General features: G+C 50.9%; 2 protein-coding genes and 1 long non-coding RNA gene across 3 annotated transcripts; 1 reads left to right on the plus strand and 2 right to left on the minus strand.

Moving 5' to 3' along the window:
• Positions 1-3,582: 3,582 nt before the first annotated feature.
• CHAT (choline O-acetyltransferase) lies at positions 3,583-51,117 on the minus strand. The gene is made up of 14 exons (XM_072972307.1): positions 51,043-51,117; positions 48,056-48,247; positions 47,261-47,379; positions 45,744-45,797; positions 42,890-43,070; positions 40,774-40,951; positions 21,101-21,270; positions 18,531-18,631; positions 17,481-17,609; positions 14,627-14,749; positions 11,566-11,707; positions 11,372-11,434; positions 5,544-5,681; positions 3,583-3,852 (listed from the first exon to the last, which is right to left on the minus strand). The coding sequence occupies exons 1-14, from the start codon at positions 51,100-51,102 to the stop codon at positions 3,583-3,585; spliced, it is 1,920 nt and encodes a 639-aa protein (XP_072828408.1). The 5' UTR covers positions 51,103-51,117.
• Positions 6,166-11,962, plus strand: LOC140699765 (uncharacterized). Its single transcript, XR_012077998.1, has 2 exons — positions 6,166-6,371; positions 10,991-11,962. It is a non-coding gene; the product is annotated as an uncharacterized lncRNA (long non-coding RNA).
• Positions 51,118-55,456: 4,339 nt separating the features above from the next.
• On the minus strand, positions 55,457-57,043 carry SLC18A3 (solute carrier family 18 member A3). Its single transcript, XM_006216091.4, has one exon. The coding sequence runs from the start codon at positions 57,041-57,043 to the stop codon at positions 55,457-55,459; it is 1,587 nt and encodes a 528-aa protein (XP_006216153.1).
• Between the last annotated feature and the right edge of the window lie 13,612 nt (positions 57,044-70,655).

Genomic DNA, 70,655 nt, shown 5'->3' on the forward strand with positions numbered 1-70,655 from the left:
TCTCTCTGTCATCTCCATCTGGTTGTTTTGGGGCCACATGTGATATACGTGATCAATGAGAGCAAACCCACATTACTTTCACCCTGTTCTTTCCTTTCCCCTCCATTGCTCCTGGAATATTATTCTTAGCCATTATCTTTTTGGATAATGCCTTTTCCGCATCCAAATCACACAAAGTCATAGACTTTAAGGTCCCCTTTTGACTCTGATTGGAAAACACTGGGGCATCCATTTGGAGGAATCTCAGTTCTTGTTCTGTGGATTATTGTGGCTGTGGAGGGGTTCTTGCAGCTTGGAATATATCTGCGCAGGGTGCAGGGCTGTGCAGGGTGCAGGAACCTGTGTGCCCATGGACCTGTGAGCTTATAAGACTGTTAGGTTTTCACATCACTTCCTAAGTTTTCAGACAGCGACCATCTTACATCATCTTGCCACAACTCTGGAAGTGAGTAATGCTGATATCAACATCCCCATTTGACAGATGAGGAAACTGAGGGCTAGAGAGGTGAGAGAGATGCCCCAAAGTCCACAGCAAGTTAGAGAAAGACCTACATCGGTAGTTTAGGCATTCCACCTCTGAGCCTGATGCTTTGCCTTCCGTTCCATCCTGCCTGTGCATCTTTGTGCAGGCTTAAGTGCAGACACCATCTCTACACCCAGGTTTCCGCCAACCTGATCACAAACACCGGGTGAAACCTCTCTGCCCCTCCCCCAACCCCGTGGTGGGATGCCCACACACTAGGAGGGGCTAAGTTCTTTCCTCTTTTTTCTCCCCTGGTCCCTGTCTTTGAGACTTCTGCTGCTGCTGCTGGCAGACCTCAGACAAAGGCAAATGAATCACTGACCCAGCTCCCAGAATTTACAACAAAATTTCTATAGATTTTCTGTGTAGACACAATGGCCAACACCATCTTTCTTGGCATTACTTTTTATTGAATATAGACTTACAGTCTTTAAATAATTTGAATATAGTGCTTTCAATATACAGTTCTTTAGTCATACATATATTTCTGTAAAGCACAAAACTATAACTTAAAATTGAAAGGCTATAAATACACATGTCCATATTGCCATAAATCTAGAACTATTTTATAAAAATAGAACTCAAATCTCAACTTTATATATTTTGGCAACTTAGCAGTTATTGTAAGGTGGCCATGTACATTTTTATTATGCATCACTGTCCCTGAAGGTCTGTCTCCAAGTCTCATTTTCTACCCCATTGGGGACACCTGGAACAGTCTCTTTACGAGGGTCTCTGCAGAGATGCCCATGGCCATGGCTCAGCAGCGCCTTTGCGTAAAGGCTCAGTGCACCCACCTGTTCTTGGAGGGGGAAGACCAGCTTCCAGCCCTTCCTCAGAGAGAGGAGGTGTTCCCTCCTGCCAAATGTCTGCCATCCACACGTGATTGACATCTGAATACACAAAGTCAGTTTCCTTTCCCTGTGCTCAGAGAATGGCAGATGTGAGTTTGGTCCTGTCAAATCAGTGTACAAAGTTTGAAACAAACATCACTCAAACAATGCCCGTTGGGGTATTGTCACCCTGACAGCAGGCACCAGTGCCCACCTGCTTGTGCAAGGTCCTTTACACACGTGACCTACCATTGTGACAGCCTCACGAGGCCAGGACACTCTCATCCCCATTGGACAATGGAGAGAATTGAGTGTCTGAGCATTTAAGTCTCTTGGTCAAGGTCAGTGTGGCTGCCTGATCCCAAAGCTCTCTGCCTGCCCAGGAATCCATGGAGAGAGACCAGAAGAGAGCTTGGATCTCTACTGTGGTCATTTGATGAGAACAGACAAGAAGCTTTGGGTCAACTTACAGCAGGTGGACAGCAGTTCCCCAAACATTTCCAGGACTCCTAGGCCGTGCCTTCCCAGGGGGAGAAGGAAGGTAGACGTCTGAGAGAAGGAGCATGGACCTGCAGACCAGTGGCTTTGAAGGGGCAGGGCCGGAATCATCCTGATCATCCAATAGAAACCCCTCAACTTAAAACCAGGGGCTCACGGGATTTACTGCTTACAGATGTTTGTGTTTTCAACGAGCCCAGCAAAGGCCAGAATGCCTACTCTGTCTCAGGTCTGCCTGCTTCATTACAGGTTGAAGTGCAGAGAGCTCGCATGGTGGTCCAAGGAAGGGACACATGCAGGGTCCCTGGACCAGAGTGGACGGCTCAGAATGACATGGAACACAGCAAGACGGCAGCAGGCAGGGGGGCTTTTTCAGAAAACCCCGCAGGGAGCATGGCAGAACTCAACATGATGAGACACACCTCTGCTCCTCTGCTGGACCTAGGCAGGCTGCCCCAGCTATTTGCAGTTTTGATTTTTCTGGTTGCTTTCCCATAAAAATATGCCCCAGTGGAAAGTTTCTCTCATATCCCCTCTGCGATCACAGCCTCTCTGGACGGTCTCCCCCCTGGCTCAGTGGACTGTCGGCCTCTCTATCAGGCCTGAGTCTGCACGCAGCCCATTCCCTCCTCCCAGCCCTGCTCCCTCCAGCTGTGCCCTCAGCCCCCAGGCCAGTGCACAGCCTTGCTCTGGGCCCTTCCACATGGCTTTTAATCAGAATCCCTGGATAACATCGCCCACACAAAGGAGCCCAGCTGAACAAGGGTGTCCTGCTTAGGCCACTGAAATCATTTTCTGAAATTCACATCACAGTGAATTTCTTAAAAGCCTCTCTTAAGAATGAACAAAACAAACAACAGCCGCAGAAAACCCCTGAAGCACCCCTCTCTCCTCTCCTCTAAAAGGCTGATCACCTATCAGGGCATGTTTCTTGTGAAGGCGAGTGGGAACACAACCAGAAAAAATGCAAGTGGCAAGATCCCGAGGGAAGTGGACTGGTCCCCACCACGCCCCCAGGGAAAGCCGGGAGCAGCAGCTACCCCGGGGCAATGGCAGACCTTTTTTTCCCCTTTCAGAATAGGTGGACCAGATATTCTGAACTCAGTGGATGAGTTCAGAACTCCCAGGCTGCCCCTGGGAGGCAAAAAAGGAGAAATGTATTTGTGGGCCCGGATCACTGTATTTTAAATTAACTTGGGCTCTGTGTGTGTGTGTGTGCTGAATGCCATGATCAGGCTGCTTCAACTCTGAAAACTCCTCCCCAAAAGATACTAGGTAATGACCTGGAGTTAGCCTCACCTTTCATGGTTCATTTGGGTACATTGCACATAATAAGGTGACTCATTCTTTCATTGGGCAAAAGCATCACCTGGACATGCCAGTTCCTGCTAGGAAGCAAACACTAACATTAAGGTTCTGTGGCCGTGGAGGGAAATCGGGGCTGACTTCCTGCACCTCACCCTGGCCACCCCTGAGCCAGGCTGGTCTTATTTCCCAGGGCAGAGGTCAGAGGGCAGCTTGATTAATAATGATAATTCCCATGCATAACGAGGGATACTTTCCTCCTAAAACTCCAGCTTTGCATGTTGCCTCAGTGTGGTCTGCGTGTTAGGCCTGGAGTTACAGGGGAGCTACGGAAAACTGGGGTGAGGGTTGGGAGCAGGGCTTCGGTCGGATTGGACAGCTGCAGAATGTTGGGTTTGGGGAGGTGAAACCTAGTGGCAGCAGTCAAGGTTGATGCCCTTGGCTGGGCCTCATGACTTTTTCCTTGGTCGCCAGTGGCTTCTCCGTGGCAGATTGTGGCAGACTGCAGAGGCCTCTCATTTCAACGAGGCTTTCTTCCACAGCTTTTGCAAACTTGGTTGAAGAGGTCTCTTTGCAGCCATGGAAGCTGGAGATGCAGAAAAGGATGCTCTCTGGCTGGGGGTTGTAGCAGGCGCCATACCCATTGGGTACCACAGGTCCGTAGCAGCAAAACATCTCCATGGTGGTGGGCACCTGGAGGAGAGGGCAGGTCAGGAGCTGCTTGCTCTAAAAGCTTCCTAGAGAGCAGGGCATTCCAGCAACCCCAGGGGTCTCAACAGGATATTTGCTTCTCTTTGACTGTTTTCCATCTGGGCGTTGGACTGAATTAACCAAATCAACTGACAGCTCCATCCTGGACGGCCACAGCCAGAGCCATCAAAACAAACCCATCTAACTGCATGGAATCAGAAGAAGAGGGGCCGTCAGCCCCTGCCTGGTGTGAAATCCGCTCTACTCATGGAGTCAGACGCTCCCAGAGTGACCTGGTGCGGGGTCTCGAGCCGAGTCTCTCCTTCACCTGGGGGCTGTCTGAATCACCGAGGCAATCAGAGCAATTTTCTAAATGGCACCCGGGTGGCACCCAACGGGTAGATGGCTTCCCAGAGGGAGTAATTTATGAACTGGAGGAAATCTGGCTCGTCTTCTCTGTTGATTTTCCCCGCATCCTTAATTACTGTCAGTATTGCCTGGCTGCTCTGATTTTCTCCGCGCAGCCTGGCCACGCACAATTACCCAGCGCTGGGCGTTTCAAAGATTGCCATCAACTGAAGTTTTAGTTAGGTACCGGCTATGTTTTGAATTCAAAGGGGCCGGGATTTTGTAATCTGGATCACAAACCAAGATAAGGTATTTCTGAAGGCATTCATTCAAGCCATAAATGTTCATTTCAGTTGGGAAAAAAAAACCCAACAGCAAATCAACATACCCCAGTTAATTTTATTAGCTGGTCTTAAAGGGAAAAGAGAACACATTCGTGAGCAGTTTCAGGGCGGGGTTTGTTTTTAAACCCACAGGTTCTGTGTGCTCAGGCCAGAAATGACACTGGCTGTTTTAATGGGGCAGAACAAACCATTAGTCTTGCTAATAGAGTCACCTCATTGTCAGATAAATTTGCCGTGCAACAGATGAAGGCCATAAAGCCATTCCAGAGCACGTTTCGCTCATGGATGGTTTCCTGAAGAATTTATGTGGTTGTGTTCTGCCCTCGTTTACTCACGTCGGCAACTCACTGCCGTAATGACAAGATGAAATTACTGAGTGGGATTTATCCTCAAACACAACTTTATCAGCCCTTTTGATTGCCCACATCCAGCTTTTCGCAGATGAGGTGGAGTTTTAGTAAACTGACGTTTGTGGGGAGGGGAGTGGGATGGGGAGGGGAGGTATTTTGAACTGGCGGGGGGACCATGCTGGCTGGCAGTAGACCTTTACAATAATAGCTGCGACCTGTTTGGAGGACCCTGCCCATGCCAGATGCTGGGCTAGGGTTTCTACCTACAGGTCGCATCTGATTGAGCCAGGACTTTGCTCTAGGTCTGTCGGGCTTCAGAGCCTGTGGTCACCCCAGTGGAACACCACCTCTCAGGCAACGTTGAAAGGGAGTGAGCGTAATGGTTAGTGTACCAGAATGGGCGTTCTCCCATCCTGTCCGCCTCTGTTGAGGTGGCGTTCATGATTACAACCATTTCGAATGGGGAAACCAGCATCCTGAGCATTTAGGTCCTTCTGCTGAAGGCCACGCAGCTCATTGGAAGCAAAGCCAGGACTGGCCTGACTCCAACCAGTGGGCTGTAGTCAGTGAGCTCTTTTTTCAAAGAGCTGGTTTAAAGAGCCCACTGGTTCCACTAAGCAGCCACTTTGGGGTGGCCACACTGGGGCTGTACCTGGCTGGTGGAGAGGACAAACCGGTTGCTCATCAGGTATGTTTCATCTGTGAATATCTCAGGCGGCTCCTTGCACACTTCCCGGGCCAGCTCCCGCAGCCCCAGCAGGTGGTTGTCGATGGCCATCCCTGTTATGGCCTGGGTCATTGGGGACAAAGAACAGAACATGAGACTCCCCCTCCTCCCCTCTCTCTAGTCCTCAATGCTAATAGCAACTCTCAAGGCTCGTGCCTCCCGTGTTAGCTGCAGGACACTGTGTGTGGGTGACCGCCCAGGACCGACCACCATACTACGTGGCCTCTGTTCCTTGGGCCCTTGTGCATTTCTGTGTACACAGGATGAGTCCAGAGCAAGTTGGGTTCCAACATGAGGATGCTTGAATTAAAAGGCAATGATTCTGAGTTCCCCTGCAACATGGTCCCTGCTGATGTTTGCTGTGGCTAAATACTTGATGCTCTAGGTGGAAAGAGCAAGGCCAGCTGGGCATCCGCAGGACCCTCTCAGATAGGGTAGGAGTCTGGGCAGGAACACGGGTGCTGGGCCCCATCCAGGCATGGGGAGGGGTGCCCTGGGCTGTCACTGGGCAGACTCTCACCACAACCAACTTCATCCTCCAGCAGGAGCCTAAGGAATGAGAGACGGAGGGCACTGAGGTCTGTTCCTGAATCTTGGTTACGATTTCATGGACTCGGAATGAATTGAACTAAACTGGATTCATCATCTAAGAATAATTTTGAGACAGGAACAAAACATCTTAGCAGAGGTTCGGCTGACATTTTCAAGGGGAAAGCTTGTTGGATGAAGAAAGGATTTTTCTTTTTATCACAGGTATTTGAGCTCTTATCAAAGGATACAAAAATAGCAGTGGGGACTCCTGGATTTGTACATAGGAGAAGCCCAGGGTTGGAGGTGTGGCTGGAAGCTGGGCAGTGGGGCCAGAGGATATTTTTCTAAATTTTTTCATTTTTCTACATCTTCCCCACTGGAGGCTGTGTGTGTGGCATGCACACTGGTTTTACTTGCATGACGTGTGTATTTGGGGCAATTTGAGGAGGACTGATGGAGACATGGGGGCCACCTCTGGCCTCTCATAATAACCTCCGGGTCAACGCAAGGGTAGTTGTAACTCTTGGGGGCTTCACAGTTATGTAAGATGATCACTTAGCCATTAACGCCCCGCGGAGGAGGAAGCCTCCCATCACAATGAACTTCATTCAGGTTTGCAAGTCACGTTTTGGAATTTGACAGGTGTTCTCTTTCAGTTGAATATAAATGCATAAAGATGACTCAAAGGCCTCCGTCTCTCCAAATGCACCTAATTATAGGCTGAGAAGACATGTTTACAACCACTGCTCACTTTAGCTGGCCCCGTTAGAAGAGTGGGGAAGAACTGTGAGCCCATCTATGAAGCAGAGGGCACTTTTTCAATTTCTCTGGTTACCGCTGTTCAATGGCTGATTGGTGCAGGAGCAGCTACTCCGTGTGGCAACCAATCCACCCCTGTTTTCACCATCTCTGAACTCACTGTAGCAACTGGGGCTAATTTAACAGATTGCTTGGGTCAGAGCCATGAGTAAGTAGAGAGTAAAATGACTCAGCATTCAGTCTTCCGTTCATTCAGAAAATCTTAATTGAGTACCTACTATGTGCCGGAGCAGCTGTTAGAGAACAAAGCAGCCATAGGTGCCGCCTCACGGAGCCTGATACGTGGTGGGGGGCCGATACTCACCAACCAAACAAATAAGCTTGTGATCATAAACTGAGAAAGTGCTGTGAAGGAAAAGCACAAGGTGCTATGAGAGTGTGTGATCGGGGCTCTGGACCACATTTGCTCCTTCCCTGGAATTTCCTTTCTCCACCACCACCGCCAAATATGCGTGGCAGATCTCTGGAGGTTTCCTTGCCACCTTCTCCCAGCCCTTACCCCACATGGCCAATCAGGCACGGGATTTACCTTCAAAGCATCTTCATAGCTCTCCTTTCCCCATGCCCCATCTCTTCTATTTAGTCATTTTCATCAGCTTAAAATAGTTAACACAACAGAACCCTATGGCAATGCTTTGGAGGATAGTTTTCTAAATTTTTCACAAAAATTTATATTATGATCGAAGTTGTATGTTTATATAGAAAACCCCAATAAGCCAAAGGCATATGTCTCTTTGCCAGCACTGGTTCCCACTCCACAGAAGCGATCACTTGGAACCTTTTAGCAATTGACTGTCTTAGTTCTAAGTAACATGCGTAGGCTGCCTCAACTGCATTTTTCCGTTTTCTTACTATAGAAGATGAAACTTTGGCTCTTTGGTACCCCTATTCCCCAAATAATCCTTCCACTCCCCTATCTTCCCGGTAGAGTTACATTTGAACTCCTTGTTGCTTGACCAACAAAGTTGACCTGATTTTCACTGTGCAAGTATTCACGGCTGAGTCTCGTAGTGTGTTAGTTTTAGGGTCCCTTTCTGACTCAGGTTTTTGTTTGTTTGTTTGTTTTCCCTAGAATCGACCATTTGTAAACGATTAAATTGTGATTTTTCCCACTTGCTTATCTTTCTATAACTAATCGATTCCTAACACCTCGGCTGGAAGTGTAAAACTTCCCTTAAGGTATTAAAATGTATCTGATAGTTTATCAATTTCATTCCTCCTCTCAGTTCTTGCTCCTCTGTGGACTGACTGCTCCCTGGGTCTGCTGAACAGCCATCAACATGGGTCTCCCTTTACTCTCATCCTCTTTCTCTACCTCTTTCTTGTGCTGAATCTTCTAATTTGGGGAGCCTATGACCTCTTTTTACATATTTTATTCTCTTACATGAGTGCTCTACATCCTCCAATAGTTTTACAAGAAAGAGAGCTTAATAAGTAAACATTTTAAGACCTCTTCTGTATACAATGTCATTATTCGATCATCAAACTTGATAGTTTAGCTGGGTATGGAATATGCCTTAAAAATAATTTTCCCCCAGAATTTGAAGCCATTGTTTTAGTATCTTCCGCCTTCCAGTGATGTTGTTGTGAAGTCCAATTACATTTTTATTCCTGATCTTTGTACTTTATTCTTTTTTTCTGAAAGATGTTAGGATCTTCTCTTTGACCTTAGTGTTGTGAAATTTCCTTGGTGTGAGTAGTTTTTATCTGTTAAATAAAATGCCTGGTGGGCTCTCTCAATATGGAAACTCATATCCTTCTGTTCTGGGAAATTTTTTTGAATTATTTTGTGTTGATCTACCCCCCATCAGACACACACACAAACACCTATTTTCTCTTTCCGGGTACCTATTACTTGAGATATCAGTCCTCCTGTACTGAACCTTTTTTCTCTCTTATATTTCATCTCTTCATTGGTATTCAGGGGGAGATTATCTCGGCTTTACCTCCCAATCCTTCCATTGCATTTTTTTCTGCAATATTTTCCCCCACACTTATTTTTATTTCCTGACAAAAAAATTTTGGAGTTTTTCTTATTCTTACTTACAGATAAAATAACTTCCCTTATCTTTCAGAGAATCTCTAGTGTAATTTAAAAAAAATTTCTCCCCTGTCCTGCATTGTTTTTCTTTCCTTTTAGTTTCTTTTAAATTATTTTTAAAAATTAAACAATAATTTAAAAATTAAAAGTTCTTATTTCTACTGGTTTTAGTCTTTATGTTAGTAGCTCTCTTCAGTGTCTGATGACTTGTGGCTATTTGTTCACATTTAAGAATAAAACACCGGAAAGATGATGAGAGGATATGTGTGTGACAATGTGCTTGTCTGGGGTGGACTTCACTGGGAGGGAAGCTGGCTGGGCTCTTTACTGGGGACCCCAACTGTCAGTATTTGGGACTTTATTCTCTTGGGCTAGTCAGTCTCACCATAGATAAATCCTCTAATCTCCTGTTTGGAGGGAAGTGGTAATAAAGGGGGTTCTTGGTACACCTAGAGCTGAATGGTTGGAGGGTTTACTACTAAGTAAGCAGAGTTTGATTAATCCCCCCTCTTTTTTTAGTTTGGTATCCCCTCTCTCAGCTCTGTGTGGTGTCCCCAAGTCTACAGTCCTTCTTCAACCTCTCCAGAGGGGAAGCTTCTAAACCACCACTGGGGATGGGGAGGGTAGTAGCCTGGCTGCCTGGGGTAGTGGAGAGGCACTGAGGGCCTACTGCTTCTCATGTAGACCATCGACTGATCCTCTTCCTTTCAGTCCCACATGCACCCCTACTTTTGGTGCAGCCTCCAACGCCTTAGCCACTCTGAGTTTCCGTGGTGCAGTTCATTGGGCTCCTGGGCCTCCCTCACTGTTGGCTTGGGTTTCAGCGTTCTTTGCTCTGCTAAGTCTGTTGCCATCTGTTCTGCTTTCCAGTTCAAAACCTTTGCTGTCACCTCCTTTCTCATTCTCTTTGCTGTATGTATTTCTGGCTTAAAACATCCCTTTGCTGATATTTCTGATGGTTTCCAAGGGAGCAATAGTAAACCCTTGTGTTCAGTTCACCATGTTTGATCAAAGTTTGTGTCTTCCTCTTCAACTTCCTGTCCCTACTCTACTTCATTCCTTTTACCAGCTCTCCCTAATATTATATAATATTAAGTTCCTGCCCTTTGGCAGACCACCCGCTCCAACCAGTCATTCTCCTACCTGGTCACCAGGGTAAGCAATGTGAAAGGGAAATCCAATGCCATGAGCTTTCTGCTTTTCTGTCCTTTGCAAGCTGCACATAGAACTACTTGCTTGCTTTCCCTCCATTATATCTTATTCTCTTAAGACTCTTAGCCTTTGCATATGCTGTTCCCTCTGGGGCCATCCTTCCCTTCTGTGTCCACCTGATAAGCACCTCTTCATCTTCTAGGTCTCATATAAAGCACCACTTCCTCAGAGAAGCCTTCCTGGCTTTCCCAAGCAGAGGAACGAGCCTGCTCCCCCATGCTGTGTACTACTCCTTGAAGGCTCTTTGCACATGGGATTGGATTTGCCATTTAAGGACCTCTTCGCCCAGCTACACAGTAAACTCCCCAAAGATATCTTACTTTTTCATTTCTTAGCTCCCAGTGCCTTGCCTGGCATTGAGCAGGGAAACAAAAAATACCCACTGAATACACGAGAGCAAGCCTGATTTCCCCCAAACCAATCAAACACTTAACTATTCAGATGAATCAGGAACCTAGCAACTGAATCAGAGAAAAGCCTATACAGGCAGGTTCTGAAACCCCAGTGTGTGTTATGTTTGCTTTCAAGTATATAGAATGAAATCAGCTCCTCTTTAGATTATACAATCCTTCAAAGACTGTATCGGAATGATTTGCAATTAATATATTGATCACCAGCCCAAGTAGTAGCTTATTCTCTGTTGTTTGTATGCAAGTGATGACTTTGCAGTGCTAGAAAATATATTATTCCCCTAAACTAGAGAAACATTTCCTTTACAATTTCGATATCACCATTAACTTTCAGCAAAGATTTTTTTTTTTATTCACAGGTGGTATAAATAAATATATGGAGAATAAGAAGGCAAAACCAGCCCTGGATGGGAATAAATACTGCCTCACCTGCGATTGTGGGAGGTATGCAAACCACCATGCATCTGAGTTCTCTTGTACAAACTGCAAAGTGCTATACGTGTTGGGCGCTATTATTATCATTATTGTTGTTTCAAAGAACATTCATTGTATTTTTGTAAAATCCACGTAAAAAGCAGGAATAGTATGTACCTCCGGTTCTAAAGATAAGAAAGAGGAGGCTCTGAGAGGCGAGGTGGCCTCACCAGATCGCCGCACATGTGGTGGCCCAGCTGTCACCCAGGGCCTATGTTCTGGGCACAGCCCGCAGTCCTAAGCTCCAACGACATCACATCACTCACCATGACTGTATACTCGGTCTGGGCTCGGATGGCATCCTTCAGGAGTGCCAGCTTCTCTGAATCCTGTAAATGGACCAGAGAGGCTACTCAGTGACAGACAAGCCGTAGAAGCAGGTAGTCCCGGGCCGAGTGGATGGGCAGCCCACAGCGGCCTCGCTGGCCTCCCTGAGGCCCCTCAGACCCACAGGACTTACCGGCACATTGGCTGTGGGCTCAGCAATGGCTTTCACAAAGTGCAGCGCCTCCGGGGTCGCCGATCGAATGTTGTCCACCCGTCCCTCGTGGAACCGACGGATGGATGCGCTCTCGTAGGTGGACACCAGTCTCCGGTGGAGCCTGCACAAGATGAAGGAGGAGTGGCAGGCGGGGCTGCCTTCTCAGGGAGTCATAAATGCTGCAAGAAAAATAGCCTCGGCTGGCTTTATTTCTACAGTCCTGACTTCACTCGGCACAGTATTTCATTTTAATGCTAATAGAATTCTGGAGGAGATTCCCCAAAGATGAATGTCGGGGAGCCTCGGATAACGAAGAGCTGTGCACACTTCAATGTGTGGGTGGGACTGCGTGGATATAAAATAAGGAAGTAGTGACTGGCAGCTTTTTTTTTTTTAAAGTCCCATCAGGTGGGAAACCCAGAATTGTCTGTGAGACCCCATGAATATTTGATTAATAGCACAGAATGGAATAATTCATCATTCACACTCTTGAGGGAATCCTGTTTTATTTAAAAACAATTCAAGCATGACCTGTGAATGGAAGCATGGATGGAGGGAGGGGGCCTTAGGGCTCGTGGGTGTCAGCTGTTGCCCAGGCTCACCGCCCAGGAGCAGCGGGGGTTTCAAACAGACCCACGGGTACCACGGCTGAGCCTCTCCTCCCTCACGTCTGTGATGGGAGGAGCAGCGGCCGCTGCCTCCACCCGCCAGGGCACGGGAACTGAGCAGGCACCCCTAGGCTGGCACACCAGGCTGGCACGCACCCTTCTCACCAGTCAGGAAAATCGCTGGTGTTGGGCAGGGAAGGGGAAAGTCACAGAACTCAGAGAGGGGCAGTGACAGCCCAAGGTCACACAGCAAGTCGTGGCCCTGCATCTTGGTCTCCTTGGGGCATCTCTTGCGTACTGGGTGAGCTCCAGGAGGGGGAAGACCGAGTCTGATTTAAGCACAGTTGCTCGCCAAGAGGGTGAATAAACTTCCAGTTCACTTAAGACTCATTTCCCCAAGACTCTGGCAGGGAAGCTCATTTCATGTATCTCTATAGCCCGTGGGGGCAAACACCCTGCTGAGCACTGGCCGGTCACTGATCAACACCAATTTAGGCAGCTTCCAGGTTTCTGCTGAACCTAGGAGTTGATTCAAATTTTTTTCTGTTACAGTGGAAACTCTGAAGAATGTATTCCACTAGAAGCCAGTCATATTTTGCCTATTCAATGAGCCCTCTGGCCACATCCGGTGACAGCAAAGCTGCCTGGAGGGTAGAGGAGGGGTGCTCCGTGCAGTGTCCACCAGCCTTTCTGGGCTTTGCATCCACTTAAGTGCACGCAAGTGTGGCACCAATGTGGCAGTGTCCCCAGGCGTGGCACTGACCTCACGGCCCATTTTAGCTGCATGCTATCGGAGTCTCAGAATGGCATGGACTGCAGTTCCAGATGCTGGGTCCTGCCACAGCTCAATCCCGGCGAGGACTTGGTGTCCCGGCGATGAACACAGTCCTCATGTGAGGCGACATCAGCCTGACGGATGACACTCCTAGTGGCTGCACTCCTTTCCCCAGGAGTTACAGCCCTGCGTGGGACACTGGGAGCTGGGATGCTACCTACTCATTAGCGAAACCCCCTTGCCCTGGCTTGATCCAAAGTCACTTTCTGCCTCCCCTGCTTGCAAACCAAAAGCAGGTTCTGGTGGGCACAGTGCTATTTACTGGCCATGCTGGTTTATGAGCTGCTGCTTCTGGAACCCTGGGACCAACAGGAGCCAGCCCTGTCTTGAGGAAGGGCTAGTCTGCATTTTACTTTTAGCCTCCTGTAAAAGCCCAGTTTGGTTCCCTCCCCTGCCCTCAAACTTCACCTCCCTACGCCCCATCTCTTCCCCAGCACAGAGCTTCCATTGTCCAGACTTTTCTAACCCACACACCTGGCCGTTCCACCCTGGGCTAAAACTCCTGTAGTGTCTTCTCATGTCTGTGACAGTCCCTACTCTGTCCCAGGAGTGAGAGATACTCAGAATACCATGCCTGGGGGACAGTCTGGAAAATAGAGTCAGCACATCAATGAACAAGGTCATTCGCGTGAATTAGCAACTGCAACAAAGGACAAAGAACACAGTGTGGTGGCAAGGGGACTGAGGTGGCCTCTGAGGGCTGACACTTGGGCTGAGACCTGTGCCGTGGGAAGGAGCTGGCTTGTGAAGAGTGGTGGTGACAGGTGGATGGGCAGAGGCATGGCCAGGGCAAAGGTCTGGAGGCAGAAGAGAGCTGGGGAGGGGTGGGGAGGGGTGGGGAGGGGTGGGGAGGGGTGGGGAGGGTCCCAGGGGAGGCTGGTTTGCAGGGAGCCTTTCTAAGCCTGGACTTTGTTCTAAGCATGGTGGGAAGCCACGGGGAGCGTTCGTGGTGGGAAGTGATAGAATTTGATTTGCATATTTCCAAGTTCATGCTTCATGAAGACAGGATTATAGGGATCAGAGTGGAGGCAGAGACCTGGGGGCTTGCTGCGGTTGACCAAGCTCAGGACGATGAGGGGCCTGGGATGGACTAATGGCAGTGGATGGAGGGCAGACATTTGGAGGAGAACCGACATGAGGTTGGGGGAAATGAGAGACAGAGACCAATCAAGCTCCAAATCTTTGACTTGACCCACTGCGGGGATACTAGCTCCATTTCCTTACCAAAGCTGGGAAGACTGGGGAGGAACCACACCACCTCAGGGCCCCAGGTGGGCTGGGTGAGATCAGGAGGAGAAGCAGCATTCCCAGCCTGCATCCTCCTCACCTGTGTGGCCCTTGTTAGGTCTGCGCCCCTCCCCTGTGAGCTCGGTGCTCCTGGGCCATCGCTTGCCAGCTTCCTGCAACATCCTTCCTTTTCATTTCTGAGACTGCAGTCACACTCTGAAACCCAGTTAGGTGACACCTCCATCCACACAGCCTGCCCTGGTCATGCCTCCATCCTCTAGGCCCACAGAAAGTCACCCCTCCCCCTCCAAGATGCTTCTAGAGTCCAGAGTAGCTGGTGAGTCAGCCCACCTGGGCCGGCCGTGCTTACCTGTAGAAGGCCAGCTGGAGGGCCACCTGAATAAAGGCATCGGGGCTGCATTTCTGCTTCTTAATGAATGTTTTGCCATAGTCATCAAACTTATAAACAGTGAAGTCGAGATTCTTGACGATTCTGTGGAAGGAATAGAAAAGGTGCTTTCATTGCATGCAAAACAGAACACGCCCACCACACAGTCTAACGGAGTTTCTGGAGCTTGGTCTCTGTCCTAGTGCTGCAGGTGTCCAGGACGCCGTCCCTGCCCTCCAGGAGCACGTCAGAGACAGGCCTTGATGTATGGAAGTGGCAGAGGGCATGCCCACCAGGGAGGCCCTGAGCTGAAGGTGAGGCTTGGCCAGGTAGGGCAGTGGCCCTGCTCTGGAGGCGGGGGGGGGTGGGTCTGATTGCAGGGAGGGACATGGGGACACGAGGGACATTTGCATGGGCGGGCAGAACACTGCCCACAAACAAAGTCCTAAATGCCCACAGAAGTAGGCCTGAAAGAGATCATTCATTTGACCTGTTTGGGAAGATGTGTCTGGCATCCTGGCCATCTGGGCAGACCCGCAAAGCCCCCTATGTCCAGCAGAAAGCCCGTTTCTCTGACGGCTGAAAGCAGCATCTCCTCACTGAGGCTCCTTCCTGCTGTGCTATAGGAGGAAGGGCCTGGGGCCTGGCCCCTGGTCACGGTCACCACAGCAAGAGCTGCTTGTGCGGGCGGGTATAGCTCAGCATGCATGAGGTCCTGAGTTCAGTCCCCAGTCCCTCCATTAAAAATAAATAAATAAACCTAATTACCTCCCTCCCAAAAATGTTTTTTTTTTTTAAACCAGAAGTTTAAAAAAAGAAGAAAAAGCTGCTCATCTAGACTTTGGTGGTGACTGAAAACCCATTTTATCCCCAAATGGCTACTAAGCCTCTCGTGATGTGCCCAGGTCTTTGCTGCCCTCAAACCCCTGTCAGAGTCACAGGAAGATTCCCTGAGTCTATACTGAGACCTTCAGCCCTGGTTTTCCCCCAACTCCCCGTACTGACAAGTCTCCTCCTTCATAATGAGTCTGGGGTCTGGGCTGACTGCCTGCTGGAGCAAATCCAGCAAGGTCCGCACCAGTCGCCCACCAGCCGTGTGTGTGTGTGTGTGTGTGCGCACACGCGCGTGCACAGAGCCCTGGGTGGGCAACCCTGACCCCCACTCCTCCACCCCCAGGACTTGATGTTCCCTGCCTGCCCCTCCTGGAATTATTCCCCCCACATCAAGTGAGCTCAGCTCTGGGTGAGGCCATGCCAGGTTCTGGGGACCCATCAAGGACTCAGAGGGGTCCCAGTTCTCATGGGAACTCACCCCTCAGTCTGGCCTGTTGATGTACTGTCCCCCTACAGGCTGAGCTCACGGCCACCACCGCCACCTGGAAACACTCAGACCCCACCCACCTTCCATGGGCAGCTCAGGAGCCCGGGCTCCTCCTTCTCCCCCACCTACAGGCCTCTCTTGGCTCTTCGGGTCCTCGGGAAAGGGGAGCTGGGGCCTTGGGAATCATGTGATGCCTGCTCGAATCCCTGAGAGTAAGCGGATTCCTTCCTCCACCCAGGGCTCACCAGCCCAGCAACTCACTCTCCCAGCGGTCTGCTTGTTCCAAGGACAGCCCCGAGGGTTGAGATCCAAGCACCATTTTACAAACACACACCTGAGGCCTCTCTCACTTCCCCTGAGAAGCCAGTCAAGCACAGCAGATCACAGTAGACTAGTCCTCCCCACCCCTCGGACTCCGAGCCTGGCCACGCCTTGTCCTGTTCCCTTGTGCTATTCCCACAGTCTCCTCACTGTCTCCCTTAAACCCCCTGTACAAAATCCTCCAGGGGTTTCTCCCTTTCCCCACCTTCCCTTTGGTGCCCCAACTCTGGCCATTCTCTCACAAGTTGGCCTCCAAACCAGTCTGATCTCTTATGAACCTGTTCCCCAGCTACCAGCACTACGAACTCCTAGCCATCCTTCAAGGCCCATCTTTGCAAAACCCTCCCTCATCTTTCTGACAGAATCTGGCTCCCGGGTCCTCTTTGGGTTGAGGTCTGAATGCCTCTCTGGTTTTGGCACTTTTTACACCTGACATTTTTGCTTTGTGTGTGTGTTTACTGGGGGGGGGTCCATTTCCTCTGCTAAAGTATGGAGCTCAGGCCCTGTGGCACCTTCATTTCTGTGTCCCCAGAGCCCTACCACAGGCCTGACACACACCCGAGCTCTGCACATACTTGATGAATGAATGAATGAAAGAATGGATGAATGAATGAATGTCCCCATGCTCACTTACTGAATGAGGGCACAAACAACCAAGGTCCAGATCTACTTGCCAGCCCCTGGCTCCCACCACACCTCGCCACTGCCAGCGCTGGCCCACCCGAGGGGCCCATCCCTCGTGCCTGGCCCTCTTGTCTGGGTCCCGTTAGGGCCAGCACTGTCCTTGGGAAAAAAAGGCCCCCTTGTCAAGTTGCAGTGGAAATTCAAGCAAATTGAAATAGCTTCGATTCAAATAACCTATTCAAACCAGTTGTTTATGACACCCCCAAAAACAAGGGATGACTTCCCCACCTTCACTCTGCTCAGTCAGGTGGAACCTGTGGGAAAAAAAATAGCTCCACGTTTGCATTTTATGGAAATGATGGACACTTTAGCAAGGTTATTTCCCTGAAAGTTATAACTCCCCTCTACTTTGGCTACAACATTTCCATGAGGAGGTGGGCGGAGGCGGGTGGGAGGGGTGGAGGAGCTGGGGTCTTTGGAAGCTTCAAGGGTGCCTTGGCAGCTGGAGAGTAGGGGGATTTGGAGGGTGACCCCTGGAGCATCACCCCAAAGACCCAGGATTCCCCTTACTGTTGAAGTTTTTCTGCCGAGGAGGCTAAGAGGCCTTGAATTTCCGGGGAGCATTTCCACCTCAGCCTCCGGGGCGCTGGGAGCTCACTGACGGAGTCAGCTCGGACCATCTTCTTGCTGCTTTTCACCCTGCGGGACAAAGAGGGGACCTCCTGTGGCCCTGCAAGCTGCAGGCTGCAGGCAGCTTGTTTCTTTGCTCTGCAGTCAACCTTGCTGAAGGAGTTTCAGTGGGTATGAGCTGCACCCCCCAAACCAGGACACAGATGAACAGGTGCGAGTTCAGGGAGGCCCCTCAAATTAGTGAGTAGCAGAGCCAGAAGTCCACCCAGTTCCACCTGAACCGAAAGCCTAATTGTTCTTTTCCTGTTTTGCCATTGGACCACGCTACACCACTAACTATTAAAAAAGAAACGCACAAAGAAATTAAACAAGCAAATTGTGACGTTCTGCCTCTGAGGGCTGGTTTGGGTTTTTTTTTTTTTTCAGTGATCCTAAAGAATTCCTAAATCATGGATTTAGATTTAGAACTTAGATTCAGGAAGAAGATTCGAGGAGCGAATGAGCACAATTGGGACTGGAGGAAGGAACCAGTTGTGTTTAAGGGACAGAGAAATACTCAGCCTGGCCAGCCTGGAAGCTAGAGAGAGAGAGATCCAGGCCAAGGGAGGAAAGAGGTGTGTCTCAGAGACCTCGCCTCTGTGCTGGGTCAACAGTGGTCCAGCCCTGACTCCGGACAAGCAATCGATACTGACCTGGGCTTCCCTGGACCAAAGCAGACGTTCCTTTTAAGCTGAGACTTCTTGGCCAAGCCTCTTCCTAATTGCCTTAAGCCTGTTACCCAGTCTGCCCCTTCTGTCCATGACCCATAAAGCGTATAATGTCTCATTCAAGCTGGCTTTCATGTTCATCTTTTGCAAAGATACTTTCCAGACTAACGCGGCCCCCCGGTGGCCACCCATATTTTTCTTGGCCCAGCTTGGCAGCAGCTCTGCAGTCTGGCTCTGCCTCACGTGGCTGCTGGGGCTGGACCCTGCCCCTGGCCAGACTCACATGTGTTTGAGCAGATGCTCCGTGCACTGCACCAGGACGATGCCGTCAAAAGGGGAGTGTTCACACACCACGCCGCAGGTGCCGTCTCGGCCCACCACAAACTGCAGTAGGAGGAGAGAGGTGAGCGGACCTCTGGGACAGTCAGCATTTCAAACCAGCCCCTGGACTCCCGCAGCCTCTCAGTGGGACCTCTTCCCCAGGGACACCAAAGCACATCATCTCCTGAGAAGAACGCTGCACACAGTTGTCCCAGCCTGAGAATACAGGGGCCTCAAGACAGCTCTAAACTGTGCAAACTCCGTCCCACAAATGCTCCCGGCAGTGAAGGTGGAGCCCAGAATTCCTGGCTCAGGCAGTCCAGTGATCCCTAAGAGTTCACCCCGAGGCTGTGTAACTCTCCCCAGGTTGTGGGCCAGCTCCTTCGGCTCCTGTAAGCCTTGTTTCCCCTCAACAGTGCACACCAGGGCCACCACCCTGGTCTGCCTTGTGTGCTTATGTGTCTGATGGTCCCCGTGCTCAATAATTAGGTTCAACAAGTGATGAAAGATAATGATCCAATCTGGCTGATGTGCAGACTCCTAGGGAGAAATAAAGTATTCCTTGGTGGGAGTGAAGGAAAGGCGTACAGAGGAGGCCCCATGATCTGCTGCCTGGGCTTCGAGTCAGGGACCATGCTTGCAATTCTGCAGTTGCCACCTGCCAGTGAGGCGAGTTTTGACGAGACCCTTCAAGTCTCTGGCTTCAGTTTGCTCTTGTTTAAAATAGATCTGGGGGAAGGGTATAGCTCAAACGGTAGAGCACATGCCTAGCATGCACGAGGTCCTGGGTTCAATCCCCAGTACCTCCTCTAAAAATAAGTTAATACATAGACCTAATGAAATGGATCCAATCAGGCCCAGGTCACAAGATCAATAGGAGGATGGGGTGGGGGGAAAGGTCTAGGAAAGGGCAACAGGGACTGTCAGGACAACTTCCGAATTTTTCTCTGACTGTACAAAGGCTGTATTTAGCTGACTGACCCAGAAAAGGGGCAAGCACAGTATACACCAAAGGACTGGGAGAAAATAATGTTGAGATAAGATTTGTTTCTTAAAGCTTGACCCCAATAAAGTGGGGCTGCCTTGAAGCTCGTCTCAGCACAGCATCACACTGAAGAGATCATCCATAAACACGCCAACAAGCTACTGACATCTTTCCTGAGACCTCTTCCAGGGAACTGTACCACAGCACCCCTCTGAGTGGACTCGCTGTCTTCCGCAGTCTCTCACACAGTGTGCCCGTTATCTGAAAATTTACCCATCCCCTTCTTCAAACAAATACATTTCCCATGTAGTTTTTCCCAAGATCCATCCCTTGCAGGCTCTTTTCTCTCTTCCCCAGTGGCCCCTGCTCTTCTGTCCCGAGACTTGCTCTCGGTCCTTCCAGTTCAGGTCTGCAGAGCCTCTCTGGCTTCTCCAGCTCACCTGATAACCTGTCCTGCCTGCGAAAAAGAGCCCAGAGGTGGGCACGGTCGTCCACATGAGGCAAGAGGGGAGGGCTGTGCCCACTCACCCATTAGGGCTTTTCTGTCCCTGTTGCTAAAAGAAAGGGAGGGAAATGATGCTTTTTAAAAACCACGACCAAGGCTTGCTATGTTTCAGGTCCTGTGTTTCCATTATATCATTTCATTCCCACAGCGGCTCCATGAAAGATTACAAGCCATTAGCACCACTGGTGGAGGCTAAAACAGCCAGCGCAGCAGCGAGAGAACTCATCAGAAAGAGCAGAATCAATATGCAAGCCAATAAAAAGGATAACCCACAGAACCTAGGGGACAGAGAGGGAGAAAAACTGGAGGTGGCCTATAAATGCTCATCAGTGTGAACGATGCTAACTCAAAGCACAGAGATTGTTGGCTGCTATTTAATACGATCATTGTGAAAGCGTGGTGGCTTCAAAAATAAATAAGATTAGATTCAGGATCAATGTGCTGGGGGAAAAGGATGGGAAACAGGAATGAAAGGGCCAACCTTCATCCTGTTGCAGGAGTATTTCTCTCCGGGCCAAAGTGAATGTCTTGCCTTTGGGCTGATGTCGTGTGAATGAAAAACATATGAATTGCCTTATTTCATTTTATGACTTTTCTTCTGTGGAGATGCTACGCTGCCCTGCTCCTCAGGGATGGAGGGATGGAGGGAGGTGTGTCAAAATGGCCAGGCCAGGGTGATGGAAATGCGGAAAAGCTGACATCTCTGGCATCCGACAGGATTCCTGTTGCATGTGTTGAAGACTTGTTTGATGGGAGTCCGTGGCATGCCCTCATCTTATTGTGTGTGATGGGGGATGGCGAAGGAGCCTCAGGTCTGACCCAGAGACCCCATAGGAAGGTTAGGGAGCTTGAGTTGGGTTTGGCCACTCACTCCTGGGGAGTTCTGGCCAGTCCAGAGGCTGACAGCTGTGGTATGTCGCCAGCCCCTTCAGCTCCCTTGGCCCCTAATGGAGCATCCTGGGCGGCAGAAGCCGGCAAGTGAGCCTGCTGGACGTGAGCACATGCTGGCTCCGGCCACTGGCCATGTCATGAGGAGGCTCACCTGCAGGGACTTGTCATACCAGCGGTTGGCCCCATTCTTGCTGCAGCCTCCGCCATGGAGGAGCTGGAGCGCCCTGTTGGCGTCGCTGGGCTCCAAGCCTCCCGGGGCGTCCAGGCACACCAGACAGATGCAGCGCTCGATCATATCCAGAGAGTCCCGGTTGGTGGAGTCTGCAGGGCGGGCAAGCATGACCTCACTTAGCACCCGCCCTGCCCCAGGTCTGGGGTCCCTGCCACAGAGGCCCCCCACACCACAGGCTGACACACATACGGACTCCCGGATCTTGAGCCAGTCCTGACCCTTCCCACTCTCCCAGGGGGTTGAGCCGTGAAGTCAGTCTCACTGTCCTGAGCTTCTGTGCTAACCCCAGGGGCCAGCTCACACTCAGGATCCTTGCAAAAGTCCCATCTTCCAGCTGTGGCCATTTCTGCCCCCTAATGAGTAGTCGTTGGTCCTGCCTGCCCGCTTGAAGCAGGGGGTCATATGGGGCCTTCCCCATGGACCCTCAGGCCAGCTGTGCCGGAGGAGAACCTCCAAGGCCCCCATCCAACGGCACCCCCACATTGCATCTGCAGACCACATCTGTCCCATAGGCAAGTTTATTTGTCCTGAACTATGCTTTGCAAACACTTGTTGCCCAAAAGTTTTAGTCAATTTCACATGAGTGTTGGAAACAAGAGAGTGAGGGTGTTGCTCTCCCAGGCCCCCACCATCACCCCAGCTGTTGTTTCTATGCAGAGGGCAGGTGGAAGGGCAAGGCTGCCCCTGAACCTGTATCCAGATGAGGCCATGGGGACCACTTCAGGCACATATAACTCACCAGGACAAATAGACTAAAAGCTGTGAGTTGTTGCAGGAGACATGTCACCAAGCGAGCTTGACTTCTTCCCCAGGGGGGACAGTGGGCATGGGGTTCCTCCCGGAATGGAGCTGGGCCAGCCAGATGGGTGCCCCAGGCAGCTTCCTCCACTGAGCACACGAAGACTCACAAAGCCCACCCAGTGGGACTTAACTGTGGCCACAGCTGGTGCTGCTGGTACCTCTTCTCCCCACCAGGGGTCTGTGTGGTGACCGCGTCCTGTCTCCACCGCCCTGTACAGGATGTGATCAGGTCCATCACCGGGACCTGATGGTGAGGGCTGTACATCGCCCAGATATCCTGAGCTCTGGGCTGGATGCAGTGCAGGGCTACACGCCTCCTCCATCCCCAGAAGGTTTGGTGCATGTTATTTGGAGGTAAAGGGGCATTACCTGGCATTTTCCAATACCCACACCCCATTTATTCATAGAACACCTGGTTTCTAGCTGGGCACATGGACAAGCGGACCTAAAGCTACATCTCCCAGCCTCTTACAGCTTGGGGAAACCATGTCTCAATTCTGCCAACAAGATCTAGAAACACTATATGACAGCTTCCAGGAAACCTCCTTAAATCCAACTAGCATGTGCTCTTTGCTCTTCTCCCACCTTTCCTCCGGCCTGTTGCCTGGAACACAGGTGTGATGGCCAGAGCTCTAGCCTCCATTTTGGACCAGGAGGATGCAGGCCACATCCTCACAGCAAGAGGGAAGAGCCCTAGCCACCTATCAGCTCTGGAGGGCTCAGATCCGGTATACGTGAGAAAGAAACCTCTATTTTCTTTTAGTCACTGTTATTTTGAATTATCTATCACATGTGGCCATATTAATCCTATGCCAGAAGCATTCTGGGGGCTGAAGATCCCTCCAAGAAGGCAGTGGACCCTCTTCTTGTTCCCTCCTGTCCCAGGATCAAAGAAGGTCCTGGGGTGGCCCTGGTTCTAGCCCCCCTATTTCCTGTAGTCAGTTTTGTGCCCTTTGCTTACACAGCCACACTCTCCTCTCAGCTCCTGCCTCTCCTCCTGGACCTCCAGGGGCTAATGTGTCAGAACTCCTCTTTCCAGAGTCTGCCCCCCTGCTTCCCTGTCCCCCGAACCCTACCTCCAGTCTGGAGCCTTCTTTCCTTCCAGAGCTGTAAGCCAAGAAATACACCCATCATGTCTCACAGACATCTGGAATCTGCCTTCCTGAAGTCCAGGGAATGTGTGGGAGCAGGTATGGCTCCCACACCCTGAGGCTCAGGGTCTCCCCACAGCCTCTGTTCACCAACCAGTTCCTGCCTGTTGGGCAGAGCCAGGCGCAGCAGCACCTTCCTCAGTCGGTGGGCAGCTGAGTGAATACATAGCTGATACTGCCAGCGCGGGACCACCTCCGGAATATGCCTGTCCCTTCCCCAGACCATCGAGGGGCCTGGGGTGGTCCTTGAAGTCATGTCTGCTCCTCCCAGCTCTTGGCCTCACCCTGGCCTCTCTGGGCTGTCCTCCGCTCTCGGCATAGTCAGCCTCGAGTGAGGCAATCCCTAAGACCCTCCCTTCAGTTTTCTCAATGCCTACTGGGCACTCAGATGTTAAGGCCACCTGTGCTGTTCTCTGCTCTGCCCAGGTGATTTCTCCAGGTCCATGAGAGGTGTCCACAGATGTCCTCGAGTGAAAGGAACCTACAGTCCCCACCCTCCCCTTCCCCCTTCCTCTTGCAAATCCTGGGGAAGGGAAAGGTCTTTCACAGCAGACCTTCTGCTCTGAGAAGGAGGTTGACCAGCAAGCCAGCCCACCCCTGGGTTATCTGTTCCCTGTATCTTGTCTGGAATATGGGCTTGGGGAGCACTGTGTGTTCAAGACCCCTTTTGATCCCTATGGGACCAGGATGACGCATCACCTTCTGCATGGTCTCTTGGGCTTTCCTGCCTCAGTCTGATCAACTTCAAGGCATTGAGCAATGCCCTGAGGGTCTACTGGGAAATGAGACCCCATCTTGGCCTGGGGGAAGCTCCCCTCCCCTCTGTTCCTTAAGTGTTATGCAGTCACCATGTCACCCTCTTCGACCTGAAACAGCTCCTACTGCCCATGAGGTAGAATCCAAACTTCTCAGCACAACCCCCTGGGCTCCGTGGTTTGCCTCTGCTGCCCCTCCGGGTCACTGCCCCTGAATGCCTGCATGGATCTCATGGGAGCCTCCCTGGACACCTGTGCGCATTTGTCCCCTCACCTCTGTGCAGGCTCACTCTGGATGGGGGCCCTTCTCCCTCTTTGCCTATCAAAGTCCTACAGGTCAAACCCTCCCGACTTCCTTAATCCTCTAACAGTGCCGGCCCTGTGCCCGGCGTGGGAGGGAGCAGCCCAGATAGCTCCTGCCCTCTGGGAGCCTCACACTGAGAGCATGCCAGCTTGGCCATCTGCTCAGGGTGACGAGGACCCTCTGCTCTGTCCATCAGGCTGGCCTCACATAGTTCTGGAGCCCAGTGCTGGACTGGCCACCTCTACATACACCGCCTCCTACAGCACAGTGCCTGACCCTATAGTGTGTCACCCTGCCGCTGCCCCAGACCCCAGACGCTGACAGTCCAGACCCAGGAGCCCCAGTCTGGTCCCCTCCTTCCACATCTTTGAGCTCACAAAGAGCAGGCCCTGGTCCCCAGCCCAGGTGGCCACAGGAAAGTGTCCATGGCTGGCAATGGACTTGAGTGTGCCTGGACAGGTGAGGCTGAGAGCTGTGTACACAGCTTAGAGAAGGAGCCCAGAGGTGCCCAGCCAGCCCCTTGAAAGTCAGGAAGCTACTACCTTTGAGACACAGAGCTTCATGAGATGGGGTAAGGTGGGGAGGGCAGGGGAGAGATGGAGACAGGGAATGGATTCCTTACCTCTACGAGGCTCCCCACTCTGCCCCTCTCAGCTCCTGTAGAGTCCCTGCCCATGGCCACAGGGCCCGACCCTGCACTGAATGCTATTCTGGGGGTCCTCTGGGCTCGGTCTGGCTCATGAATTCAGAGCCTGGGGAGGCCTTGGCCAGGCCTGGGTCAGATTAAGACAGGCAGAGAGGAAGGGAGAAGTGCATCAGGAGGGAGGTAACAGAGCTGGAAAAGGCTTTGAGGGCTGACCAGTAGACACCCAGACTTGTGGGCGGAGCTTATGAGTGATGCCCAGCCTCCAGGGGAAGGCGTGGGCCTGGAGGCCAGCCGAGGGGCTATGGGCAGCCCCGGTGCCACACACTTCAGTCCTGCTGGCCATGTCTCAGCGAACTCTGAGAGCCCAGGCCTGGTATCTGCCTACGAAACAACCCTAAGGCTGGTGTGGAGTGGGCAGGCTGCAGACCCCCAAGAAACCCACAGCAGGCCTATCCAGCACAGAGGCTGGGGGAGCCGAGGCTTGGCACACTCCTTCCCAGCTGGGTAACTCGAAGCTGGCAGCAAAAATGGACAGCTTCCTGAGCATCAGTGCCCCAGCCGCCTCCAAGCAGGGGAGAGAGACCCCCGAGAGGCGGCTGAGCCATCACCACTGCGGGCAGGTCGGGCAGGGCCCCGGAGCTCAGTGACGACCAGCAGGAACTGGGTCCTGGCTCATTAGACAGAGTGGAATGGGAGCAGGGCAGCAGAGCTAGGATGCCAGGTGGCCTTGCAAATGAACTCCCTGCATACAAATCGCTGATCGGTCAAATGCTGACAAGTTTATCATGTAAGGCAGAAAATGAACTACACCTAAACTCATCCACCATGACTCTGGTCCAAATGTAATGGAAACACGGGATAGTGGGCTGGAGGCACACAGCAGGAGCCGTTTGTCTTGTGACACCCTCATCGAGCACATGGAGGCTCGTTTAATGTGGTAAATCAATCTTCCTCAAGGAGCCCCTGCTTAATAGGTACAAGTCGGAGTTGAGTAATAGGAGGAGCTTGCTCTGCCACCCACGCCTGGGGGGTTGACAGCTTCGGCGATGCAGACATTCCAGAGGCCATGAGGCCTTGGAGGACCCTGGAACTTCTGTTAGAGGTTGAAAGCGTACAAAGTGTGACTAAGGTGAGCAAAGATGAAATGAACACAGCACCTCTGCCTATGGAGGGCTGCAGAACCCAGCACACCCACCTGGGCAGGCACACACATACAGACACACACAGCCCTCTCTGGGACACTTGTCTTCTCTGGTCTATTCCCTGAGAAGTTGACCTGTGTCAGACTTCTACTGTCCTGCCTCACATGGTCCAGGGAGATGCAGGCACTGGGCCCCTTCTCAGACGCTTAGAGCTTCTAAACATTCGGCACTCTCATCTGAGCATCTTTCTTCCCCGGATAAAGGAACTGTATCTCCTTTTGGGAGGGAAATCTACCATCACATATCCCAGTTTCTTCTCTGACTTTTGGGGTAAATTTTATACTCCCAGATCCTAGAGGTTATGAGAATGCCAACAAAAGTACCTCTTGCCCAGTGAAACCTGGCTCTTGCAAATCAGAACTGCTTTGACTTTATTTATGAAGCCTCTTTGAAGAGCTCAAGAGGGAGGAACTTCTGCTTCCAGGGAGATCAGGTAGACTTTTCCCTATTTGCCCCACTGAAAACCCTCGACATTATATTTAAAACAAACATAAGAAAACTATGAAAGATAGAAAGAAGAAGGCAGAATGACTAGGGACCTCAGGACCCAAGAGACAGCATGATGGTAGGTTCTTTGGTTAAAACTGCGGACTGAATTGTGTCCTTCTCTCTTCTTGAAATTCATATGTTGAAGCCCTAATCCCCTCATGTGACTGTATTTAGAGACAGGGCATTTAAAGAGTAAATTTAGGTTAAATGAAGTCATAAAGATGGGGCCCTAAACCAATATGACTGTTGTCCCTTTAAGAAGAGGAAGAGATGCCAGAAGTGCCTGTGCACAGAGAATAGACCAGATGAGGATGCAGTGAGCTGGTGGCCACCTGCAAACCAGGGAGAGAGGCCTCAGGAGAAACCAGTCCTGCTAACTAACACCTTGATCTTGGACTTCTAGCCTCCAGAACTGTGAGAAATATGCTTCAGTTGTTTGCATCACTCAGTCTGTGGTATTTTGTTATGACAGCCCTAAGAAACAAATAACTGAGTTTTCTATTGTACTTAAAATATCCCAGACTTGAAGATGAAGTAGCTAGCAACATAAAAACACAAACAAGTATAGACAGAAAAAAGCCCAACTGAAGCTTTCTCTCTTTAGCCAAAGGACCAGGTAAGGGGAAGACTAGCAAGACAGAAAACTTTTGGATAATAACCACCCTCCCCGACCCATGCCAGCAATGGCCAAGTGGGAAGCCTAGACTTCTCCATTACCAATCTGTAATGAGGCATCTCAACCTCTGGTGGTATCAGGGAAGGCATGAGGTCAGATAGAAGCTGGGGCTTCCATCTTCATTGGGTGGGAACCACCACAGTTACTCCCCATCACCCATAGCATCAGTAGTGACCATGTGGGGAGCTTGAATTCCTACTCCCCACTGCCAGTAACAGAAAGTATACTCCCTAGGGTGCAATACAAGCCACATGAGGAACCTGGACTTTTCTCCCCACCTGGCTGTAACAAGGCAGCACCCTCTCCCTTCCCCTGCTGGAGCAGTGTCAGAGGAAGCCAGCTGAAACAGAAGGTTTAAATAAGATCCAGAGTCTTGTAACATTATATGTCTAGGTTTCAATAGAAAATCACTTGTCATACCAAGAAGTAGGGAAATCTCAACTTGAATGAAAAAAGGTAATCAATGGATGCCAACACTGAGATGACAGAAGTGTTAGAATTATGTGATAAATATTTAAAGTCAATCCTCAGAAAAATGCTTCAACAAGAATTTATGAACACATTTGAAACAAAATAAAAAACCCAGGTCTCAGCAAAGAAATAAAAGATATAAAGAACACTCAATGGAAATTTTAGGAATGAAAAATATAATAACCAATATAAAAAGATCAGTGAATTAGCTCAACAACACAATATGGGGGACAGAGAAAAGAATCAGTGAACTTGAAGATAAGACAGTGGAAAGTAGTCAATCTGAACAGAGAGATTAAAAACAGTGACAACAGAGCTTAAGAATCTATGGGACAAAAGATCTAACAATCATGTCATTGGAGTCTCAGAAGGAGAGGAAAAAGAGCTGGGCAGGAAAGTACTCTAAGAAATGATGATTGAAAACATCCCAATTTGGCAAAACATAAAACCTAAAGATCCAAGAAGCTTAGTTAACTCCAAAGAGGATAAATTCAAAGAAATCCATACCAAGATATATCATAGTTAAACTTCTGAAAACTAAGGACAAAGAAGAAAATTTGAAAGCAGAGAGAGAGAGAGAAATGACACTTTGCCAATAGGGGAAAAGACAATTCAAATTACATCACATTCTCAAAAGAATCCATGAAGTCTGGAAGGAAGAGCATAACTTCATTCAAGTGCTGAAAGAAAAGAACTGTCAACCCAGAATTTTTTATATAGCAAAAACATTTCAGGAAAGAAGGGGGAAGGAGGTGGGTATAGCTCAGTGGTAGAATGTATGCTTAGCAAGCATGAGGACCTGGGTTCAATCCCCAGTAACTCCATTAAAAAAACAAATTGAAAAGGAAGGAAGGGCGAAGTCAAAACAGTCTCAGATAAGGAAAAACTAAGAGAAGTTTTCCTCAGTAGAGCTCCCCTAAAAGAGTGGCTAAAAGAATTTCCCTCTAAAAAATAAAAATAAATTAAAAAAAAAAGAATTTCCCTCTAAAGAAAGGAAATTATACAAAGAAAAGAACACTGGAACATCAAGAAGGAAGAAACAACAACAGAAAGAGTAAAAATATTGGTAAATAAATTTTCATTCTTTTTTGAGTTTTTAAAAACTGTTTCACTGTGGAAACAAAAATTATAACACTGCCTGATGTGGTTCTACATTTATATTAGAGAACACCTTTAAGATACTTATTATAAATGGGGGAGAATAAAGAGATATAAAGGATGGTAAACTTTCCACATTTCACTGGGCAAAATTTCAACACTGATAAATAATGATAAATTATGTGTATATCATGTAATACGCATGGAAACTAGATACTCTAAAAACAGTATAGATAAGTCAAAGCAGAATTCTAAAATATGCTCAGATAACCCACAGGAAAGTAGGAAAAAGAAAGCAACCAATCATCAAAAAAACAGAAATTAAAAACAGAGAAAACAAACAAAGAAATAGAATGGCAGAGTTAAACCCCAGCTTGTCAATAATTCTGTTGAAAGAAATTGATGAAGTAGATTGAAAAACACATCTGAGCTATATTCTATCTACAAGAATCTTACATCAAATATAATGATATAGGTTGGTTGAAAGTAAAATAAAGGAAAAATACATATCAAGTAAATATTAATGAAAAGAAAGCAGGAGTAGCTATATTATTATCAGATTAAGTAAACTTCAGAGCAAAGAAAATTATGAGAGATGTTGAGGTATATTACATTAAACAAAAGGGTCAATCTGTCAAGAAGATATAGCAATGTTAAATGTCTATCTACCTACCAAACATGCCACAAAATATGTGAAGTAAAAACTAACAGAGCTGGAGGAAGGGTGGAGGTATAGTTCAGTGGTAGATTGTGTGCTTAGTATGCACAAGGTCCTGAGTTCAATCCCCAGTACCTCCACTAAAAAAACAAAAACAGTGCTGAAGGAAGAAATAGACAAATCCACAAGTGTATATGGAGACTTCAACAACCCTCCCTCGATAACTGATAGAATTACAGAAAGTCACCAAGGATACGGAAAAACTTAACACCATCAACCAACAGGTATAATTAATGTTTATAGACCACTTCACCCAACAACAGCAGAATGCACATTCTTTTCAAGTGTCTGTGGAACATATATGCCAAAGCCGACCATATCCTAGGTCATAAAACTCCCTCAACAAAATGAAAATAATTGAAATCTTATAAAATATGTTCTCTGACTGCTGGAATCAACATAAAAACATAACAGGAACAGTTCTAAACATTTGGAAACTAAACAACACCCTTCCAAATAATCCATGGGTCAAAGAGGAAATCTTAAAGGAAATTAAAGCAAATAAACATTGAAATGAATGAAAATAAAAATATGCCATATCAAATTCTGTGAGAGACAGCTAAAGCTTTGTTGAGAGGGAAATGTATAGCACAAATGTTGACATTTGAAAAGAGGAAAAGACCCAAATGAATAATATAAGTTCTCACCACAAGAACCTAGGGAAAGAAAGCAAAATAAACCCAAGACAAGCAGGATGAAGGAAATAACAAAGAGCAGAAATCAATGAAATTGAAAACAGAAAAAAAAAGGCAAGAAAATGAATGAAAAGAAAACTGACTCCCTTTAAAAATCAATCAAACCTCTAGCAAGAAAAATAAAATAGAGAAAAGACACACCATTAGGGATAAAATAGGGATATCACTTTAGACCTTGCAGACATCAAAAGGATGATGAGGAAATACTATAAACAACTCCACAGACATAAATTTGACAACATAGATGAAATGGACCTATCCCTTGAAATGTATAAACTACCACAAGGCACCAAATATGAAACAGATAATTTGGATAGCCTTATAATTATTAAGGAAATTCTAAGTTTAAAACTCTACCTTCCCCCCTCACCCCAAATTCTCCAGGCCCAGATGGTTTCATTGGAGAAATCTACCAAGCATTTAAGGAAGAATTAACACCAATCTACATAATTTCTTCCTGATAATATGAGGGGGAAATACTTCCCAACACATTTTATGAATCCAGCATTACCCTGACACCAAAATCAGACAAAACAGTACACCACCAGCACCACATGTGTGCACACACATGCACACACACACACCAACCAACTACAGATCAATGACCCTCATGAGTATAGATACAAAAACAGTTAACAATACACAAGCAAATAGAATTAAACAACATATAGAAAGAATTATACACCATGACTAAGTGGAGCTTATTCCAGGGATTCAAATCTCATTTAATATTTGAAAATCAATCAGTGTAATCAATCATATTAATGGACTACAGAAAAATCACATGATTATATTGTGGTGATTGATACAGTAAAAGTATTTGACAAAATTCAGCATCTATTCATGATAAAATCTCAGAAAACAAGAGAGGAACTTCCCCAACTTCATAAACAGCACCTACAAGAAAAGTCTATAGCTAACATCAAACTTAAGAGTTACATGCTTTGCCCCTAAGATGAGGAACAAGACAAGATAACCTTTTTTACCACTGCTATTCAACATAGTACTGGAAGTTCTGGCCAGTGCAATAAGGCAAGAAAAGGGAATAAAAAGGATACGAACCAGAAAGAAAAAAAAAATATTGCCTATTTTCATATGACATGATTTGTTTATATAGAAAATCATAAGGAAGCTACAAAACAAAAGCCCTCCTAGAACTAATACATAAGTTAGAACTTCACAAGATACGAGATAAATAGATAAAAATCAATTGTATTTCTGCATACCAGTGACAAACACATGAACATCAAAATTTAAGGTATAATACCATTTGCAATCATGCAAAACAACTGGAATACTTCAGTGTAAATCTAACAACAACATACAGGACTTGTATACTGAAACTACAAAACACTAAAAAAAAAATCAAAGATGATCCAAGTGAATGGAGAAATATACCATGTTAATGCATTGGAAGACTCAGCATGATGAAGATGCCATTTATCCCCAAATTTATATACAGGCTTAACACAGCTCCCAACAAAATCCCAGCAAGATTTTTTGCAGATATAGACAAGATTACTCTAAAATCTACAAGAAAAGACAAAAGAACTAGAATAACTAAAACAATCTGGAAAAAGAATAAAATTAGAGGAATCAGGGTAGCCAAGTTCAACACTATTATATAGCTACACAGCCAAGAATGTGTGGTATTGGCAGAAAGATGAACACACAGATCAATGGAAAAGAATAGAAAACCTCAGACAGACCCACATAAATATGCCCAATTGATTTTGACAAGGGTGCAAAAGTTATTCAATGGAGGAAGGATAGCCTTTTCAACAAATGTTGTTGAAGGAATTGGACACTCATAGCCACTCCCTGCGGAAAAAAAAAAAAGCTTGGATAAAGATCTCACATCTTATAGAAAATTAATTCAAAATGGATTGTTAACTTAAATGTGCAATGTAATATTATAAAACTTTTAGAAAAAATACAGAAAAAAATCATCTTTGGGATCAAGGGCTGGGCAAAGAATTCTTATACTTGGCACCAAATGCATGGTCATAAAAGAAAAAATAGATAAATTGGACTTCATCAAAACTAAAAGCATTTGCTCAGTGAAACACCCTGTTAAGAAGATGAAAAGACAAACTACAGATTAGAATAAATTATAAAATCACATATTCAATAAAAGGTTGGTAACATATATTAAAACAACTCTCAGAACTCACAGTGAAAATACAAAAACAAAAACAAAAAATACCCAAACCCAAACCCTGAACAATCCAGTTAGAAAATGAGCAAAAGACATGAAATGATATTTCACCAAAGATGAGATATAGATGGAAAATTGGCACATGGAAAGATATTCAGCATCATTAGAGAAATGTAAATTAACAACTGCAATAATCTATCATCTATCAGAAGGTTAAATCAAAATGAAAAATAGTGGCAACCCCAAATGCTGGTGAGGATGCACAGAAACTGGATCACTCCTATGTTGCTGATGGGAATGTAAAATGGTACACTCTGGAAAACATTTTAGCAGCTTCTTAAAAAACTGAGCATGCAGATATCATGTGACCTAGCAATTTCATTCTGAAGCATTTTTCCTGAAATGCAAAAGTATGATCACACAAAAACCTATGCATATATGTTCATAATAGCTTTATTTGGAAGAGCCAAAAAGTAAAAACAATTCAGATGTCCTTCAATGGGTGAATGATTACATCACTCATTGTAATGCATCCACATCATGGAATATATAAAAAGGAGTGCACTATTCACACATGCAACAACTTGGATGACTCTCCAGAGAATTATCTCAGAAGGTTACATACGGCATGATTCCATTTATATAGCATTCTTGAAACAATAACATTATAGAAATAAAGAATAGACTAATGGCTGCTAAGGGTTAAGAAGGGATGGGGCTGGGAGGGAAGTCAGTGTGGCTGTGAGGGAACAAGAGGGATCCCTGTGGGGATGGAAATGTTCTGTACCTTGACTCTATCAATGTCAATGCCCTGGCTGTGATATGAGATTTGTAAGCTGTTACTCCTGGGGGGAGGGTGGGGGGCGAGGAAAGCTACAAGTGAGTGTACTTCCTAAAAGTGTGCGTGCATCTACAATTAACTCCAAATAAGTTTAATTTAATTTTTAAAAAAAGAACTCGAGAGCCAACAATTACTTTTTCTTCTGGGTTCTAACCACCCTTCCCACAATAGCAGATTTAAAGAGCTACCATACTTCCAGAATTAGGGGAGGGGCGATGAGCAGAAAGGGCAGTAGATACCAAAAAAAAGCACCTCTCAGCTGCCTTGTAACCAAATATCATCATGCTGCCCATGAAACAGAAAGTGAGGGCGAAATGAAAGAGAGCTGTCTGGAATGTGTACACATAGAGCATGTGGTTCTTGGGGAGTCTGGGGGAGACACAAGAGCCCCCCAGGGTCAATAGGGGTTAGGGCTCCACACAAGGACTGCGGGTTATTCAGTCAGGGGCCGCGGGCCACTGTCACTGACCACAGGGGTGGTGCCCATCCACAGGTGTCTATTTTCAGTTCACCAGATTTTTCAAGAGAGGCTGTGGGCTTGCGCAGAACATCCCCAGAGTGTTTTTCCAAATCTAATAAGAATTTTCCCTTAGCGAACACCTCTGTGCACCAGGCGCCAGGCCACCCTGCTCTGTAGCCCCTCTGCATCCCCTCGGTCCTATCCACGGGATGGGGCTGCCGTCTGCAAATCCTAGCCTAGGAAACCAGGCTCCAGGGGACAGCAGTTGGGGGCAGGTCAAGCCCAGGCCTCTCGCCTTGGACCACATGCCTCTGCCTGTCTGGATGCTCTCACCCGGAAAAGCCTTCATGCTTCCACAGCGGGAGGGAGGGATCAGCCCCAAGAAAAGAAACAGCATTCAGCCTCAAGAGCCCAGGAGGAATTTCTGGGCCAATTAAATCAGAGAGGCCATTCCTGCTAATGTGTAATTGGTTTTAAAATCAGCAGACTTGCCTACCTCTGGATGACAATATTTAACTAGCAAAATGCCCCAGCCCGAGTGGTTCTTGTAAACCATGACCAGGGAGGCCTGCTACAGACACAGCCACCTTCTATCAGCTCCCTCCTTGAAAGCAGTGGCTCAGCTCGAATTGGCTGCTGGGGATAAATATTTACGAAACCGAGTAAACGGAGGCATCTGCCTCCGAAGTCTGTTGGCAGGATCTCCACAGCGGCACCCGGGAAAGCCAGCGGGCTGGGGATGGGGAGGGGGTGGTCTCCGAGCTGGTTATCCTTTTCCTACAAATTGACAAGCGCTGTAGTCTTCCAGACTCAGAGCTGAATGTCTAATTAAATTTCCAGACCAGGATAACGCTGTTGGCTCCTCCTGGGTTCGGGAAGGTCATAGCTTTGCGCAGAGCAGGGAGGGAGGTCCTGAGGGGATGCGTGCGCCCCTCCCACGGCTCAAATCCCACCCCTGCCTGCCGGGACCCCACAGATCTCAGACTGGGGTGACAGATGCCCCTGGGTCAGTTCTGGCTCCACCACCGACCACCTGTAACAGTGCGGACTACCTCAACCCGTGGGAGACACAGCCACCTCTGCGCTGTTGGGATGGAATCTCCACCTCATGGCTGTTATGAAGATCTACAGCAACAAGGGACAGAAAGTGCCCAGGACAGGGCCCAGCACCAAGGGGAAATGCCGTGCACAGTAGCCGCTAATATCTGAATAAGTGGGTCCCAACCTGGGCTACACATGAGGGTGCTTTAAGAATGCAGATTCTTTGGCATCACTCTGGTCCCACTGGAAAATCACCAGGATTCAGGAATCTGATTGGGGGAAGCTTTGTAAGGAGCTTCCTAGGTGATCTGGATGTCACTGGCCAGTTCCAGTCACACTGACCTCGACCCATGTGGGTTTAGCTTCAAGTCCCATTTGGCACAGGGAGCCCTCCTGAGCTGTAACACACAGAGGGCTGAGGCCCCCAAATTCCTACAGGACTCCCGCCAGAGACTCTTGGGTTTTATCCTGCCCACTCTTGTCCTAATGATTCTGCACACTCTGCTCTCCCCGGCAAGATGGCAGGCCTCAGGGGCCGTGATGGTCCTAATAGGTCTTGTAGCCCCCCAGGAGGGCACTTGGCATTGGCTGTGGGTGATCAGGCTGCCATAGTGATGACAACACACACACTCATCCCGCACCGCGTCCTCAGTGAGCTCTGGTGAGAAGGGCTGTTTGAAGGGCCATGGGGCTGTGGGGCACAGGGCACAGAGGAAGGGCATGGGCTCAGCCGCAGACAGCTGGCTGGTGCGCTGGGCCATGCTGACGGTTACTGGACATCTGTGACCTCCACTTTCTCAATGCATGGCAGCCTGGGTGCTCACAGAGGGAGCCATCCTGGTTGGGGGATGGGGCACCACTGGGGGATAAGGGACCATCTCTGAAGGAGAGAGGGTTGAAATCAACTTCTCCTCTGGTTCTCAGGTGACCCTATGAGGATTCAGGGGTAGCTTTTGTCTGAGCTCAGACTTCTGGGTCCAGATCTCCACTAGGACCAGTGGAGCTCAGCTTGGACAGTGTTGGTCTGGGCCCAGTACCCACAGATTCTGGTCTCTGCCCAGGTTCCAGGAAGGGAGGCGAAGTCCTTGGGACTTCAGTTGAGATACCCTAGAAAGCTCAACCCATTTGACGGTGTTAATTGTGCTACTGCTGTGAGCCAGAAAGACCCACAGCCTCACAACCACAGCCAGCGGCTACTCCTAGAACCAGGAGAGAGAGGCTTCCAGAGGTTAGGGATTTGAGAGCATCATTTGCAGTGGTGACCACCAGCCCTGGGTCTCTCCTGGACCTCCCATCCCTGGATGCTCCCATGTCCCCTGTGTGGACTCAGCCCTCACCCTCTCCTTTCCTCCTTGCGGAACCCCTCACGGTGCCTGACCCACTGGTCCTTTGCACTGTTAATCTCTTCTGAAAGTGCTGGGTTCACCTCCCTGACTCAATTGGAGGGTGGCTCCATGAGGACTCACGTCCCTGCCTCCCTCCTCCTAGGAAACTGAGTTTCCTTTTCACTCATCCCAGCACCAGGTCGGAGGGTGGTGCCCCGCTCCCTGTTCCCGCTCCTACACAACTCCCCCTGCCTGTTCCCTTTGGAGCTGCAACTGTTAGACTTTCATCCCCTATCACTTCACCCTCCTTGCTGCTGTGCTCCACTGACTTCCTCACAAGCACCCACCCTGAGGATCTTGGACCCTGGCTCACCTTCCTCCCCCACCATCACCACTCCGATCATCACTCCGGTAACTTAAATAGCCTTATGCGTGATGCACATGCATCCTCCTCTTGCCGCCTCCACCTGATAGTGTAACCTCAGCACCCGCTCCCACAATCACATCTGGGCAGGAACAGACCCCCTCTGAAGTCTCAGTCCAAGCATCCCACACTCTGACCACACCCTTGACTTCTGGTTCACACAATCTGTTACCTCCCACTGCAGCACGTCTCACCACTCCGACACCTCCAAAACCCATCAGCCCCACTGCCTGTTTTTGCTGTCACCCATCTCTTTCTTTCGCTTCCCTCCAGGTATGGCGTCTAGATTTTTGTTTGTTTGTTTGTTGTTGTGGGGGGTGATAATTAGGTTTATTTATTTATTGGGGGTACTGGGGATTGAGCCCAGCACCTCAGGCGCGCTATGCACATGCTCTACCTCTGAGCTATACCCTCCCCCTTCCTGTTCTGGGCTGAGCTGTGTCCCCTCAAAATTCCTAAGTTGAATTCCTAACCTGCTCTACCTCAGAATGGGGCTGTGTTTGGAGATGGGTCTTTTTAGAGTTAAACTAAAATGAGGCCACTAGAGTGGGCCCAAATCCAGCATGATGACTGGTGTCCTTATCAGAAGAGGAGATGAGGACACTGACATCTGCACACACAGAGGGAGGATGATGTGGGGACACAGGAAGAAGACAGCCATCTATGAGCCAAGAAGAGAGGACCCAGAGGACACCCATCCTGTTGACACCCAGATCTTGGACGTCTAGCTTCCAGATCATGAGACAATAAATGGCTGATGTTCAGGCCAGCCAGTCTGCAGTACATTGTCATGGCAACCCGAGGGGACTCATGCACCTCCCGACCCAGTTTAGTTTCCATCGTTGTAACCGACCCCTGCACAGTCCCCCCTTGCCACCTCCCTTGTGCTCGCCAACCTTGGCTGAACTTGGTAACCCATCTTCTCTTTGCCTGAACCTCAGGACCAGAACACTATGGTGGTGGTGGTGGGGGGAGTGGATTGCCAAACAATGGTGATTAGCTTCTTCTAAAATGTATCACCCCAAGCCCTCAAATATGAGCTCAACACAGTCCAGAAATCTTACCAAGTTTCCTGAGCAAGTTGTCTTTCCCACTTTCCAAGAGGCTATTTCGTGTCTTCTCTTCCATCTTTAGCATCCCACCTGGACCCCTCTAGGCACATGGCTGTGGCTCTGCTGATCTGAGACCAGAAACCACCAGTGGGGAACCTCCTCATGTTCCTGCCACTGCAGCTACATCCCCGAGATTCTTGGGCCCAGGTTTCCAGCTTCCTTGTACCAACCAAAGGCCTCTTAGTCTCTGGGATCCATCTCCTTTTGCCTTTGTAAGAATTTCAGTCCTCCCTTTATCCTCTCTCCTCGTTAACAGTTTCACTTACTGGGTTACTTCCTTGCACTTGCCTCTCCTTCTAAGGACATTTCTGTTGACCCTCATCCTCTTCCAACAACTCCCATTTCTCTGCTCCAAAATATCTGAAAAGAACCATCCATACTTCCTCAGTGATCATCTCATCAACAATTAATTCCAACTCTTGGATCACTTCCATCAGCATACAATCATTCACCCTTCCTACTACTCCAGTCTGACTTTTGTGGAGATCACAGATGACTTAGGGTTGCTAAGCCCAGAGTCTCCTCTCTGACCTGCTCTTCTGCGAGCTCTCAGTAGAATTCCACATGGTTGGTGTCTCACTCTTTCCCTCTTAGATCTTTGTGATTCATCTCCTGGTTTCTTCTTGACTTCACAGGCTGCTCTTTCTCAGTCCCCTTTGCATCTTTCTCTCCCTGACCTCTGAGGCCCCCTTCTTCTGTTTCTAGATGATGTCATCCAGGTCCAGGGCTTTAAATATCACTTCTGTGCTGACGGCTCTCAAATTTATATCTCTGTCCTGACCTCTCCCTTGAGCTCCAGACACATAGATCTAACTTGACATCTCCACTTAGATGACTCAAGGCACCTCAACCTTAACATACTTGGAAAGGACTTCACCATTCTGTAGCCATTTCAGTGAATGGTACCACCATCTACTTGGTTGCTAACATCAAAAACGTAGGAATCATTTTCATTCCTCTTTTCCTTATTGTCGCTTTGATTTTGAAATATATCTAGACCCCACCCATGTCTTTCCACCTTCAGTCCCAACTCTAGCCCAAGCTGCCTTAATCTTTCACTTTTACGCTGAAGTCGTCTCCTTAAGGATTTCCCCGTGTCCCTTCCGTGGGAGAGGGTGCTCCAGGGAGGAGGGCTCCGTGAAGGACGGGCTTCCCGCTGTGGAGATGACACAGCCAGTGCTAACTGGATGAATTAGATTTACAAAGGGAAGGAGTACGTGGCCCCCCCACTTCTCTCTTCTGAGAGAAGTACTTCCCTCAGAAACAGCACTTCCATTCAGAAGGCCAGATCAAGTGTCATTAGCAAATTAATTCTGATTAGCGCAGCCCAGGCACTCAGCCCCCAAGGCGATCCTGCTCAGTCCTGCAGGGAGATGGCTAGGGCCTGGCCTGCTAATAGAGTGGGAACCGTACCGGAAGCCGAGGTGATTACTCTGATGCCTGTCTCTGTCCCTGGAGGGGAGAAGAGTGGGATTGGATTACACCATGGTCTCCTGAGGGAATTAACTCACTTTCAAATGGTAAGTTATTAATTCCCCCACTTGGCAGTTAGGTCCAGGGGAGCAGGGTCAACACTTACCCCTCCCTGTGGCCTGTACAGCCTCTGATTTAGGGCCAAGTATTTGAAGATGCCCAATAAGTGAATACAAGTATAATTCATTGGTAAATGGGAAATATGTCTTCGGAACCCTTCATGCTTTGACTTGACAAATGCCCTACTGTGTTTGGCACAGCAGATTCAGAAGTTCAACCAGATAAGGCACCAGTTCTCCTGGACCTTATATACAGTGCTGGGGAGGGAGGCAGGTAATCAGAAGGAATCAAACAAATGAAAAGCTGACGTCAGAGAATGAGAAACAGTCAAGATGAGAAAACAGGACTAGGAGACAGAGTGGACTAGGGGTGGGAGGGTTTTCCAAGGAGGGCCTACGGTGGGACACCTGGGCTGGGTTCTGGATGGTGCGAGGAGCCAGCCAGCTCTGGGGGAGGAACTTCCTGGGAAGAGGGATGGGCCTGTTGCCAGAGAGCCAAGTCCCACCAACTAATTCTCCTATTATGTCCAGCATGACCATCTTTGCTGGCCAGACTGCTCTCCCCATGGTCCTGGGCAGGGCAGAGATGGCCCTGCTGGGGTGGTCGGCTTTACCCACAGTCGGTCTGCCTGCCTGGATGCTGTCCATCTTTTCTGCCCCTTTCACTCATGTCACAAGGCTCTGTTCAACTCCCACCTCTTCCTACAAAGCCTTTCAAAAGCCTCCCTATTGGAAGGGCTCTGTCCCCTCTCTGAAGTCCTGGAGCATGTATTTGACACCTGCTGTCTCTATTGCCGTATATGGGTAGACACTGTATTACTAGGGACTTGAATCTGCTTCCCCATATGCCCTCTCTCCCCTATTCCAATCAAGGTGGCTGCTCAGGGCAAAGGGCTTCATCCTCTCTGTCTCTAACACTCCCCAGACCTGGCCCAGGTCCTCAGTTTACAGGCCCTCAGGGGTCCATTCAGACTCCCTGAGTGGCATGAAAACTTGAGTGGCAGATGCATGATCACATAAGTCTCACCTTTCATCCAGGAATTCTCTAATGTAGGCAAGAAAGTAAGGCTCTCCAGCCAGTTCCTGAGAATAGAGCTTGCTTTGGATTTGAAAAGTAATTTCCAGAAGGATGATTTGAAAACGTTAAGACTTTTACTGGATTTCTTATAGGAATACTTGGAAACTTTCCTAAGAGCAGCAGTCAGAAGGATAAAGTTAACTTGAAGATGAAGACTTCTAGGGGACCAAGAAATCAGGTGAAGGAGGCAGCCAACCATCGTCTCCGATGGGCTCCATCCCCAACCAACCCCCAACTGACAGCTCTCCCAGTGACTCAGACCCCTGAGTACCATCCCTGCCCACCAGTAAAGCACAGTTGCTTCATTGCAGCCCCAGCTCAAAACCTTCCCTCCCCTAATATTCCTGGACATCCTCGGATTCCAGTGCTAGTCAGCCTCACCCAGAACGCTAGCGCGTTTGTCAGATGAAATAGGAGGGTACCAAAGGTGACTTCACCTTCAAGGGACCTCGGGCGACAGCAGAACCTGCCATGGGTCCTGGGTTGGAGGGAGGCCTAAGAGTCCCGTGCTATGGCAAATGGCAATGAGGCGTGATGCCCGACCCTGGAGGAAGGGAGGCGATGGGCGTGAGGATGCGAGATGAGCGTGGAGACGCACTGGGCACTGCTGCTAACCTTTCAAGAGGACTGTCCTGGCCTCAGCCCACTCGCTCCTCCCGTCTGACGTCAGTAGGCCGATTGGAGGCAAGCGTTCATCCTCGTTGGAAGCCATTTTGACTATCTTTCTCAACTGAGTGAACAGATCCCCCTCACTGAGACGGCGGAAATTAATGACAACATCCAAGACAAAGAACTGTGGGGAAAACAGGTCAAACACATCACTCAGGGCAGCCAGCCCAAGGCATCAGGCCTTCCCTGAGCCTTCACATGGGAGCAGGACAGAGGAGGCTCAGGCCTACGGTTCCCAGGGTACGTCATGGTTCTGAAGAGGCCATTCACAGTTTGGGAACCAGCTCAACACAGTGGACTGTGCTGGACTCCAAGCTGCCCCAAGTCAAAGCAGGCCAGATTAAACTTAGCTAAAGAAAGCTTGTTTCTGTAGCTCTTAGTTGACCATTAAAACCACTATGTGTGGGGGGAATTGAGTAGAAATTGGTATAACCGCAGTTGGAGGTCAATGTTCATCAAAACTAAAACTGTGCATCCCCTGTGACTCAGTCACTCTTATAAATACATACTTTGGCCTAAGGCTTAGACAACCATGTACTCTTGTGCCCCGGGAGACAGCTAAAGGAATGTACCAGCCTTGTTTGCAATAGCAAAATGGTAGACAGAGCCGAAATGTTCTCAGGAGGACCTGAGCTGCAGGGCATGGAATGTAGGCTTGTGACATTGGCAGTAGGGAAATGGCTAAGCAAAACTTGGACTTGTCCAGTGCATGTCTACCCAGCAGTTTAAAGGGATGAACTAGTTCTAGCTAGAGTGAAGGGGGATACATCACACACATACTGGTGAGTGGAGGGGGAAAAAAAAAGCAAGCCAGCCAATAATATGCAGAGAAAGGTTAAAATAGAAAAATCACACCAAAATGCTCTACGCATGTGTGTGCACCTATACACGTGTGCCTGCATGTGCTTTGTATGTAAGGCAGGCGGGCTGTCATTCGATAGCTTTGAAGCTAGAGCCTTGGGCGTTATATTAAGAGCTTTATTCCGAGTCCCAGGTCAAGATCCCTTCTCAGCTGGCTTGACGTGAGTACCTGGTCCCAAGTGGCCTGGTTCAGAGCAGGAGCCCCGAGAGAGTGTTCCCCAAAAGGATGGATACTGTGTGGTGTGGGGGCTGGGGATGCTGGGTTTGACTTTGAAGTGAAGATGGAGAGAGGTTCTTGTTTTTGTGGCCAGCCAGGTGTCAGGTGAGCTTTGAACCTGGGAACAGCTGCCCTCAGATGGCAGACTTAGGGCTTCTGACTTAGACTGGAAATGTCAAATGACCCGAAGGAGAAAACATTGTAGAGCAAGTATCAGGGGAGTTCCTGGGGTGGGTGTCAAACTTGGGTATTAACACAAAACAAAACAGCTTTTTGTCAGATGGAACATTTATGTGGAGCCTTAATAAAGAGAATATACGGTGTCTGGTGGGCACTGGTGAGGGATTAGGAGTCCTCACGCTCAGCCTGTCCCCTGGGCCCCCATGGACCCTTGTTGGAACCTCTGGAACGCAGTCAGAGGACCTGAGCTGCAGGGGATGGAGTGTGGGCTTGTGACATTGGCAGACCCAGGAGTCCTTCTCACCCTTGGACAAGCCATTTAACCTAAGTCTCGTCTCCTTATCTGTCAAATGGAAATTCTAAGGTCCCCACTGCAGGGTCACCGTAGGATCAGATGGGATGAATGTAAGTATGGAGCCCACACCGAGGTCCCATCCATCAGTCTGTAAGCTGTCTGTCTGTCCATCTGTCCGTGTGTGGTCTCCAGGAAGGCCGTGGCCTGGGTGACTGCATGCAGAAGGGCTGAGAACATGCGGGTCTCATTAACGAACTTGAGTCTATCCAGGTGGCTCTCTGGACCTGACCTGGCTGGTCAGGGCTGAAATGGGAACCCACTGAAGGCATTCTCAATGGACAATTCTCGTTCTTAAAGTCCAACCAGTGGAGAGAAACGAGACTGACCGGGAATCCCTGCCAAGCTCACCATGTGAGGGGGCTGAGCACCTTGGAGAAGCAGGAATGAATACCCAGGTGCGCGGGCCCCTCCCCAAGCCCGAGAGGCTGCAATAGCGAGGGACAGCTTACCTGGTTGCGGCAGGCCACGATGACGTGCTCTGGCTCGGGCATGACACTGCTCCTCTGGGCCACCAGCGTGTCCTGGGTGTGGCCGGGGAGCCGGTAGGAGGAGAAAAGCCCGTAATATTGCTTCATGCAGAGCGGCTGCCCGGACAGCTGGCCCTTGGCGCAGTCAGTGGGGATGGAGTGGCTGGAGGGGGCGGGCCAGGAGGGAGACAGGGAATCAGAGCTGGTTCTATTGTAACTTTTTTTTTCTTTACATTAGGGTTCACTCTTGATGTTGTACAGTTCTTGTTCTATTATAACTTGATTAGGCCAAGCAGGGCACAGACCCCAAAACTGCATTACCATGGCCGTCTGCAAGCTCGAGTCCCCACTTTTTAAAGTAGTGGAACTTTGCGTTTCCAGGGCCCAGAAGGACCCTCAGGGTGTTCTCTGGCCTCTGTTAGTCTCCCTCACCCCTGCCTCATGGACCACATGTGTGCATGTGCGGGTCTGGCCATTTTCACCCTCTGCTCTGCTTAATGCTGATCGGTGCTTGGTGTGACCTCACCCCCACCCCCATGCTCAATTAACGTGTTTTGAAAACTCCCTCCACACTTTCAAGAGCCTACTCCTTCACACCTCTTCTAGAAGCCTCCTCTGAGTTCAAGGCAGAAAGCTCTCTTTCTCCTGTGGTCTCAGCATGCCTCATGTTTTCCCTCCCTCCATCCCCGCCTTCCTCCTCCTCCTCCCCCACTTTCTCCTTCTCCTCCCCCTTTTTCTCTCTTGCTTTCTCTTTTTCCCTCTGTCCTTCTTCCATCTCCTCCCCCCTCTTCCTCCTCCCCTTTTTTCTTCTCTCTCTTTCTTTCTACCTGTCTGTCTCTCTCCCCGCTTCCTTCCTTCCTTCCACCCTTTCAGCCAACAAATGTTCTGAGCACTCTCTTGAGCCAGGCAATGGGATCCAGGGATCCAGGGATCCAGCTGCAAACAAGACATGAGTTTCCTGTTCTAATGGGGTGCAGATCCTGGGGTACATCGGTGGGTCAAAGACAACAAGCAGGTAGGGAGACAGGGTGATGGGACAGTGATGGTAGGGCAGGAGGAGTGGCCAGGACAACCTCACTGAGGACCAGACTATGAGCCCGAGCTGAGTCCTGAGGGCAAGAGGCAGCCAGGAGGTGAGCTGGGGTGGAATGAGGACGAGGCAGAACCGGATAGAGTGTCTCATGGCCCTGCTGCTCCAAGTGTGGGAGTCAGAATGAACTGAAATGACCAACCCAGGACAGGGTGAGCATGGGACTCCCGAGGGAGCTTTCAGAAACTTGCAACCATCTGATAGAGGAAGTTTGTGTGTGTTGTATCTGACAGTGAAACAAATGGTCTTGTATGTTGCATGGGTGTGCCATTTTCTGTGAATTCATTTTTATCATGTTTTATAAACATTTTACTAAATAAAAAAAATCGGCCCTTCACCATAGATGGTTTGAGGAGCACCTTTCCAAGGGGAAAGGAAGCCAGTGGGTTGAAGTCAGTAGAGAGACGGCCAGAGAGGTGGGGGAGACTTGTGGGCCTCGTTGGCAATGGGAAGGTGGTGCCAGTTCATCCTCGAGGCAGCGAAAAGCCCGGAGGGTAAAAGGGCTCAGGGGCATGATTTGATCTGTTTTGCTTTTGCAATGGCCGTGGTTCTGTGTGGTGAATGGGGGGAAACTGGTCACAGGAAGAAGCAGGGAGGAGGCTGTGGGTACCAGGAGGGAGGCGGGAGGAGGTGGGGGGGTGGTGTGGGGATGGGCTCTGCGGGGAGAGCATCTCGCCTGAGCACGGCCTCAGACTCAAGGAAGACAAACACTGCGGGCAACTCATTATTCCCATTTGACAGACAGGGGACTAGAGCTAGGAGTGATTCCTCTCACTCAAGATCAACAGACCCTGTGTGTGGGTGTCTGAATTCAGACTCAGGTCTGCTGACTCCAGGGCCCAAGCCCTGAACCACTCTGCATTTTGGGTCTGGGGGCCTGCCCCCTCCTCTCCAGAGGAAACTGCCCTACCCTGGAGAGGCTGAGGTCTGAGCCTCTGCCCCAAGGCTGGGTGAGACTGAGCCAGATCAAGTTAAAAAGTGAGCAAGTTTGCCCCTGTGCCTTCCTCACTCTGCCAACTGGCTGTGTGACTGTGGACAAGCCCCTTAACCTCTCTGAGCCTCAGCTTCTCTGTGCGGTGGACACTGCTTTGGGACTTTCTCTGTTTCTAGCATCTGATGCCCTACTGTCACCTGCCTCTGGGGACCCTGGATCCCCACGCCTTCTCGCTCTCCCTGCTGGTCCTGAGCACCTGCTGCTTTCCTCCTAAAATCAGTGATCACCTACTGTGCTTGCGCAGCTCTCTCCATCTGTCTGGACACTGGTGTGTCCACTGAGTCAGCTCATCTGTTTCTCAAGCTTGATGGGGTTGAGGAAACAGGTTCAGATGGGAGAGACCATTCCCTGCAAGTAGTGAGGAGCGAGGCTGAGCGCCACCATCACCTTGCTCCAACAACTTTTCCTTCTTCGCCTTTTGATGTGTTCTCTAAATTCTTGACAACACTGATTCCTGGCTTGTGTGTATCCACTGGGGATGGAGGGAGCAGGGGCATTTTAAAGAGATCAAGGAGTGCTTACCCCAGGAAAAGTAACTGGGAGAGGCTGGGCCAGCTGGGGTAAAGGTCATTCTGATGCTAGGGAAGTGTGTATGTGGGGGGGGGGGGTTGTTGGCTCTGCCACACAGAGCTGGAGAAGGACAAGGTCCTTGCCCTCTGGAAGCTCCTTGTCTAGTGTGGTGGGGAGTCAGAGGAATCAACAGATTGTGCCAGAACAGGGCACGACCCGTCCCAGGCTGGGCCCAGTCCTACCTGTCCAGAAGGGCCTTGTAGCTGAGCACACCGGAGATGAGATTGGCTGCAAACCTGCAGAGAGAGAGGAGACCTTAGTTTCTCCTCTCCGCGGCCCAGGCTCCCTCCCTTCTTCCTTCGTTCCTTCTCTCTTCTTCTCTCTCCCCTTCCCTCTCCCCCTCCCTCCCATCTCCTCTCTCGGGCTCTCCCAAACTCATACCCTGCCCACTACCCCAGCCGCCTGGCCTTGGTGATGCGCTAATCAGATGGAATTCCTGCTGCCCCACCCCCACCCCCCACGCTGTCAGCTTCGAAAAGCTTGGGATAAAAATGGTCCAGAGGAGAGAACTTGGGGGAGAAAAGGAACCTAGAAGGTGGATGAAGAGGAGAAGGAGGAGGAAGCCAGGAGAGGCCACAGAGCACGAAGGAAAGGGCTAGGCGGTCAGGGGTGCGGTTCTTCCGGGAAAGGCCTGGTGCTGGGGCTGGGCTGGACTGGGCCAGGACCTCCGGGGTTCTAGGGAATTCAATCCCCTGGGACAAGTCAGTCATTTGGTCCCCCTGATGCTAATGCAAAGGAAATCAGGTGTTAGAGGGGAGACCCGTGCCTCAGGATCTTGTCATCTTAACTGTGTGTGGATGATGAGCCCGGCTTAATTGCATCAGGAGGAGAACTCCCCTCTTCGATGCAATTTTGAGAACTGTCCTCAGAGCTCGTTCATCCATCTGCACACTTCCTTCTGCCCAGGGAAGGCCCAGGCTACAGGGGAAGGGGGAAGACTGCCCCCAGACAGCTGGGGGGTGGGCTGGGCTTGGTGAGGAAGGAGGGGATTGGGTGGGGGTGGTTTCCGGCATCACTGAGCCCTGCCCAGAGGCTGAGGTGAGCCCCGCCTCTTGTTTTTTAACGGGCTCTGAACTGTCCCCACATTGTGCCACATCCGGGTCTTGAGGCCAGAGACCTGGGTTTGGCTCTGAGAGACTCCGGCAGGGAGACCCTTCCTCCCTGCTCCACCCCTACATAACTGGCCCCTCCATCATCATCAGTGGGCCCAGAGGCAGTTCCAGCAGCTCAGTGAGCTCTGAAATTGCAGCAGATGGCAGAGGCACTGGCAGCGGCTGGCTGCCGGGAAGGAACCATTTCCACCCCCTCAAAGCCTCTGTTTGGAGCTGGGGCTCTCTGACATGGCCTGGGGCAGTGTGTCCCCGTAACCGGCCCCAGCCTCGAGGACTGGCGGGATGAGAGGGTACAGGTTTCCTCCTGGGGCCCTCAACCATGTCCAGACTGCCATGGGGACACGGGGAAGGGGGTCCACCCTATGACCTCCAGTAGTGACCACCCGACCCTAAGTAATTAAATTCTGAGGACCTGGCCCAACCTCCTTCCCGTCCCCATGGCCTGGATGGCAACTGTCTCAGGGCCATTTGGCCTCAGAAAGCTCAGCCAAGGCATGAGAGTTGGCCTTTCCTTCCTGATGCTGGGGCCAAACCCCCTCCTCCAGGCAGACTCCCAAGCTACGGCCCCAGGAGTACGGTGGCCTCACCTTAGCTGGTCATTGGTGTCTTGGAAGTGCTGCCGGGCAAAGATCACAGCCGGGCTGGAGTTGACAGGCAGGGCCAGGCGGTTATTAAGGTACATGTCATTCAGCCAGTACTCTGATACCTGTCAGGGAGCGGGGGTAGGGCTCCATCACCCCTGATGGCCACACACACCGTTGCAAACAAGGGCGCCCTGCCTGTGGAGGGCACCAGTCCCAACCTGGCAGCCCTGAGGGATCCTTAACTGGATCACGCTTTCTTTTATTCATTTATTCATTCATTCATTCCATAAACATGCACTGAGCCCCAGTTATGCGCTAGAGTCTGTGTGCTCCCCAAACCCACCATGCCTGCCCTTTGACTTTGCCCTGGACTCTATCTCCTTCTTCCATCCAGTTTTCACTCTGGTTGTTTGGGGCTCTATCCGTACCCCCTTACCTGTCCTTATGAGTGTCCCATTCCTGCCTTTCACTACTCTCTGCTCCCCTGACCTCAGCTCATGCTCTGTTGTCCCTTCCCTGTCCCACATCTGTCCTCCATCTCTGTACCCTGCCTCTCCCCACCATCCTATCTCTATCTCCATCTGTCCCCTCTCTGTCCCCTTTCCCATCTCCACCCCAATCTTGTCTGTCCCTCACCCTTGCCCCTTGCTATCCCTCTGTCTCTCCCCAATGCCTGTCCCTTCATCTGCCCCATCTCTGTCACCAGTCTTTCCCTCATCTACATCCCTCTGTCTCCATGTCTGCTTTCCGCCTCCTGTCCCATGGCTTCCTCGTCTGCCCCTTCCAGGCAACACTTACCCAGTTGGCCGTCTTCTCCTGCCGCTCCAAGAGCTTCTGCTGCAAGGTCTCACCGAGGCCGCCAGGGGCCCCAAACTGCCGCACGATGTCCTGGCTCCTTCTGAATTGCTCCTCAGGTACCAGGTGTTGCATGCACCGCAGGTAAGTGGCCAGGGTCTGCTGCAGGGGGGGCACTGGGAGCTTGGGCAGCCCCTGGAAGAGAAGGTTCTCAGGCTCTTGTGCCTGTCCTTCTGTGTGGTCCATGCCCATCCTCTAATTGACCCCCAGTGCCCATCTCCATCTACCCCATCCTTGTTCCCCATCCAGGGACTCATCTGCTTTCAGGATTCAGCTCAGCAGAATCGCGATCTTAGGAAGCTTCCATTCGCTTTCTCTCACTCCCTAGCCCTGCTTCTAGGAAGCAGGGAAAACCTTGATATCGAACCCGGGCAGACCTGGGTTCATGCCCTGACCCTGCTGCTGACCATCTGTGTGATCTTGAGCAAATCACCCCCATCTCTGTGCCTCAGTTTCCTCTCCAGTAAAACCGAGGTAATACCCTCTACCTTTCATAAAATCAAAGAGATCATGGATGTTCAAGTGCTTATAACCCATAAAGAATGAGCCTGAGATGAAATTGTCCCGTTACTGATACTGGCCATTCTTAATTTAGGAATTGTTCCCCACTGGGGTCCCACAATCCAGCTGATCTCTGGACCCAAAGGGTGTGCCTCGAATGGAGAGATTCAAGTGAAAGATGGTGGGAGGTATAGTTCGTAGCTTGGCCCTAATGACCAGAATTCTGCGTGATCTTCCCTGGGAAGATGACTCATGCACCGGGCTCCTTAGTAAATCCCTCCTAGTTATGAAACCCAGGGAGGGGCACTGGGCTCCATGTGGGTACAGGATGGGGGAACGGAGTGCAGTTAAAGCTCTTCCCCTCTTAATCTCTCCGAGTCTCGGCTTCCTCCTCCTTAGGCCATAAATAACAATTCCTACCTGAGACGGATGCAGAGAGAATGAAATAAGCGAAACAACTAGCCTCAAATAGGCACATCGTAAAATGTTATTATGCTATTACTGTCCTCAGCCCTTCGGAGTGATTCCTAAGAGAAAACCCATAATACCTGGGGGCCCCCAAAATGTCTTGAGAGTCTGAATAGAAGTCCCCACTGAACCTGATCTGTCAGCCAGGGATCTCAATGTTATTTTTGTCCCATTTTCAGATGAGAAAACTGAGGACCAGAGAGTGGAGAGACGAGTCCAAGGTCATCCAGCCATTCGATGGCAGAGCTGAGACCTGAAATCGATCTTCCTCCCTCTTGCTCTTTCTTTCTCTCCCTTGCTCCCTGTTCCATCCCACTTAGCTGGTCACAGTCAGAAAGCAGAAGTTGTCATATTGTTGCTGAAACTTTACAAAGTGTGCAGATAGGGACAGCGGGCAGCCTTCTTTCAGGGGTTTCTCCCCTGTAGGGTGTTGGGGGCAGTGAATTTCCACCTTGGCTGGGCTATGGAGTGAAGGAATCCATTGAAAGCTTGCCCATGCTCTTCTCCTGCTGTGGTAGGAATGGGAGCGAACCCTTCCACCCCTGGAAGCCTTGGGCAAGCGGACCGTGAGTGAGTGAGCACTGGAGCTTGCACTGATGACTGAATGGGTTCCTTCGCCTGTCTGAGCCTGTCTCTAGAGATCACTGTCCTAAAGGGAGGGGGGAGAGTGTCAGTGCCAACTCTGGGCTGCTCCTGCCCTGGGGAACACTCGAGGAGGGGTCTGGGCGGCATTGCAGGTTGCCCAGCCCACCTCCAGAGAGTCGGGTCCAGCTTCCCCTCCCAGCCCCTCTGGTTCCCTCTTCCTTCTCTTGGGGTCTGGAGGTCGGTGTGGTGGGTGAGTGGGCAAACACCTACAGAAAGCCCAGCCCAGCCCAGCGGGTGGCCTGGCCAAGAGTGCCAGCAGGTCTGGCTGGAGCTCCTGCTGGAAACAGGCCATCCTTCTTCAGAGCTCTGACAGTGACTCAGCCTGGGCCACTGGGATTCAGAGATGGTAAGAAGGAGTGAGACAGGAAATCTCTGCTCAGATGGCTCCACCCCTCGGGGCTCTTCCCACACTTGCATGGGCTTCTGGCTCTTGCTCAGGTAGAGAGGCAGGGGCTCGTACAAATGAGGGTTTTTGGGCCCTGGGATCTCAGGTCAATAAACATCTCTGGGAAGTTCATGTGAGCCAGGCGCTGGACTGGATTCAGGGACAATGGAGAGACAGAGCCTGCTCTCAAGGCAGCCACAGTCCAAAGGGAGGGACATGCTGTGGACCAGAGGCATCAACAGTGTTTGTCAGGTGTTTGTACAGACAATGTGGGAAGCAACTTCCCGGGAGAAGCCAGAAAGTTCTGATCAGGATTTCCAGTGAAGCCCTAGGGTGGGGGGTCGGGGTAAGGAAGTGTCAAGAAGACAAGTGTGGCAGAGGGACTGATGTGTGAAACAACACGGAGACCAGAACTGTCGCTCTATGACTCTGGAAGGCAAGGCAAGGTTGGGAGGGAGGATGCCTGCCCGGGGAGGGGCGGCATTGACTCAAACCAGTAGGGAAGGTGGTGCCAAAGACCCCAGGGCTGACAGCGGCTGGGGCTGGTGTGTGACTTAAAGGAGGAAATTCAGCCTCATCCTTAGGCAACTCCACTGGCTTCAAGCCATTGGAAGCGGAACTTGGAGATGATGAGGCCCTGGGAGAAAAGAGAGAGTACCTGGCCCAGGTGAAGGGCTCTCCCTGCCCTTGGGGGCTATCAGCTTTCCCTCGGTACCCCCTGAAGCCTCTCCCAGCCCCTCCAGGCCCTCCCGGGCTCCTCAGCAAACTCTGGTCAGGGCTGCAGCATGGGCCTCTTGCTCAGGACAGAGCAGGGCTGGGGGGCACTCAAGGACGGGGGACCAGTCCCACTCAGGACTGCTCTGGAAGCAAAGGCTTGTGAGTGGGGAGAGCTGGAATGAGAGAGAGGGCTCTAAAAGTCACTCACAGGCACCTCCTCGCTGCTGGGACTTCTTGCTGCCATCTTAGGGGGGGTTTTCTCCAGAATGGGCATCCTGGCGACTCCTGATTGGGGAAACAGAGGTGCAGACCTGGGGACCAAGAAGCAGAGAGGTATCAACACAACAACCACATAGACCTGCCATGGACCCTTCAGCTCCCACAGCCTGACACCCTCCCCCTGTCCTGTGAGGAGGCCAGAGCTGGACAGTAGTGTTCACAGGCCTCCTTATAGGCCTGGCCCCAATCTCCTGACCTCCAGACCTGTCCCCCTGACCACAGCATCCTCTCCGAGCCTCCAGACAGGAGAGAGTAGGGCCTGAAGTGAGCATCCAACTGGCACCTGCCCCACAAGACTGCTGTCATCCAGGCTCAGCTGACTACCTCAGAGCCGCATGGGAGGGAGCAGGGCTAGGCTTGTTCACTCCAAACCCACGAAGGGTCATTGGCAGAGCACTTGCCTTGCTCCTGCCAGGGACCCGATAGATATGTGCTTTGCAGATTAAAAATCTCTTTCCCACTAGACTGTGAGCTTCTCCAGGGCAAGACAACACCTGTACTGTTCATTGCATCACCTCTGGGCCCTAGCTCTGCACCTGGCGTGGAGTAAAATCAGTGTTGGGTAGCTGAGTACAAGGAATGCATGTGTGCATGAATGAATACAAGGTCCTCTAAGGCTCTGGGCTCCAGGAGGCATTCTGAGCTGATTAGAAGCTGACCCTTGGCCAAGGCAGGGAGGACCCTGCTGGCTGGGCTGCAACTTAGGCTGTCTCTGGTCTATAGGCTCCCAGTGTGGGAGGCATGGGAATGCTGAGGTGGGCCACACAGGGAAGCCAGGCAGCTCAGTCCCTAGTGGCCATCTGTACAGGCCTGGAGAGAGGTGGATTAATTTTGAAGATGCAGTAGAAGTGAGCCAGACCAAAGAGGGGCAAAGCCAGCTTTTAAGCCTGGTGGGGCCCAACCTCTACCCTCAGAGATCCCCTAAGCATAAGCTTGCAGAAGCATACACACACCCCTGTCGTTTCCACTCTTCCATTCCCTACTGTCTTCCAAGAGCCTAAGGCTGAGGCTTAGCCCATTCCATCACTGCCACCACACCTCCACCCCCAGGTAGGCACAGTGTGGAGCAGGGGGCAGAGGCGGGGCGCTGGGTGCAAGGCACAGTTGATCCAAACACAGAGCATCCAGAAAGATAAACCCAGCCCAGGGGTGGAGGAGCCTGGGGATCACCTGGCTGCACTGGACAGAGAATGTCGAGTCTGCACTGGCACCTCGGCACAGCACCGGGGACTAGGTGGTCCCTAGACCCATCAGTGCCAGTGCAGCACAGGGGCTGCCCCTGTCCACTGCAAAAGTGACCCCAGTGTTATCGAGTTTTGAGGGGGTGATGAGGGCAAGGTCAAGTTGGTAAAGGCTTTAAAACTTTACCAGCCAGTGCCTCCTCTTGCTCTGGCCCCGGCCAGCGCCATAGCAGGAAGATGCTAGTCAAGCCTGAGACTCCACGTCTTGGAGAGGCACACGAGATAGAAGTAGTATGGTTTTGTGCGTGCCAAACGGGAGGGCCTGGTCCCAGAAGCCAGCGGCACTTCCTTCTTGGCCCTTGGACTGGCACCTAGCGTGTATGTATGTATCTTTCTGTGTCAGTGGGTGCCCCCAATCCATGTTCCCGCCAGCCAGGCTGCCTGGAGGGGTCTCTGCGCAGCCCTGGAGGCCCAAGCCCAGCTCAGCTCCCACACCACCGGCTGTCCCCGCACTCCAGAGACTCCGTACTACCCGGCTTATACTTGCCACGCACGCCCGCCCCCTTCTCCCCACCTCGCTCCTCGGAGAGAGTCGAAGAGAAGCGGATGTGCGCTCGCACTTCATGGCGGGCAGGGTGAGACCTGCAGACCCTCCAACGGCACAGAACGCGCAGACCTTGGCACTTCGCAGATGGGGGTCCAGAAGCAGTGTGGACACGCAGGTGGAGCCGCGGAGCCCTGACGGTCAAGCCTGTCCAAGCCCTTTCCCCCCAACTTCTCATCGTCCTGCTCTCGGTTCCCCTGCCCCTTACCCTGGGTGGGGGAAACGCCAGAGCCGCGGAATCCCGCACTCTCCTGGCTGTGCCCCGACGGCCGCTGCCGTTCAGGACTCGGAGGACCCCGCGGCTGCTGGGGCGTCTCGATTCCGGCGCGGTCCCTGGATGGAGCCTCCCTCCGCTGCCCACCGCTCCGAGATCCGCTCCCCGCGCTGCGCTCGCCAGCCCAGCCCTTCTCACCTGCTCTCCCAGGCTCTGCTGCCGCTGCCGCCGCTGCAGCGCACCAGGCAGGACGAGAGGCTGGAATGCAAGCCAGAAGGGACTCGGGGGCGCGTCAGCAGTGCGGGGGTGGGGGCTGCCGCCTCTGTCCGCGGTGGAGTCTCCGACGTCGCCGGGTCCCCGCGGCCTCGCGACTGGCTGCGAGCGAGCCCGCCGCGCCAGTCCCCTCCCCTCCCTCCTCCGGCTCTTCCTCCCTCCCCTTTCTCCCTTTTCCTGCCTCTCCCAGCTCCACCCCTACCTCTCTCCCTCTCCATCCTCTATCCCTGCGCTCCCCACCCGGCCGCCTTCCGGGATCCCCCCATTCCCTGCTCTGACGGCTTCCCGGTCTAGCTCCTGCAAAGGCAGCGGAATCCAGGCCCCCAGAGCGGGGTGCAGATCCCGGCCCCACCCGTGTCCATCACCCTCAGCCCAGCCTCCTCAGTCCCAGCGCTCCCCCAACCCCTTTATTCCAGCTGTGGCTGCATCTGTAGAACTCTGGGGAGGGTTGGGTCTGGGTAAATCTGTGAACTCCCCCACCGTCTAGGGCAGGCTCCAATCCCACTGCAACTCCTTTCAAAACAACAACAACAACAACAACAACAACAGCAACAACAACAACAAACAACAACAACAACCTGTTTGTTGATGACTGCAGGTCCTTCTTTTCTATTCCCACTTATCCCAGCCGGCGCTATGGGGAATATGCCAGATACAGACCTGGGGATGCTTAGAGATATGCAGCCAGAGGCAGACACTCCTCCCAGACAAAGCAGTCCCGTCCCCTCCCCCATACAGAGCCTTCCACGGGGACACACACAGACAGACCCACAAAGGCAGACTCTGCCCACACACTCAGCCTGACACGCAGATCGAGAACAGACGTGCACACACCAGCAGCGCAGACCCCCACAGGAGTTGTCTAATACACAGGCATACCCCAACACAGCGGCCTCTCCATGCCAGGATCAGAGAACGCTGTAGCCTTCACGAGGCCCGCAGGCTGCAGGACTGGAAGTGGTGCACAAACGCCGGTCTGCGACTCTGGGGACCCTCACTCAAGGTAGAGAGACTTCTTTGACAGCCCTGGGTGGCTGCTTCCACTCAGGACCCGGTGTGTGTGTGTGTGCGGGGGGTTGGTAGAAGCTCCCACACCCGCACCCTCTCCAGCTCCGACTCAAGCCCCCCACAGCCGGGACACAGTGGACACACTGACAACTGTTTCCCCACTCCGTGTAGGATAGAGCCTAGCTCTCTAACAAACACACACAATCATACACGCGCGTTTCCAGAAATCGGGCCCTTAAAGATGGGGCGGGTTTCCTTCCGCTGCTCGTAACGGCTCGGCCTCTGTTCCTTTCGGAGCCTGGACGGGGCAAGCTGCTCTAAGCGAAGCCCGGGGAGCTCTGAGGCTGATTCAGGGCGTGTCCTCCAGGGGCGGGGCCGACGCACCCAGAGGGAGCGGGTACTCAGGCTCCCCCGGGCGGCGCCCTAGGGCGCTGCGCTGCGCCTAGGGTGGGGAAGGGACTGGCGCGGGCTGCGGGCGTGTGCACCAGGGTGTTCCAGGGTGGGAGCCTTTGTTGGGTTTGCGTCTCCTTTTCCAGGTAGCAAAAAAGCCACAGGCTTTCCGAGTGCCCGCTGGACTGAGACCTGGATTGAGGTTAGACTCAGCTCACCCTCCCCTCTGCCCTGGCCCCTTGCCCAGTCTCCCACTCCCATCAGTAAAGAAACTCGGTCTCGTACAGATATGGTTTATTGATTCAGCCCGGAGGCACCGCGGTGCAGCGGGACGAGTTGGCACTAGGAGGAACGGAAGGAAGGACAGACAGAGGCACAGGTCTACACGGGGGAGCCCCGAGGAGACCGCCGGCGCTTCTCTTCATCTCTGCCAGAAGTACATCAATTCACGCACCTCAGTGCTCCACGCCCCAGTGGACGAGAGAGAGGGGGACACAGAAAGAGTCACAGACAGGGGACCCAGGCAAGGGAAATAAAGACAAAGGAGGGGCTGGGGTACTCGCTGGAGGGGGCGGGCCCTGAGCCTGACTGGCCAGTGTGCTCACAGTGCAGCCACCCTGACCCGGGAGTGGGGGTAGAGTGGGGAGGGGGTGGGTGGCCAGGGGGAGGAGCGGGGATGCTAGCTGCGAGTGTAGTAGTCGTAGCCGTCCTCGCACTCGTCAAAGGGGCCAGGTGGGCTGCGAGGCTCGCGGTCCCAGTCGGACACAGGGCGCTCACGCAGGCGCACAGCATCATACAGACCCTGCGGTGGCTCATCCAGCAGCACATCGCGCTCTGAGCGGGAGCGCTTCAAGAGGCCCACGTTGCGCAGCAGCAGTAGGACGGGTGCGTAGAGCAGATTGACCAGGCCCATGCCAAGGCTAAGCTGCACAAAGCCAAACGAGTGCACAATGTGGCCCGCCACTATGGGCCCGAGAGCATAGGCCACGCAGTAGGATATGTCAGCGATGGCGTAGACACTACCATAGACCGAGACGTGGCGCACGTCCACAAGAAAGGCCAGCGTGGGCAGCAGCGCCGTGTCCACCAGCGCAATACCGAAGCAGAGGCCGCAGAGCGAGACCACCAGTGGTGCGAAGGAGCGGCAGGCGGGCACCAAGCACGAGCTGGCACCGATTACTGCCAGACCGAACGCGCCATACAACCACTGCAGGTGAGGGTAGCGCGCCGCCAGTCGCACTGTGAGGTAGACGCCTAGCACGTGCGGCACGAAGGCCGGCAACCAGGCCAGGCCGGTCTCCCACTCGGATGCAGCCATCGTGTGCTTCATCCACGTGGCGATGGTGGGCTCGAGGAAGGCGAGGGGGATGTTGCAGGTGGTAAGCGCCCCTGCCACCACGGCGATGTAAGGGTCCAGCATGAGACGGTGGATGGGCGTGCCCACCGGCAGGTTGGCCCGCGCCCGCGCCGCAGCCGAGAAGGGCTTGGCTACCGCCAGCAGCAACAGGGCGTCGAGCAGGGAAACGATGGCGAGCACCAGGAAGGGCGCGGTCTTGCCCGCGAACTCGTGAAGGAACCCCCCGAAGGGCGGCGCCACTAGACTTCCGAAGCTGATGAAGGCCAGCGCCCAGCCTAGCGCGCGACTGCGCTCAGGCTCTTCAGGATACTTGTCAGCAATCATGGCAATGCTGGACGTATCCGCGAAGGCAGAGCCTAGACCCTGCAGGCTGCGCGCGGCGAAGAGCATCGCGTAGCCCTCTGCGAAGGCAAACATCACTGTAGAGGCGAACAGTACGCCCAGGCCCATAAGCAGCGGCAAGTCATAGCTCATGCGGTCAATGAAGGTCCCGCTCAGGGGGTTCACCAGCAGCTGCAGGATAGCCTTGGAGGCAAACAGTACCCCGATCTTCACGTCCTCGCTGTCCGCGGGGTAGTGGTGCTGCTCCGCAGACCCGGTCGGCATCCCGCCCGTCGAGGACTCTGAGGAATTGACCGTGTTGGTACTGGCATTGGCCGGAATAGGCGTCGGCAGGTTGGGCACAGATATTTTGGAGGTCGGGGTGGGCATCTCGCTGGCAGCTCGCATGTAGTAGGGCACGATGGGCACGATGACCATGTACAGCATGTTGTCCAGGAATAGCGCCACGCACACGATGACCAGCACCAGGCGCCGCTGCCGCCGGGGATCTTGCAGCGCCGCGCCCACCGCCTCCGACAGCTTGCTGGCTGCGGCCGGGGCCTGGCGGGTAGGCGCAGCTGGTTCCATTGCCCCCACCCGGCCGCTCTTCCGAGGACGCTTGGGCCGGGGCCGGCGCGGGCGCCCTGCAATCCAGGCACGAGGGCGCGGAACTTCGGGGGACCCTGTGCCAGGAGAAAGGCAAGGACCTTGTCCGGCGAGGCGCCGCCGCTGTACGGAGCCGAGCTCCGAACCCGCCGCCTCTCGGCTCAGGGGCGGTCAGGAAAGCCGGGCGTGCAGAGGGGCCGGGGCCTGAGACTGAGAGCGCTGCGGCCGAGGCGCGCCCGGAGCCGCCCCCGCAGCGCTGAGAGGCCGCCCGCACGGGCCGAGGGGCATGCTGCTGCCGCCCGCCCGCCGGCTCGCTCGCCCCGCCGCTCTCCCCTCCCCTCGCGTCGGCTCTTGCCTCCTCCTCCGCCGCCTACTCTTTTTTTCCTTTACACTCGGGGCTGTGACGCGGCGAGTCTCGGCCCCCGAGTGGTGCCCGGGCCACTTGCGTCGCTCATGCTAATGCGACGTCGGCGGGGCGGGGGCTGGGGGCGGGGCGCTGCCGGGAGGGGGGTCCCCTCCCCAGATGCGCCACGGCTGGAAGCCCCAGGAAGGGGTCTTGGTGCGGAAAGAGTCCTGGCCAAGCCCCTGAGGTTGGGTGCGCCACGCGACAAGCGGTCTCTCTGCCCCCGCAGTTCTAGGACTCGTGGGATCCGCGCCCGCTCTTCTCCCCGCGGAAGGGGGCGCACAGCGGTCGCTTCCCCTGGCCCCGCAGGGAGAGGTGGGTGCTGGGGGCTCCAGATCTCCGACTCAGCCTGGATCTCGGCGCACAGCGGGCAAGGAGTCCCCGAGGTGAGCCGCGGCTGCGTCCATCTGTTCTCGCAGCTGGAATATGGGGCTGTGACTGGAGGGGCGCCGAGGACGGATCCCCCAACCTTTTCTCTGGCCCCGCCCCCTGGCCCCTTCCACGCCGGGGAAGGAAGGGGGGAGGCGCAGAGGCTGCTGGACCGGGTTCCGACCGACCAGCCCTTGGGGAGAGTGTCACAGCAGAGAATTCCTGCCTCTGAGCATCTGGGGATTGAGAAGAAGAACTCGCCTCGTCACTACCCAGGGCCCCCGAATATCAGCCCTGCCCCGCCCACCTTCCCGCATTCCTCACCAACCTCTCCTAACCGGTACTCCCCCTTTCCGTTTTAACTGTCCGGGTCCCCCAGCTCCGCCTCTTCTCCCTTCCCTCCTCCTCACGCCTTCCCGACTCTAACTCCTCCCGGGTCCTCTTCGCACTACACCAAGCCCTCCCTCGGCTCTGCGAGGTCCCGCCTCCTCCCCACCCCCGCCCCTCCAATCTCCAGAGCTGCCTCCAAGTCCCGGGTGGGCTCTGGGAGTGACGTACCACTAGATCCCAGCTCCGGAGTCTACTCCTGGAGCTTAAGGGATCCCGTGTGGGCGCCGCGACCACTTTCTGGGCAGGATCCAGCAGCCTTCCTCCCATCAGAGGCTCAAGGGGGCTCACCTTAAGAGCGCCACGTCCGCTGAGACGCCCGGTTCTCAGCAGGCGAGGTGAGCCACCCTGGCTGTGCGCTGGGCCTGATGTGTCTCCAGCGTTGACCGTGGATGGCACATCGAGTCCGTGTTCTGATCTGCAGACTGGCTGAATAGAGACTCTGAGGCAGTGGCGGCTGGAAGACTTGTGCTGTTGATAGCACAGTTTGCTTCTCTCTTCTAGAGTCAGAGAGGATTCTTCCCATCCTTCTGGCCTCAAAGGCAAACTAGCATTGGATCTGGCTTCTTTCCTTACGGTTCTCCCCACCCCCAAGGAGGCATCGCGATGCAGGGCAAAGAATCTGAGTTCAGAGAGACAGAGAACTGAGATGGCTACTCAGCTTTGCCACTTACTAGTTAAGATGCTTGAGGGGAATCACTTTGCCTCTCTATCTCTGTTTCTTTATCTGTAAAATGGGATAATATTACCTACCGCTTAGGATGGCTGGCACATAGTAAAAGCAATGTTAAGTGCTTACTGCGGTTATTGTTATCATCCGTAAAATGTGCTGTTTTATCTTCATTTTACAGTTGTGAGACTTGTGAAGGGCAGATAAAAGTTTTAGGGGTTCCCTGGCTTCCTGGTTAATCCCTCTGGCTAGGCAGGCATTGTGATTCCAGGCTTTGCCCTGGCTGGTAGGTGGAAATTGGAAAGGCATTGGAAAGCTGGCTTCTCTCCCTGAGAGAGCTGTGGGATGAGGTGATGGAGACCAGGATGCCAAGGTGAGGGGCAGCAGCCTTGCCACCTGCTGCCCAATCTCTCCTCCCACTCAGGCACCCCAGGGAAGGAGAAGAAACTCTTGCACTTAAGGAGCTGTGAGCACCTGCTCTGCAGTGACCAAACTGTCCTCTGTCTAAGGGAGGGAAAGAGCTCCAGTATGGAGATAGTCCTGCCTCCGGATGACCTTGGGCAGGTCACAGCCTCTCTCTGGGGTCCAGTCTTGGCTTCTGTTAAGTAAGGGCTTAGGGGAAAGCGCACTGGCTGCAGCCGTCAGGGAAAAATGGGTGCCATAGAAGGGTTCCGTTGGGTGAAAGAGTTGTTTTAAATTTCATCTGAAGGCCTTTGGTCAGTACACACCCTCTCCTGCTCATCTCAGTCTATCTCTATCTGGCTTCACAAACTTATGTCACCTGCCTCATTCTCTGGTCATTTGAGTTTGAGACCTCTGGCCCCTTCTATTTCTCCCATTATAAGACTTTTAAAGGGACAGTCTACCAGCCTGCTGAGCAATTATTACTTATGCTTACATTGTTTGCCTCACCTGATTTTAAAAAGGGCGGTTGGGGTTTAAGGCAGAAGTTTTCTGTCTCGTGGTTGAAGAACAGTGGAATCTTAGAGAAGAGAAACTCTCCCAGGGCCTTCAAGATGCAGTTTCCTTCTCCCATCCCTCTGGCCCACAGAATTCATGGCTGTTTCTGAGCATGAAGACGAGTTATCTCTGGGCTCCTGCCTAACTCTCCAGTCTTTCATTCCCCTATGGCAGGAAACAGGCTCATTAATAATCATGTCTCTGTGCCAGGGGCATTGTGTGTGCTGTTTTATTTAGTCCTCACCCAATCCTGGTTCAGTGTAGGTGCTACTTCCCCTGTCTTACACTGTTGAGGAAATAGAGCATGGAGAAGCTGGTCACTTGCCTGAGATCCCAGCAATAGAGCCTGGATTTAAACCCAGGCCATGGGACCAGTCTGCTGGTCTTCATGCTGCTTCCTTATGCCTGTGCCTCATTGTGCCTCTTCTGCTCTTTCTGCAAGGTGACCACACCCTCCCTGGCAGTGCCAAGGAGAGGAGCAGATGAAGATCCGTGGGAGGAAGAGGGTCCTGGACCAGCTCCTTAAGGAGGCCCCAAGGACACTAAACTCCCTCACCCTCCATCTCCCTACCCGTGCATCAGCAGCCCCAAGGACTAGGGTGGAGGAGTTGGCAGGGAGGCCAGGATGCCTTGCCTCAGCAAAAAGTAGGGCCTGAGCCTTGGCAGGATGAGCAACCTCTGTTCCGGCCCTGGCCTGCGGGGAGCTGTCCAGGGTGCTGGCGCCGGCTCTGCAGCTTGCCAACAAGCCTCCCATAAGGGCCCCGCCCCTCCATCTTCCTGCACCTGTGGCTTCCTCGCCACCAGAACTCTTGGTAAATTCCTTTCCAGAGACTCTCTATCTGAGCATAACTTACAGGCAAAAGGGACTTCCCATTCAATCCTGTTGGAGAAAATAGAAACATTCCCCCCCCCGCCTCTTTTCTCAACCAGATATAGTTACAGTTACTATAGAGTACATATCTGGAAATCAATGTAAGTCGAATGAGTAAAGGAAGGAACTTATTTATAAGACATCCAGACATGCTTATAATGTGCCAGGCGCTGTTCTAAGCACTTTACAAACATTAATTCATTTAATCCTCTTATCAACCCTTCTAATACCTTTTTACATGTAAGGACACCAAGATATAGTAATTTATCCATAGTCAGCTCACAAACCGTGGGAGATAGAATTAAATCACAGGCAAGCCCCAGCATCCAGCTCTCAGCCACCATGTTGCCCTGTTCCAGGATGAATGAAGATTATGAGATGATTTACTTGAAAATACTTAGCTCAATGCCTCACACTTAGTAGGAGTTTGATTATTATTGCTTCATATGGATAGAGACAGCCTGGTAGTTCCTGGCTGACAATCTTTTTTCTCATTTTATCTCTTGGTTACAGTTGTGGCCTCATTCAGCTAGAACAAGTCCTTTCTAAGCTGGACTAGTGCCATGGTGGAGCCTGATGGAGACTCGAGGAGTCCTGGTATATGGCAGCTCGGGGAGTGGGTGAAGGAATGGCCATCTTGCCCTTGTCCCTGGGCAAGGTCTTGTGTGTGTGTGTGTGTATGTGTTGGAAGTCTTGGGGGAGTAGTGTGTGGGGGAAGGTGCTTTTAAGGGAGGCATCAGTCCATTCTGGCTTCTTTTTAAAGAAGGTCATAGACCGAGTCAATTCCAGGGCCTTGTAGTTTTTTTGCTTCACAAAGACATCTGGTCCCAGAAACATGAAACAGCCATGTTTCTGTAGAGAAGCAGGTTGATGGTGGTGGCAGTGTGTGGGCGGGGCACCTGCTCCTGATTTATTGTTTCTTTGTCTCCCAGAAAGCACTTAAGTGCCGGCTTAGTTCCAATGAAGCTCATGAGCCTCTCTAGATTCCAACACTGGGGATGGGAGTACAGTTTCCCTGCCCTCACCACCCGCTCCCCTGTGTGCTTCCTCTGGAGGGCCTCAGGGCCTCAGCATCATTTAATTAATTTAGGCTTCCCCAGCCACATATTCTCAGAGTCAAAGAAACAGAGCAGCCCTGTCAGTCTTTCCTGGAAGCCTGTGAGTCTGGTGGCTGGAAGCCAGAAGGACTATGTGACTGCCTGCCTGCCTGCCCTTGGCTAGGCAGTCCTCGGGGTCCAGACCTGCCTTATGCACAGCATAGCTGAGCTCCAATGGGAAAAGAAGGGGACTCTGGATCCTGCACTGTGGGTGAGACTCCTAGCTCCTTTGTACAGATCCCAGAGAAGGAGCTGCCCCTACCTGCTTCCCTTCTGACTCCTGACACTTCCTGTGACTCACTGAGTGGAAGCACGGCCTTGTCACTGCTTCCTGCATTCACTTCCATCCCAATTCAGTGAGTTTCTCAGGTTCATCTCTCACCTCCATCAAGACCACCCCTGCTCCCAGCTCAGACCACAAATCTTCCCCCACACAGGTGCAATCAATTGCCACTCAACTTGTCCCTTGCCTCCTGACCTGGCCAACCCACTTCTGCATGGATGCCAAACTTCTTTTCTCTGTAAAGTTCAGGCAACTTCCCAGGAGGTGACAGACCTCACAGGGGCTCCTGCTGCCTGGGACTATGGTCCAACTTCTTCTCCCAGTCTTGTGGTTTTTCCACAATGTGCCCCCACCTTCCTGTCATCCCTGCCTTCCCTAATGGCCACAGGAGCTCCCACCTCTGTCCTTTTGAACTGGAGGTTCTCTTGGCCCATGCCCAGCTTTGCCTCTTGTTGGTTACCATAAATGCTTCCCTGATTCCTGAAGTAGTGTGGATAACCTGCCCTTCCCCCACCACGAATCCCACTGCATTTTCTACTCTTCTTCAGGAATGTATCCCACATGGTGTTGGGCCTGTTCCCCTTCACCAGCCTGAGAGCTTCTTGAAGGCAAGAACTGCACCTGGGTGTCTAATAATTGAGATTTTGCTCGTTATGCATTCTGCAGAGCACCGGCCATAGTACTTTGCATAGGAGCTGATGTGTCAGTGATTTTCAAATCCAACTCTATATTTATTAAAATGGAAATTAATCACATAAGTAGTACATAAATAGAAATTGTTCAGGGACTGCTCATAGAAATTAGTGCATATAAATGTTTTTTTTAATCTTTTTTTAATTGAAGTATTGTCAGTTTACAATGTTGTATCAATTTCTGGTGTACAGCATAATGCTTCAGTCATACATATACATACATATATTCATATTCATATTCTTTTTCATTATAGGTTACTACAAGATATTAAATATAGTTCCCTGTACTATATACAGTATGAACTTGATGTTTATCTATTTTACACATAGTAGCTAGTATCTGAAAATCTCAAACTCCCAATTTATCCCTACCTCCTTCCCCCCTGGTAATTTACAAAATAGAAACAGACTCATAGACATAGAAAACAAACTTATAAATGTTTCTTTCTGCCTCCCAATCCTGGGCCCTTCTGTTAACTCTCTGATACTACCACCGATACTGTTCTTATGTATATTTTCCAAGCCCTTTCTAAAACCCTTTCCATACATATCTATGAACTCATATAGAATATAACATAAACAGCCTCTATGTTTAAATAAGTATATTTTTACATAAATGTTATTATGTATGTAGCATTCTGCTTCTGTTTCCTTTTCCACTCAATAATGTATCCACTTTAGTCTATACAGAAATAGCATGATTTTCTTAGCTGCTGCATACTATTTCTCCCTTATAAACATAGCCTAGTGTTTGCAGCTATTTCCCCAGGTGGACATTTGGGTTACATCTAATTTTTAGGTGTGACAATGTTGCAATGCATCTCCTTGTGCTTGGTTGGAGGTGCTTCCCCCAGAGATATACTAACAACTTGCTATATCCAGCAATCTGTGTACTTTTTAAGTTTTAAAGGAAATTTCCAAATTGCCCTCCAAAGTAGCTATATAAATATGTACCCCCACAAAGCAGAAGACACAAGTCTCAACACCCTTGCTAACACTTGCTCTTTTCTTTTTCCCTTTTGTCACTATGATGGGAGAAAAATGATATTCATGATTGTTTTAATTATAGACTTGTCCTAATTGGCTGAGTACCTTTTCATATGTTTAATGGCCATTAGTATTTCCTTTCTGTAAATTACTTGGGGAATGTTACTTCATTCCCCATCTTTTTATTATATTGTTTGTCTTTTTCTTCCTGAGTTGTAGTAATCCTCATTAAATTGCATATCAGTGTTTAATAGAATAACATCATTAAATAAAGATATCTTTGCCCTAGGCATGTCCATTGTGGCTGAAAACTGGTGTTACTTCTTCACTACCAGAATTTATGGGTAATACTTATTGGGCAGGATAAGCTAGAGTGGATGTGAAGTTGCCACATCAATTAAAACCTTCAGAGCCTCTTCATCACCAGTGGGAAAGAGTCCAAATTCTTTAGTTTGACATAAAAGGTCCTCTGTAATTCATCTACATCTGTGGTCTCAGTATGATGCCTGGGTTTGATTCCTGATTCCATCACCTTCTACGTGTCTAACCTTAAGCAAATTTACTTCAGTGCTCTGGATCTGGGTTCCAACATTTAAAAAACTGTACAAAGTTGTCTCTCCTCTATAAGCTGCTAACTCTCTGACCTTGTAGAAATTACTTAACCTCGCCAAATCTTACATACACATCTATAAAATGGGTGCATTGACAATGCCTCACAGGGTTTGGTATTAATGGAATGAGATTCCTTGTGAAGTCAGTTGATACTGTTGTTAATTACACCTCTCCCTGGCTGCCTAGATGACTTCTACTCATCTTTTATGAAAAAAAAAATCAAACCTCTTTGTCCCACTTTCCAAATAAAACTGATTCTTTTTCTTTCCTTCTGCCAGTACCATGGGTCTATCCCTGTATTTGTCACACTGTATCATGAGGATGTGTTCGTGTATCTGTGTCCTCTCCCAGAGTGTGTGTCCTTGCAAGTATGGTCCGAGGTGGCTGGCCTGTGCTCATCAGCCCTGGTATACAACACTCCCAGTAGATGACTGTGCAGTGGAAGAATATGCCTGTTTATCACTTTTTAAAAGGATAATCTTCCTCATGATGCCAAAATTCTGTTGAGCCTGGAATGGATAGAGGGACCCTTAGAGGAAAGCTAAAGAGGTCCTGGAAAATACCCCAGATATACTCTGGGTAGGGCCAGGAAGTAGGTTTGTTCTAAGGCACATTGACAATGCAGCCTTGCTGAAGAGCTCCCCTGATTGACCAGTCGGGTAGGCAAAAAGATACTTAAGAGAAACTCTGCATTTTACATTCAGGGTTGACTCTGTTGGGCAAACTGAGATTGATGAAGGCTGCCCAGCCATCTCTCCTGGTTTTGGGGGCTTGTCTTATCAGAAGAGTGAGCACTGATCAGCAGAGTCCCCTCCATTGCCAGACCTGGAAAGTGTAAGTTTGAGGCAGGGAAATCTTGGAGCCCAGCACAGAGGGAGGGCATGTCCCCTGCAGACCACATCAGTGTATCGCCAGCACACTTTCTGCACAAAGAAGGGCTCAGTAAAAATCCAAGGGAGATGCTTGTGTAGGAGTGCATTTTTCCAAATGGGTGTGTGGTGAGTTCTCATCTTCACTGAGAACCAGAGAAACCCTCTGTGCTTGGGTAAGGGGGCTACGGGTTCAAGATCATCTGTCTCACAGCCTCTGAAAACAGAATCCCTCTCAAAGGGACCCCAGGTGCAGATGGTAGAGATGCAAGGAGTAGCCCCCACAGGGTGAGAGGACCAGTCCTGCAAAGCCTGTATACTCTGCTTGCCACCCCAAGGCTCCAAGTCATCAGGGACAGACGGGTCTGCCCTGGAGAGGGCAGCAGTGCTGCAAAGTCAGCCGTTTCCCTGACTTGGGTCTGAGTGGCTGGAAGCTGGTCCTCTCCGAGCCTGCCTGCCAGCACCTTCTCCAGGCGTGTCCATGATGTAAGAAAGGTCAGCAAGTAGTCCTACTGTGATCCCTGGCCCTGTCCCAGACAAGTGGAAGGCTTTTTACCGTTATTAGCTTTCAATCTCATAACACCCCTGTGAGCTAAGTGTTCTTCTGGGTCCCATTATATAAATTGTCTGTGCAGAGGGTTGAGTAATGTGCCAAGGTCACAGGGCCATCTGACTCATGCCCATGGGTTTGTCCATTTGGCCATGTGGCTTCCATGCTTGTGGGGGCTGTGGAACCCCTTGTGGTCTCCAAAGCCCTGCCGTCCCCCTGACTTGTGTGCAGGGTCATGGTTGTCAGACCACCGGCTCCAGGTACAGAGGAAATACCTGTCTCCTCCTTCCCCAGCTGTTCTGACCTCTGTCCTTATTATCTCATGCTAGCCTCGTGGCAGAGCCCCCTGCCGTCAGTATTGTTGCCAGCTCCTGACCCCCACAAACTGCTCATAGTCAACTTTTGACAACGTAAATCTTCCCCATAGTAGGCACTCAATAGATACTTGTTAAACTGATCATCCTGCTTTGATTTCCATTGCCTAAGGTCAAGTTCATAAGCTCAGCTTTAAATTCCCGTTGCCTAAGGTCAAGTTCAAACGCTAACCGTGGGGGACGCGTATGGCTCAAATGGTAGAGCACATGCTCAGCACCCAAGAGGTCTCAAGTTCAATCCCTGGTACCTCATCCAAGTGGAAATCAATGAAGAAACCTAATTACCTCCTCCTCAGAAAACAAACAATACAAGCAAAAGCTAACCTTGGCTTTCAAGGCCCTTGGTGTGTGACTCCAGCTCCTCCCCATGCTGCTTCTCTTGGCACTACTTGCCACACATGAATGGCTGCCTGTCTAGGATGCCTGGGTCCTGTCATGCCACATCCCACTGTTTTCTTTCCCAGCAGAATAGGTTACTCGCCATAGGGAGCATCCTGGCACATGAGCACACATCTCCTGCAGGATGGATTCTAGGCTTTGATTGCATACAACCCCCCTACCCTGGCTTGTGTTTAATCCATCTAACATCTCCCAAGCCCACAATGGAGCCTCACAATCAGAAAAACATCTGGGGACAGTTGGTGCCACACGCACATACAGAGGTGTGTACTGACTCCTCCAAAGTGATGGACGCTCTTGTTTCCACTATATTTATGTTAGATGCTGGTCACAACCCATTAACATGGTTTTGTAACCAAAAAATTGTTGGCGACCCACAGCTTGAAAAGCTTGGCTGGCTCACTGATTCCTCACAGCAACCTTATCATGTTGTTACTATGATTCTCTCCCATGTGTAGCCGACGAATCTGAGACACTGACAGATGATGTCATTCACTCCAGGGAGCAACAGAGCCAGAGTTTGAACCCAGGTAGGTGGCCCCAGAGCCCATGATCCCAACCCCTACACATGTGGCTTTGATGACAGATCAGGGCTCAAGATGCTGATAGGAAAGGAGGCCACAGTGAGCCGGCTGCAGGGGTGGCCCCCAGCTCCCTACACACCCTTGGGAAGTGGCCAGCAGGAGAAAAAGAGCTGGTGTGCTCCCCTCCCCTCCAGGGTTGAGCTATGGCTGTGGGTGCCTCTGCCCCGAGCACTGCTCTTGCCCCTCCAGGGGTGAGGGGGCAGTTAGCTGGTGCTGAAGAGTTGAGTATGGCAGTCCTCTCCTCATATGAGGCCAGGCAGAGCAGGCAGAAGGTGGGGCTGGGAGACCCGTGGGCAGGACTGGGGAGATCCTGGTCCTGCCCAAGACTGTGCCCTGACTATAGCCAGTGCTTCTCATGCATGGCTGTGACCCTCTCAGACCTGTCACCTCTGTGTCCCCAGCACCTGGCACTGTAATTGTAGAATAAAAAGTGGCTCTTTTTTGGATGCATTTGTAGGGAGGAAAGTGAGCGGAATTCTGATCCTTTTCCTTGTCGAGGCACAAAGATGTTAAAACACAACTGAAGAACTTTGGGGGTCTGCACTGTGGCAAGATGGGGCCCTGAGAGGAAGAAATCCTAGGCTAATCAGTTGGGGATTCCAACACCCAAAATCCTGGTTCTGGAGAAAAAGCTTATGTCTTGGCGGAAAGAACTGGCCCCTTGAGGCGTAAGCAGGTGGCCCAGAACACTCCTGACTGACACTAACTCCGACTATGCTGACCACTTGAGTCAAGGTCTACAGGAAGTCCTGACTCAGGATTGTCTGAGGGAGGGAGGGGAACCCCCTACATAGCCCTGGAGCCCTGGATGGTGACTTGGACAGGGACACAGAGGCTTCACAGCCAGGCACGTTGGGACCAGGCAGCTGGGGGTGGAAGATCATCTGACTCAACTGAAAGAATGATCAGCTTTGAGTATCAAGAACACTAACCAGAGCCTTGTTTTCCCGGGTAATTAAGAGGCTATTAATTAAACTCCATTTAAAGCTAGTTTCAAAGGAACTCTTGATGACAACATGTGTGCACACTTCTTAAGGGATATGCCTGTCTCCTCTGGGCTGTGTGGCCCCAGCAGGGGGCTTGACCATCGGCAGGCTCCACGCCTGGCCAGGCTGGCACAGAGTGGACTGTCCACAGGCTTGGAAATGAGTAAGTGACAGGTGGACAAGTGCCATTTCCTCACTGAACTTCTCGGATGTCATATGGTAGCAGACAGCCTGACCTGGAAAGTTCTTCTTGTCTGACCCCAGATATTGAGCGAGTTCCAGCCTCCCTTGTGGAGTGTTTAGTCTGCAGAGTTGCTGAGCTCAGAAGGCATTCTGTTCTTCCTCTAGTGACGGGAAGGAGGGGGTGGCGTAGGCACACCCCAACCAATGCAGTGGGGGGAGGAGATCAAGGTCACTCCCTGAAGCAGATGTTTTAGGTGCAAAGCAGGGCCAGGGTAGGGGTGGGGCGCTGGAGTGCAGAGCCCTGGAATGGGGTGGGGGGGGGGAAGGCAGTGTGCCAGGGCCCCAGGGAGCCAACTGGCTTTTCATGGCTAATTGAAGGAAGAGCTATAAGGATCCCCATGTTTGGGATTTTTTTCAAGGCTACAGTCCCATATGTGGAATGACTTGTCCAAACCATAGTGCCATTTTTGTGTTTCTTAATTCATAAAGCACAATGTTGGTTCCATTGTCATTAACTGTGAAGGTGTCTCTTTCTACCTTGATGGCACCCAGGGTTGTTACCTTAAAAAACTAACTAGCTAATTGGGAAATTCTGCCATCTTGTCTAATTACTGCCCTTTGATGATTAGATGTCAGCGTCCTGCCCTCTTGGTGGCCTCCAGGCACTCTGGTCTAGACCCCACCTTCACAACTCAGCAGATCTTTCGCATGCCTGCTCCATCCACCTCAGGTCCTTTGCACCTGCTCTTCTCTCTGCCTGGAAAGTAATCCATCTGCACGTCTCATTTTTTCATCTCCCTTCCATCTGCATTTGTTAATGAAGCCTTCTCAGACCGCCTTGCTTAAAATTGCACCCTAGCACTTTTTACCCTCCCTGGCCTCTTTATTCTTTCCAGTGTGGGTGAACCCATATGCACAGTTTAGAGACTGTATTTTCTGTCCATCTTCCATCCCTGGAATAGTTAGAAGGGCTCATGGAAAGGGAAACAAGGTGAGGGTACAGAGTTGAATGTCATCTAGAAAGAGAGGAGAAGCCAGCCACATGCACTTCCCTGGAGGCCACGCCCTCCTAGCTTCCTGCTGGCCCCGCCCCAACTCCATCCATCCCCCTGCCCATCCCCCCAGCGGGAAGCCCAGCACTGGCTGCTCAGCTGGACTGGAGGGAGGAGCTGGGGATGCTGCCAATGATGGGGAAGAACAGGGGTGCCTCCTGCTGTCTGATCCTTCTGCTGCTGTTGGGGGAGGGCTGAGGGCAGAGAAAGACTCTTACCCACCTCTGCCCCTCAGCAGCATGCTAATGAAGGGGAGATCTCTGGGCCATTCCCTGCCCCAGTCGCAGTTTGGGTGACCATGCAAGACATGTAGCAAATGAAAGGGAGATGTGCATTCCAGCTTCACTCACTGGGCAAGGCGTGTCCTCCAGAAGCCACATCGGAGGGAAGGATCACAGAAGGTCTCTGAATGGCTCATTCAGAATGTAAACCCCTGGAGACACACAAGGAGCTGCTCCCAGTATTGTAAGTAATGCAGGCATCAAGTCCTGTGGAACTGGATGAGCGGGTGCTGCCCTTGACTGAATGGAGAATCAGGTGATACAGTGAGTCCCTTTGGAGGCCCTCTATTTTAATCAGTCTTTCAGCATCAGAAGTGGGGTGCAGCTATCAGTGGGGGTGGGTGGGGAGAAAGCTGCCTAACAGAGTGGCTTTGGCCTTGCTCTGAACTTGGAAGGCCCAGCTGAGGGCTCAGGTGAGATGAAGGATGGGATCTGGAGTATCTTGGTGGATGGCAGTGCCACACTACTGCCAAAGAGCTGGCCTCTGTATCCTGTTAGCTGAATTGAGACTTGGAGTCAGAATTTTGGAAAAATCAGTAAAGAACAGGTTTAGACAACCTACAGAATGTGAAAAAAATATTTGCAAATGATGCAACTGGCAAATGCTTAATCTCCAGAATATATAATCAACTCATACAACTTAATAACAAAATAAACAAACAACCCAATCCAAAAATGGGCAGAAGACCTAAACAAGCAATTCTCCAATAAAGACATAGGCACTTGAAAAAAGGCTCAATATTGCTAATTATCAGAGAAATGCAAATCAAAACTACAATGAAGTATCACCTCATACCAGTCAGAATGGCCATCTTTAAAACATCCACAAATGATAAATGCTGGAGAGGGTGTGGAGAAAAGGGAACCCTCCCACACTGTTGGTGGGGATGTAATTTGGTGCAGCCATTATTGAAAACAGTATGGAAATTCCTCAAAAAACTAAAAATAGACTTAAAGTATGATTCAGCAATCCTACTCTTGAGCA

Source organism: Vicugna pacos, chromosome 11 (genome assembly GCF_048564905.1).
Source record: "Vicugna pacos chromosome 11, VicPac4, whole genome shotgun sequence".
Lineage (NCBI taxonomy): Eukaryota > Metazoa > Chordata > Mammalia > Artiodactyla > Camelidae > Vicugna > Vicugna pacos.

What these genes read in the sequence shown, in the direction of transcription:
- SLC18A3 (XM_006216091.4), bottom strand. Translation starts at nt 57,043, where the DNA reads ATGGAACCAGCTGCGCCTACCCGCCAGGCCCCGGCCGCAGCCAGCAAG.
- CHAT (XM_072972307.1), bottom strand. Translation starts at nt 51,102, where the DNA reads ATGCCCATTCTGGAGAAAACCCCCCCTAAGATGGCAGCAAGAAGTCCC. An exon ending in GAAGTCCCAGCAGCGAGGAG is followed by an intron (nt 48,248 to 51,042) that starts GTGCCTGTGAGT and finishes CTTCTCTTCCAG; the next exon opens with GGGCTGCCCAAGCTCCCAGT. An exon ending in GACACCAATGACCAGCTAAG is followed by an intron (nt 45,798 to 47,260) that starts GTGAGGCCACCG and finishes CTCTCTCTGCAG; the next exon opens with GTTTGCAGCCAATCTCATCT.